This window comes from Cornus florida, unplaced genomic scaffold, assembly GCF_030987335.1.
Source record: "Cornus florida cultivar Cherokee Brave unplaced genomic scaffold, ASM3098733v1 CherokeeBrave_3.0.0_Hap2_Chr04, whole genome shotgun sequence".
Lineage (NCBI taxonomy): Eukaryota > Viridiplantae > Streptophyta > Magnoliopsida > Cornales > Cornaceae > Cornus > Cornus florida.
In genome coordinates, this window is record NW_026775574.1 from 93,506,976 (window position 1) to 93,579,064 (window position 72,089).

General features: G+C 36.7%; 4 protein-coding genes and 1 long non-coding RNA gene across 5 annotated transcripts; 4 read left to right on the top strand and 1 right to left on the bottom strand.

Moving 5' to 3' along the window:
• Positions 1–26,064: 26,064 nt before the first annotated feature.
• LOC132305375 (uncharacterized) lies at positions 26,065–29,483 on the top strand. Its single transcript, XM_059803023.1, has 2 exons — positions 26,065–26,298; positions 28,263–29,483. The coding sequence occupies exons 1-2, from the start codon at positions 26,065–26,067 to the stop codon at positions 29,481–29,483; spliced, it is 1,455 nt and encodes a 484-aa protein (XP_059659006.1).
• Positions 29,484–29,486: 3 nt separating this feature from the next.
• Positions 29,487–30,545, top strand: LOC132305376 (uncharacterized). The gene has a single exon (XM_059803024.1). The coding sequence runs from the start codon at positions 29,487–29,489 to the stop codon at positions 30,543–30,545; it is 1,059 nt and encodes a 352-aa protein (XP_059659007.1).
• Positions 30,528–35,764, top strand: LOC132303970 (uncharacterized). Its single transcript, XM_059801431.1, has 2 exons — positions 30,528–30,638; positions 33,303–35,764. The coding sequence occupies exon 2, from the start codon at positions 33,362–33,364 to the stop codon at positions 35,576–35,578; it is 2,217 nt and encodes a 738-aa protein (XP_059657414.1). The 5' UTR covers positions 30,528–30,638; positions 33,303–33,361; the 3' UTR covers positions 35,579–35,764.
• A 29,200-nt stretch (positions 35,765–64,964) lies between these two features.
• On the top strand, positions 64,965–69,525 carry LOC132303971 (uncharacterized). Its single transcript, XM_059801432.1, has 2 exons — positions 64,965–65,296; positions 67,087–69,525. The coding sequence occupies exon 2, from the start codon at positions 67,146–67,148 to the stop codon at positions 69,345–69,347; it is 2,202 nt and encodes a 733-aa protein (XP_059657415.1). The 5' UTR covers positions 64,965–65,296; positions 67,087–67,145; the 3' UTR covers positions 69,348–69,525.
• Positions 69,526–69,560: 35 nt separating this feature from the next.
• On the bottom strand, positions 69,561–70,668 carry LOC132303972 (uncharacterized). Its single transcript, XR_009481461.1, has 2 exons — positions 70,409–70,668; positions 69,561–69,699 (listed from the first exon to the last, which is right to left on the bottom strand). It is a non-coding gene; the product is annotated as an uncharacterized LOC132303972 (long non-coding RNA).
• Between the last annotated feature and the right edge of the window lie 1,421 nt (positions 70,669–72,089).

The window sequence follows — 72,089 nt, forward strand, 5'->3', positions numbered from 1 at the left end:
CTTCCTCACTTTGGGCATATGCCCGAAGACATTGTTCCACTGAGTGAAATGGTCCTTGGTGAAGACGGTCACAGTAGCCTCATTCGGGGGTATCAGAACCCCCGCTATCTCTATCAGGTATGTGACAAGTCTGGGAAAGAGAATATGGTGGGTAGGATAGGGGCAGGCCTCTCCCATCTCGTCATACAGCTAGTACAGCTATACAAAAACTAACTGGGGAATAGACACCCAGTAGCCAGCATGGAATGCGTAATGCGCATCCACCATCTCAATACATCACCAGCTCTTATATCCGATAGGGTGAGCATTGGCCACTAGGACCGTATCTAGAAACCAAAAACGTCTCGGAAGCTGTGACTTCCAGATCGTCTCCTAGGTGGTGGCATGTCTCCCCTGGCCGAGTACTTGGACCATTGTCTCCCTCGAAAGGCCAGGGGAAAAGGATGGAAATCTATCTTGTAAGGCAGCAGGGCACTTATGATGGCAACCCATCACCTATGCAATCGTATCATAGCTCACTATCAGTTGTACACCCTCAACAGTGGCCGTGAAGTAATCCTCCTCATCCTGATCCTCGTCTCCTGTAAGAAGCTGCAAGGAGCGGTAGAATGCTCGAACCAGCCTGGGATAAGCAATTTGGGCTGGATGCCACAAGAATCCTAATAACTACCAAGCCTGAATGGCCTCCATCACCCAAAAGGTATCTCGATGGCGCTGAAAATCCTCCACTACAAAATCTATCTCATGACAGATAGTACTGTACCACCACGAGTCATCTAGTACCATCGCCAGAGTATGGACTGGTCTATGCCTCGGTCGTCTTGGCATCGCTATAACTCTCTACAGCCCTGGTACTATAATCCAATAGAAAATATCAATTATGTGCCCTTAGGCTCAAGCTTGATACTAGCTGATGCTCGAGCTTAGGATCCTGATGCTCGAGTTTGCTGCAAGCAAAGGCTCGAGCCTCAATCTAAAGGCTCAAGCTTCCTGGTTTCCAACCGAAGCAAACTCGTCCCCAACCTTCCAAAATCGATTAAACTTCCCTCCAAATGATTCCCAAACTCCTCTTTAATCACACAACACCCCCAAACTTCCTATATTAACACTTCAACCCTCCAAAAAGTCAACAACTCGTGTTCTTCAAATCCAATTTGATAATTAGAATTTCTGCAAAGTTGTAAATGATTTCATGATTAGATAAGATGGTAAAAGATTAAATTGAATAAATTCAGGAAATTTGGGCATTATTTTGGGATGAAATCAATGTGTATATAGAAATTGCATACATATATATATATATATATATATATATGTATATATGTATATATATATATATATGTATGTATGAAACCGAGAGGGACGAGGGATTCTTACTGTTTTGATTTGGAATCGAAGCTTGAGATGACGAAGATGATGAGAGTGAAAAGATTTGAGAGAATTGGGGAAGATTGGAGACAAAAACGGGCAAAGGCACGAGGGTTTCAACTGTGACTCGAGGGTTTCTTTTTATTTTAAAGTACAGATGCTCGAGCCCTAGGTATAAGGCTCGAGCATGGCTGCTGAAAACCCTAAACTTAACGATGATGGAAGGCTCGAGCTTAAGGTACTGATGCTCGAGCCTTTAGTAGTTGATCCTCGAACCCCAAAGGTCAGGCACGAGCATTGAGACAAATTTTTGAATTTTTCTCAATTTTTTAATTTTTATTTTCTTTTTTAATTTTATCAAAACCTAAACTACCCTAAACCTAAAATAAACCTAAAACCTAGAAAAGAAAATAATGAAATTAAAAACGAAAATAACTAAATGAAAATCAAAATAAACTACAGTACAACATACAAATACTAAGTTTAACGTCGATAGCTCGATATCATGCTAAGTTTAACATCGATGGCTTGACGAAAACCTGACCTTTCTAGTCCAAGTAAATAGGATCGTGAAGTTCTACTGCCTCCACTATGCCTCTCTGCACACTACCCTCTATGTAGGGCTTCACTTTCTGTCCAGTGACCTTGAACAGTTGTGCAGTTTTGCAATCTTGTATCTCAATTGCACTGTAAGGTGTAACCGAAATAACCATATATGGACCTTCCCAATGTGACTTCAGTTTACCAGAAAAATGTTTCAGTCGTGTATTAAACAACCAAACTTTCTTCCCAAGCTCAAAAGTCTTACGTAAAATATGTTTGTCATGAAATGCCTTAGTCTTCGATTTATAAACCTTAGCACTCTCATAAGCATCATTACTTAATTCTTCAAGCTCTGTTAGTTGAAGCTCCTTGTTAGATTTAGCAGAGTTTATATCAAAATTGAGCTTTTTTTTGGCCAGAAATCTCAGTATTCTAATTCTACAGGAAGATGACACCCTTTACCATAAACGAGACGGTAAGGTGACATACCCATTGGAGTCTTATAAGCTGTTTGGTAAACCCACAAAGCATCATTCAGTCTTAAAGACCAATCTTTACGATCTGGCTTAACCGTTTTCTTAAGAATTCTCTTAATTTCATGATTAGATAATTCAACTTGGCCACTAGTTTGGGAATTATAGGGAGAAACAACTTTATGAGTGACGAAGTATCTTTATACCAAAGTACGGAAATACCTATTATAGAAGTGAGCACTCCCATCACTAATAATAGCTCGTGGCATACCAAACCGACTAAAAATATTCATTTGAATGAACTCAATCACGACTGTGTGATCAGTGGTTTTAATAGCTATTGCTTCAACCTATTTAGACACAAAATCAACTGCCACAAGAATATACTCATTATGATTTGACTGAACAAAAGGACCCATGAAATCAATACCCCAAACATCAAAAACCTCAATAACTAAGTTTGGAGTTGAAGGCATCATATTTCTTCTAGAAATTGATCCTAATTGCTGACATCTAAGGCATGACCTACAGAACAAATATGCATCCTGAAAGAGTGATGGCTAAAAAAAATTGAACTGAAGAATATTAGCTGCAATTTTCTTTGCAATGAAATGACCTCCACAAGCTAAACTGTGACAGAAGGTCAGGATACTATGAAACTCACTCTCAGGAACACATTTACGAATGATTTGATCAGCACAATATTTAAAGAGCTGGGGATCTTCCCAATAGTACATCTTAATCTGAGAGAAGAATCGATCTTTTTCCTGCTTTGACCAAAACAAAGGAATTCTGCCTATTGCGAGGTAACTCACAATATCAACAAACCAAGGTAAATCCTGATGAGAAACCTCAAATAACTGTTCATCCGGAAAGGAATCACAAACTGGAAGTGAAGTTGAGGTATTCGCAATCTGAATTCTAGAAAGATGGTTAGCTACTACATTCTCTGAGCCTTTCTTATCCCGGATTTCGTAATCAAACTCTTAAAGTAAGAGGATCCATCGAATCAAACGGGGTTTAGTTTTCTTTTTGGAAAGAAGATGTTTCAAAGCAAAATGATCAGAATAGACTATGACTTTAGAACCCAACAGATATGATGTGAATTTGTCCAAAGCAAAGACAATTGCAAGTAACTCTTTTTCAGTAGTTGTATAATTCAATTGTGCCTCTGAAAGAGTTTTACTAGCATAGTAGATAACATGAGGAAGCTTATCTACTCATTGTCCTAAGACAGCACCCATAGTATAATCAGATGCGTTACACATAATCTCAAATGGAAGAGCCCAATTTGGAGGATTCATGATAGGAGCTGAAAAAAGAAGAGAGCGAAGCTTGTGAAAAGCTTCTAGGCATGACTCATTAAAGACAAAAGGAACGTCCTTTATAAGTAGATTGCACAAAGGCCGATAAATTTTGCTAAAATCTTTAATGAAGCGCCGATAAAACCCTGCGTGCCCAAGAAATTATCGCACTCCCCTTACAGAGGTAGGAAGAGGCAATTTAGAGATCAAAACTGCTTTAGCTCTATCAACTTCAATACCTCTCTCTGAAATGATATGTCCTAAAACAATCCCTTCTTGAACCATAAAATTGTTCTTCTCCCAACTAAGAATAAGATTGGTTTCCCTACAATGCTTAAGCACTAGGTATAGATGTTGGAGACAGTTTTCAAATGTGGACCCGAAAACAGAGAAGTTATCCATAAAGACCTTAAGAAACTTTTCAACTATGTCCAAAAAGATAGACATCATATACCTCTGGAATGTTGTTGGCGCATTACACAATCCGAAAGGCATCTGTTTATATGCAAATGTACCGAATGGACAAGTGAAAGTAGTTTTCTCTTGATCTTTATGATCAATGGCCACCTGATTATAGCCAGAATATCCGTCTAAAAAGCAATAATAGCTCTGGCTAGCCAATCGCTCTAGAATCTGATCAATGAATGGAAGTGAAAAATGATCTTTTCTAGTAGCGGAGTTGAGTTTTCGATAATCAATACACACACACCATCTAGTGGTGGTGCGCTGTGGAACTAATTCTCCCTCGAAATTCTCAACCACTATAATACCTGTCTTTTTAGGTACTACCTGAGTAGGACTCACCCACTTGCTATCTGAGATGGGGTAGATTATTCTTGCATCTAGTAACTTCACGACTTCTTTCAAAACCACCTCCTTCATATTAGGATTCAATCTTCATTGGAGCTCCTAAAATGTTCGGGAATCCTCCTCCAAATGAATCTGATACATTTAAATTATGGGACTAATTCCTTTTAAATCAGCCACACTCCACCCAATAGCCTCTTTATTTTGCTCAAGAACTTTTAAGAAACTACTTTCTTGGGAACTTGTAAGATTGGAAGCAATCATCACCGGGAGGGTGTCATTTAAACCCAAGAAAGCATACTTGAGCTTATCTGGAAGTGGCTTAAGCTCAAGCTTAGGTGGAGACTCTGAGGAAGGAATAAGTACTAGAAAGTGGTAGAAGAGGCTCTAATCTAAATTTTCATGGAGGAAAATCTGTGATAGAAGTGGAGTTGAGCAAAGAATTCACTTTAGCTATCGAAGCTTCGATTTCGAAATCTTCACAATTGAAGTGATTTAGACAAGCTTCTAAAGGATCCTTGGATAAAATAGTTGGGAGTGATTCCTCAACCAACTCATTAATGACATCAAGGAAGAAGCATTCACTATCATCGTGGGGATGATGAATAGCATTGAAGATGTTCAACTTGACTTTCATATTTCCAAAAGATAAATCCATGGCTCCAGTCCTACAGTTAATACAAGCATTCGCTGTGGCTAGAAAAGGACGCCTAAGAATAACTAGAATATACTTTTTAGAATCGTGGACCGATTCTGTATCAAGCACTAAGAAATCGACCGGAAAAAAAAACTTGTCCACTTTTATGAGTACATCTTCAACAATACCTCGTGGTTGTCTGACAGAACGGTCAGCAAGCTGTAGAACAACCAACGTAGGTTTTAACTCTCCCAAACCTAGCTTCTCATACACCGAGTAAGGAATAAGATTAACACTTGCTCTGAGATCAAGAAGTGCTCGCTCAATCACATTGTTTCCAATGATGCAAGAAATTGTAGGAACACCAGGATCTTTAACCTTAAGAGGAGTGTTATACTTAAGAATAGCACTGACTTGCTCAGTGAGACAAATTTTCTTAAGAACTTGGCTTTTAGATTTCCTCTTAAGAGTGCACAAGTCTTTTAAAATTTGGAGTAGGCGGGAATTTTCTTTATAGCATCAAGCAGAGGAAGATTGATTTTGACCTGTTTAAAGACCTCCATCATATCTTGAATTTTCACCTCTTGTTTACCAAAGTGGGAGGGTTCCTTGAGACGTTCAGGATAAGGCACTCTTGGCTCATAAGCTGTCTCAGGATTAGGAGCAGATGAAGAAGTGACTCGACCTTCAACTCCTGTAGTGGATTGTGGAATAGACTTTGAGGAAACATCCTTGGGATGTGGATTATGGATGATAGGAACAATCGGAATCCTAAGTCTCTCTTTTTCTTCCTATCCCTTTTCAACTTGATTGTCAACCAATTTACCACTCCTCAATGTAGTGATAGCCTGAACTTGCTCATGATGAATACCTGAGGAATTGGTTTCATCAATCATGTGAGTCTGCCCTTTCGGGTTGGCTATTGACTGACTAGGTAAATTTTCATCCTCTCTTCGAGATAGAGTACTCGCTATTTGCCCAACTTATGCCTCTAGCTTTGCTATGGCTTGAAAATGAGAATTAAGAAGTTGGGTATTGGCTTTAAAATCAATAAGAACATTGAGTACTTGATCCTCAAAAACAGATTTTTTAAGAGGAAATGGAAGATTAGGAGCTTGAGTGGGTTGATTCCTAAACTGAGGTAGACGATAAACACCAGATTGGTTGAAAGAATTATTTTATCGCATAGGATTGGATGAATTTTGATACTGTCCCTGAGATTAGGGAGTAGTGGTTCCTTGACTTTGGTTACGCCATGATAGATTAAGATGATCTCTCCAGCCAGGATTATATCTAGAAGAATATGGATTGTATACTAGTCTAAAGAATATAGCATTCACTTACTCCTGTGGGATCTTAGATGATTGTCCCATCATAGGGCAAGTGTCAGCAAAATAGGAAGGATTAGCACAGATTGAATAAACTTCCTTTAGTAAGGTAGTGTGTGGACTAGCAACAGGAGCAAAGCAAAATTGTAGAATTTGATCGAACCTATGGTTCAAGGCTTCTATTTGAGCAGCTAATTCACTAGATTTGTCTACTTCAAAGACTTTTTCAACTTTATGCATTCCAGGTGAAGACCTAGACCTAGAGGAAGATGCATGTTTCGTTGAATTTTCACTTAGGGCCTTGAACAGTTCCCAAGCGTCAGCTGGACTCTTATGGAAAAGCTCCATTACTAGAAGCATCAACCATGTTTCTACAAGAATCGGAGAAATTATCATAGAAAATCTGTATTAAGTACCACTGTACAATATCATGGTGCGGACACTTTCTTAAAAGATCATTATATCTCTCCAAACATCATGGAATTGTTCTCCCGGGATTTGGGAAAACGCCATGATAACTCTTCTCATTTGACAAGTTTTACTTACTGTGTAATACTTTTTCAAAAACTCCTGTTGCAACATCTCCCATGTAGATATGGAATTTGGAGGAAGGGAATGCAACCAAGTTCTTGCTTTGTCCTTAAGAGAAAATTGGAAAAGTCACATCCTGAATGAATCATTGGTAAGAGTGGTTAACTTGGTAGTCGAACACAATTCCAAAAATGCATCCAAGTGCGTATAAGGATCCTCTGTTGCATACCCATGGAAGGTAGGAAGCATTTGGATCATAGCAGGCTTGATCTCAAAATAGGTTGCATCAGCGTCCGGAAATACAAAACACGAAGGGGAAATATATGTGGTAGAAATGAAATGGTCCCTCAATTATGGTTGTGGAGGGACAGGTGGAACCCGTCCTCCATTACCATTGCCATTACCCAGTGCATCAAGTTGTTCAGCCATGTTATCAGAGGAACTTCCTATATTATTCAAATGTTTTTTAAGTTTCCTTAACTGACTAAAAGTTCTCTCTATTTCAAGATCATGCACTAAGGGTTTTGACCGATTATGGTGAGGTAACATGCATTAATTCCACTAATCCTAAAAATAACAAAAAAAAAAATTTTTAAAAAAAAAAAAATAGTAAAAACTCACAAAAGATTAAATAAACCGAAGCTTTTTCTCCCTTAAGTGTCTTTGTCTTCACTGTTACTTTCTTGTACCTAAAAAGAAAAAGAATTAAGGTGAGATAACAGAAAGTCCGAAGACTGGTAAACCAAAATAACCTAATTAAAAACTAAACTAAAACTAATCTCCCCGGCAACGGCGCCAAAATTGATGTGTCTAATTTTACCACTCACAATAAAACAATTCCGTGTAGGATAGCTCTACGTAAAGAGGATGTCGAACCCACAGAGAGATGAGATTAGAATTCAATCTTTAATTTAGTTTCATTGGTTTACAAGTAACTTGGTTGAAAAGTTTGTTGGTTGTCACGATTAAATAAACTAAAATTAAAACAAAATATTGAACTAAAGTAAATTAAGCTAAATTAAATGATCAGAGAGAGATATCTTAGGGCTTTGACTTCACCACAATCGTCATACTATGGTTAATTGTATCAACTCTGGGGATTTAACCAATTATGTTTTTCAAATGAATAGAACTCAATAACATTCGTTCAATTCGGGGTTTTAAAGAAAGATGTTTTACAAAATTCAGTTAACTATAACCTATATGTGGTTAGCATGGACTATCCACCTACTTACTCTAACTACTTTAACTACTTTGCAAACAATCCACCTTTCCTAAGCATAGATTATCAACATATTCTTTTATAAAAAATATTGGAACACCATTATATGACCTCTATTCTCATGTCCGGCAAGGCTCCGCCAGATACCGTCCAATAAGATAAGTTGAGAACAGAAAACAAACAACTATATCTAAGACAAGGTAATAATCATTTTTAATCTATTAAAGCATGAAAACCAATTGAGTTGTCTCAATTGTTCATAGTCATATAATGAAGAAAATATAATCTATTAAAATAATCCCAGAGTTAAGAACAATCAAACCATAATACTGGATTGGGTTACATCAATGCCCTAAGAGAGGAATTAGTTACTCATGATGATATCGGATATCATCTGTGTTGGAGTTGTCTCCATCGTCACGGATGGCACTTCTCTTCTCAGGATCTTCACTTTCAAGGTTATAGAAACCATAAAAGCCACCACAGTCAACCTTCTGAATCACACGGCAAAAAAGAACTTGGAATTTCGAACCTCTTCTATCAAGGCTTACGCCTTCTTTTATAGAAGAAAATAAGTATTTGGTAGGCTTTTAGGTCTTGAGGCCCATCTAAAATGAGATACGGCTTGAAAAGAGAACATTCCCGTAACTTAAATCTGACATGTCATGGAAGGCTCGAGCTTTAGGAACAAAGGCTCGAGCTTTTAGGTTCAGGCTTGAGCTTAAGGAATAAGGCTCGAGCTTTTCTGGATTGATGCTCAAGCTTCAAGAATTGGTGCTCGATCTTCACTTTGACACTTAGTTGTGATAACCCCATTTTTTAAAAATTTTAATTTATAATTTATAATTTTATTTTTTTTGAGTTTGGTGTAGTAGCTGTGATTATATTTATATAATTTATATTTTCTTTGGTGAACGTGTTGTTTGGTGAAAGGAGGAGAATGAAATGGAAATGGGTTTGAACTTTGAATTAATTTTCTTTGTTACATATTTATATATATATATATATATAACCTGATGGAAGTGGGGAGCACCTGGTCGAAGAGAAAAAGGAGATTGGAAATGTGATTGTGATGATGGTAGTGTGGGATCCATGAGATATTTTTTTGGGGCTTTGCTTTTGTTACTATATATATATATATATATATATATATATATATATATATATATATATATATTGTATCTGTTGAAGCATGAAAGGAGCCAGCCGTGGGAAAAGAGAAAAATAGAAAAGTTGAAAGGAAAGTTGGTGATGATGTTAGGTCAATTGATTTTGTTACTTATATATATATATATATATAATGTGATGATGGAGAAGGAAAGAGGGCAGGTGGCGGCAGGTTGGTACTGAAATGGGAAGATAAGGAAGGAAAGTAGTCGGTTGGTCACGTGGGTTTTGGTTTGGTGATAAAGGAAGATAAGATTGAAATGTAAAAGATTTTGTGCAGGCCCACTAACAGATGAAAAAATGGGTTTTGAGCTGACATTGTTGTACAAATATATATGATATATATATATATATATATATATATATATATATATATTTGTTTTGTCTGATGAAGGAAGAAAGATTTGCCGATTAAAGAGAAAAAATGACAGTTGTGATAGGTATTGGCAGGACCCACGAAAATATTTTTGTTGGGCAAAAAGCTTTTCACCCTGAATTGTTCACGTGGGTTGACTTGTTGTATAATGATTTTTTTTATATTTGTTGGGTGAGCTGTATGGTTTGGGTCGGTGGAGTGGCCTATTTATTGAGCGTGTTGTCTGCACTGCTAAGTAAGAAAGACAGAGGAGGGAAGTAAGAGAAATATAGAGTGAGCATAGAGAGAGACAGAGAGTTTGAGGAGTATAGAGAGAGACGAGAGAAATAGAGGAGGAGCCGAGAGGTTGCAGAGGAGGCCAGAGCTTGAGGACTTGATGATTCAGTGGAGAAAATCCTTTTCAGTGCTCTATACATTGAATGGCATGGGGAGGTTTTGCTTCAGTGTTTTTATTAAATGTTTTAATTAAATGCATATGTATTTTGTTTATACTCACATGTATATGTTTATTTTGTGAAGCTGTTTTATTAAATCTCCATGAAATTCTTGTTATGGTTTTTCCTGGGACTTTTTGTCTCACCACTTTCCAGTTTCAGGTACCGAAGATGAACGGAGATTATTAGAGATGGGCATAGGGTGAAGAGTTGGCGTTGCGAGTTTTATTTTTATTATTTGGAGAATTTTTTGTATAATTGAGGAAATTAACTTTGTATAACAAGAGGGTATTTTTTTTTATGATCCTGGGTGTATTTTGATATATTTGGATTTGAATAAATGGAGGATTTTATTAGAAAATTTGGGGTCGTGACATTAGTCAAATTTCTTTAATTACTTTCCGAAGCGTCTTTTTCTTTAACACTTAGAATATTCTTGGGATTGAAATCTTTTAACATTGCTTGGTCCAGGCTTCATAGGCTCGAGCATTAGGTACCAGGCTCGAGTATTTGGTTCTTAAGGCTCGAGCTTCAATGGATGGTGCTCGATCCTTGGGGTTAGGCACGAGGTCTGGGAACTTGAAAATCAACTCTTCAAATTTCGACACCTTGTGCTCGAGCTTAAGGGTCAAGGCTCAAGCACCCTATGGTCAGACTCGAGCACCCTTTGTTCAGGCTCGAGCCTGAAGGTATAAGGCTCAAGCTTTAATGCCTTATTGATTTTTGTCTTCTTTGACTTGTAAAGCTCGAGTCTCAAGACTTGGGCTCGAGCTTTGGATTCTGATTCACCATTTAAGCTCTCGGCTTACTCTAGATGACCGGAAACGACTCTGTAAGCTTTGATATCATCATAAAGTCCCGGTTTTAACCATTTCTTTGGGAAAGTACCTATAAACACACATTAAACATAAATTAGTCTAAATATGGATAGAAGTATTACTTTAGGCCTTAACATACATATAGTTAGGGGCTCGAATATGCAATATTCAGCGCTTATCACATGTCATAATCATAAATGTGACCTAAGTAATATGTTACCTGTTTAAACCCAATCACTATGAATAGTTAAGTCATTTCAATATAATTCTTTACTTCGCCTTATGATTTTTCTTCTTATTTTGAATATTTGGGTTAATTGTGACAATTTTTTTCTAGTATTTATTACTTGCTTGAATATTAAATGTCTTATTTTGATAAACGGGTCATTAAACGGGTTAACACACTAACTCGTTTAATAAACAGGTCAGGTTAGTGTTGAGGGTTTCTGACACGATTATTAAATGGATCGGATTTAGATTTACTTGTTTAGTAAAATATCTCTACATTAATACAATATGATTATGACTCATAGACATGAATTGTCAGCCCTAAGACCATGGCCCAGCTCCTAGGATATGTCATACACTTAACTTATTTATTTATTTTGTTTATACCTAAGGGTAGGAATTCTTGGGATAAACAAGGATTTCTTAAGAGCATAAATATTATTTGCTTAAAGTACTATAGAGCATAAGAGACCACTTTAATTATCTAAATTGCTAGTGTGGGAATCTATTATATAAGAATAAAGGAGGAGGAGGAAAAGCACCGGTGTGGATTCGTTTTCCTCTTGGTTGGTTGAATATGTTCCTTACTTATGAAGTTGGACATGTTTCTGTGTTTGGATGCATTCTCTTGCCTAATAAATTAAGATAATTCAAAGTTTATTATTAAACATAAGGATTAGCTTATAATTTAATGACGAGAACATGAAGTTGAAAGAGGTTTAAGATTGCACTGGTTCATTAGGAATGATTTTATAATTAATTATTGTGTGATATTATATACGTAAACTTGGTTTTGTGAGGTAAGGACCGCGAGACATGTTTTGATTCCAAAATCCAATAAATTTGGATTTATTTGGTGTAACCCATGGTTGTAAAGTGAAGTGATTTTCACTTTTGAAGTGAAGCCACATGTGAAGAAGAGTAAGTGAATTTGAAAATTCTCATAAGAACATCTTCAAGAACACTTTTTCACTTTCTTGCCTGGAATCGTTGTTTACTAATAATACCTTGCTTGATTCCTCGTGTTTTCTAAAGTTCAAAGTCTCGCCACTAAAATAACAAAACCAAAATATCAAGCAATTTTAAGAACAAATAATGTTTGCTCTAAGCTTGTTGAGGGATCATCTATAAAAACCCATTAAACACACCACTGCCATTGTCAAAAGCAACACTTCATCAATCTCAAATCTGTCTCCAACTTGCCATGAATTTTCCCCTCTGGATTCCCACAGTTCATCAAACTCAAATCTGTCTCCAACTTGCCAGAAATTCTTCTTTGGTTTAATTCTTGTTTGGGTTAAATGCTCTAACACCCCCTCAGGTTTGGATTTATTGCCCTCATATTAAACCTCAGCTATTTTTACTCTCACACCCTTTATGAAAAGTAAGAAATAAGTGATTTTACTATAATACCCTTAACTGAATTTAACTTTAAAATTATGTAAAATGATAAAACGTGAAATGACAATATTACCCTACACTCAATTCTCTCTCTCCCTCTCCCTGAATCGCTATCATTGTTCATTGTATTTCCTTCCATCCAAAAGAAAAGAAAAAAAAAAAGAAAAAGAAAATAATAATAAAAAAAAGAACAGGAAGAGGACCAAGGGTGAAAAGCTCGCCAATATCTATAGCGAGGCACACAACTGATGAGGCAAAGGAAGAGGGAGGGCAGATCTTGACGGTGAGGCCAAGGAAGAGGGAGGGCTATTTCTTAACTCCCATATATATATATATATATATATTTGTCAAGAGGTAGAGTGGTTAGCAAAATATTTCTTTTTTTTTTTTCTTTTTTTTGGGTAAACCAACTCTCTGTTTGGTTGCAGAGAAATGAAAAGAAAATAAAATGGAATTTTTTTTTTTTTTTTTTTTAACTTGGAAACTAAAATGGATTTAAAAAAAAAAAAAATTCTATATCATGTTTTTTTTTTTGGTAAACTAACCTCTGTTTCTTTTCTTTTTTTTGTGGTAAATTCTATAGGCATGACTTTGCAGAAATAGTGATGGCCATGGCTTCTTCTTTTTTTTTTTTATTTCCTCCCAGGTGATTCTAAAATGGATTTTTTAAAAATAAATTCCATATCATGTTTTTTTTTTTGGTAAACTAACCTCTGTTTCTAATTTTTTTTTTTTTTTTTTTTGGGGGTAAATTCTATAAGAATGACTTTGCAGAAATAGTGATGGCCATGGCTTCCTTTTTTTTTTTTTTCCTCCCAGGCGGTTTTGGTGTGGTGGCGGTGGCTGAGGTGACCATGGTTTGTTTTTTGCTCTTCCAGTGGTATTGTGGTTGTGGTGGTGTTTGGGTTCGCCATGGAAGAATTGTTAGAGTTATTTTGGTCCATTAAATTAGCATTATATTTACATAAAACTATGGAGGGTAATTTAGGCAATATATTTTATCAATTTGAAAGAAAGGGATGTCACAGCAAGATAAACCAAACCTCGTGGGGGTGTATTAGCAAAATTAGCCGAGGTTTAATATGAGAACAATAAACTGAAACTAAGAGCATTTAACCCTTGTTGCTTTATATGTCTTCTTGATGTGTGTCAGTTGGCGAATCTCACACCAGCTATTGTTTAATTAATTAGTTAGAATAAGGATGAGAACGTTGACTTGATTTATATTTATTTGTACCTAAAATTAGAATTAGCAGGCATAGAACATGCCCTCCAGTCTTCAAATTTTTGATTGTTCAATAAGATAAACAATCCATAGCATTCCCTTTTTTATCATGTGCATTGGATTGTCACACTCGTCATTGATTTGAGTGGTTTTGAAATATCTAAAACCAAAAATAATAAATAAAAAATTGATGAAATTAAATTTGTGATTAGATCCTTATGGATTATTTATTTTGAATACGTCACTAATTCGACGGATTAAAAAATCAATGTGAACGGCACATATTAAATTAGATCAAATTAATGTCCATCAAACTGTTTAGTAGTATTAGCTAGTTGTTGCTCAATAGCGGCCAGTATCACCAAAAAAATATATCATAAATTTTAGTTGGCTTTGAGTGTTGGAAGCTAGCTTGGTGGAGATATAATATTTATAGTGGGTGTGTATTTGTTTGTAAGCTGCATTCGGTACGTATATGTTTATCAATATTCACACTGACAGTGAGTGTATGCTCTTTGAAGGCTATCTGCAAATTCATTAAATTGTGTTTTGTAATCATCTCTGTATCATCTCAAGAACAACCTGAAGGAGGATATGGAAGTCCCTTGGAAGCATCTTTGGGATGTAATGGATCTCCGAGCCTTCATTATATATCTTAAGCCTTTCACTGCAAACGTCCTTAAATTTTTTCGCCCCCTTGAGAAAGCTAATGTCAACCAATTGGATAATCGTGCCCTTCTGGTCAGCATACTTTCTTGCAGACTGGGCTGCAAATGTTGTTGTTGGGCACATCTCCAACAGCCAAGGCAACACTTTATCTGGTGTAGTCAATAATGGAGACCTTAATGCATTTTGGGCTACCTTTCTTCTGGTACACCTCGGTGGCCCGGATACCATAACTGCTTTTGCTCTTGAGGATAATGAGCTGTAGCTAAGGCACTTGTTTGCACTCATAATCCAGTGTGTAGCTGTTCTTTGCGTCTTCTTTGAAACATTACCCGGTAACAAGCTATGGATCCCAACAATGCTCGTGTTTATAGCAGGAATTATCAAGTACTCTGACCGGGTACATTCTCTGTATCTTGCAAGCTTGGGTAATTTACGAGACTCCACGCAAAGTGGTCCTTACTATTAGTATCATTGTGATGACCCTGTGGGCGGGTGTGCCATGGGCGGGTGTGAGACGCTAACAGGCTACTGCATTGGCAAGCTACGAGTGTACAATCTCACATCGCCTGGGTAAGAGAATGGTGAAGTGCTTATATGTAGGTGTGTCACTATAATTGGTATGAGGCCTTTTGGTGTAAAGCTCAAGAGCAAAACCGTGCAGACTCAGGTCCAAAGAGGACAATATCATACCATGTGGTGGAGTGGGTTGTTACAAATGGTATCAGAGCCTGACCCAGCCGGAAGTGTGCTGACAGGGACGTCGGGCCTCCAAGGGGGGTGGATTGTGATAACCCTGTGAGCGGGTGCCTGGTAAGGAAAATGTGAAATGTTTATATGTAGGTGTGAGGCCTTTTAGGGTAAAGCCCAAGAGCAAAACTGTACGAGCTCAAGCCCAAAGCGGATATTATCATACCATGTGGTGGAGTTCTGAGACTTCTTTGTAAGAAGAAATAGAGTGATAGAGCTCGAATTGAATCTCATGTATGAATTTCTCTACAGTAAGGCCAGCCTTCAGTTCAGTTGTTGTAGCCCTTGCACTCTTCTATTCAAAGAATAAGCATGGATTCGATGGGTTTGATGTTGGGGTTACCTATATATGTCTTACTCATTGGTGCCGTTGTCCTCGATATAATTGTTAGCTATCGTCATGCTCTTTTTCTTAAATTAGATCATTATTACCCTCATGAGCATAATGTCACGGGCTTGGAGTTTTAGCACCACTTTAGCTACTCCCATGCGGCACCAAGACATTGCTTCTACACTCGCAAGTACTTGGTCAGCCTAACTCCTATGCCCACCTTAGCCAACACACTCCCCTCGTGCATTTACTAGTGTTGTACTAGCCCTCGCCCTCACCTCACTTGACTTGCACACTCACACACACTAAGACACTTAAGTTGGAAAGGAAAGAACACTTCTATTACTTCAAAGAATTCTTTGTACAAGGATAGCTCTCAAACTCTCTACAAGGCTCTCAAGATTCACTCTAGGACTTGATAGCTACAAAATGAAGTCCTTCTCCTATTTATAGGTATCCCCATCCCTAATGGACAGCTAAGATGCATTCTAACCGATGGTGAAGATTGATTCTCTAGAATCTTCTCCCACCTTCTTCATACTTCCATTCAAATCTACAAATATCTACAACATTCTAAAACTCTTCATACTACACCACACAATTCTGGAGAACTCTGGAACCTTCCACACACTTCTACACATTTCTACACATATTTAGAATCTTCCACATAGCTCTAGACTACTCTGGAAGACTCTAGAAACTCTAATGCCATGCAGTCGCCATGCAGTGTCCTACTCAGTGCTTACGTGTCGCCTACGTGGCATAACCTCCATAGGCAGGGCGTGATATTCTCCCTTACCCATTTCGATGACGCCCTTGTTACGGTTTCTTCAGCTGACCCAGCCTCTCGCAGGGTCATCAGCACTTACGCATATGTCTTTGGCCTAAATGTACGCGCGCCCTTCGGGAGATGTGAAGTCCTCACAAGCTCTATCATGTTGACTGTCACCTCTAGACTCTCCTTCCTGCCTACGAGCGACAGCATGCATACGGCTTTGCCTTCCTTGCCTCCAAGTATCATCAACTCACCAAGGCATAGTAGTGGCACGGCATTGGTCCTATCCATGAACTCTAACCCCAGCACCATGTCATAGTCGTCCATCTCTGTAACCTAGAAGTCGGCCTTGCCCTTCCACCCTTGCACGCATAGCTTCACCTCCTTACACACTCTGCTCACGCATGCCTCCTTGGAGTTAACGGCCTTGATCCAGCCCTTCGTCTTGCGCATCTCCAAGCCAAGTCATTGCTCCTCCTTTGGGGTAATGAAGTTGTATGTAGCGCTCATGTCCACCAACACTTACACGGCTTTGCCACCAACCTGCGCATCCACATAACGCACCCCGACTACCTTCTTCACCTTGCCCTTCTTCTTGGTGTCATGTGCCATGCTACTTAGCATCTACATAGCCCCCATGCACATGTCTTCATTGTTGCCCGCATCTTCTATCTTACCCTTGCCCTTATCCTTCACAAGGGCACTAATAGTCTTCTTGTTGGGGCAATGTCGCAATACGTGCGGCCCATAGCACAAGTAGCACTTCGGCTCCCACTTGCCCTTATCGCAACGCTCCCCTTTTGCCACTGGCCTTGGACCTTTCTCCATGGTCTTTGCTCTTGTCATGGCGGGGGTGTCTCTTCTCATCACTATGTTCATCATCACTGGACTTGGGTGATCCCCTTTTCTTGAAGCGTCGGTCTCCCCCACCTTTGCTGTGGTCTCTCCTGGGAGACGTGGCCCTCTTGTCATCACGCCTAAAGTCTTCAAGGCGCTCCGTTATAGCCATTGCGGATGCCAAATCTCTTGGCTCCTTCCTCCTAAGCTCCGTGGACACCCAAGACTACAGCTCATCTATGAACAAGCACACGCATTATCGCTTCGGCATCTCTGGGATCTCCAACATCAAATTAAAGTACTCCTTCACATACTCCCTTATGCTGCTCTTCTACTTCAAGCGCCTTAGGTTGATCATGGGGAGATCCTCGACGCACTCAAGGTAGAACTGCCTCTTGAGTTGCCTCTTAAACTCCTCCCATGTGTTAACCGCTCTTGTGCCCCTACTGGTTAAGCGCTACCTGCACCATAGAATGGCAATGTCCGTGAGATACATGGTACCTATCTGCACCTTCTCCTCATCATCCTCGATCTCCATACACTCGAAGTACCACTCCATATGCCAGAAGAAATTATCAATCTGGCACGCGTTCCTTGCCCTATCATACTCCTTGGGCTTCGGCGCCTTCTTTTTCCTTAGCTTCACCACGACCTCGCGCACCTGAGAGAACTCCTTCTTGCACTCGGCAATCTCCATGCGCAAGTCATCTACCCGATAATGCAAGTCTATTTCCTTCTCTCACGCCTTGATGGCCATGTTGTCGATCCGCTCATAGAGCTCTTCAATCTTTCTCTTAAGCCTATTGAACTTGGTCTCTGTGTAAACCACGTGTGGCAAGCTTCTCCTCCAAGCTCTACTCCAAGACATGAACTTGGTGGTCTCCTCCGCTAGCCATGTCTACTCCAACAAAGCTCCCTTCACGAACCTGGCTCTGATACCAACTGTCATGAGCTTAGAGTTTCAGCACCACTCTAGCTACTCCCGTGCGGCACCAAGACGTTGTTTTTCCACTGGCAAGTACTTGGACAACCTAACTCTCATGCCCACCTTAGTCAACACACTCCCCTCATGCACTTACTAGTGTTGTACTGGCCCTCGCCCTCACCTTACTTGGTTTGCACACTCACACACACTAAGGGACTTAAGTTGGAAAGGAAAGAACACTTTTATTACTTCAAAGAATGCTTTGTACAAGGTTAGCTCTTAAACTCTCTACAAGGCTCTCAAGACTCACTCTAGGACTTGATGGCTACAAAATGAAGTCCTTCTCCTATTTATAGGCATCCCCTCCCTAATAGACGGCTAAGATGCATTATAACCGACGGTGGAGATCAATTTTCTAGAATCTTCTCCCACCTTCTTCACTCTTCCATACATATCTACAAGTATCTATAACATTCTAGAACTCTCCATACTACACCACGCAATTCTGGAAAACTCTAGAACCTTCCACACACTTCTACACATTTCTACATATATCTAGAATCTTCCACACAGCTCTATAGACTACTCCGGAAGACTCTAGAAACTCCCATGCCATGCAGCGTCCTACTCAGTGCCTGCGTGTCGCCTACGGGACGTAACCTCCATAGGTGGGGCATGACAATAAGGTCCCCTAGTAATTGGGTTAAAAAAATGCTAAACTTCTTATTAGCTGTCAAGAGGAAGAGGAGGATTTCCAATGCAGCAAAGCCTCCTCGTCCTTGATGTATGTTGATGCAGCTTATTGGGCAATTCTTGCATCGTGGGTGGTCTGCAATACAACTTGATAAATTATTGCATAAATAAGCGTTTAAGATGGATGCAAAAACTCAATGATATTTTCCATCTTACTTACCAATGTTTTCGATAGGCTCGAGTATGTGAAAAGTGTATCATTCACCAGAGAGTTAAGAGACTTCATCTTCAAGGAACTGCAAATTATAGCTAGGACATGGAGAGATGTAGCAAGTGCCAAGGAGATGTATTCAGGCAGAGGGGAAGGGGTTCTTCGTGCGAAAAGTCGCCACAATTTAGTTCCTTCTGTTGAAGAAGTCGAATATGATAGAAGCCTTCTATTGTGGCACATTGCAACTGAACTCTGCTACAGTACTGACGGTAAAAGCAATGCTGCTGGTGGTGGTAGAGGCGACGACAGAGCAAACAATGATGTCTGCAGTGACTGTGCGACGTATTTAAGATTCATAAATACCTATGCCCAGACCAAGATAATCACACAAGAAATTAGACGAGGGAAATTAGAAGAGGACGAACAGATAAGAGCTTGCAAAACTATCATGTCTGCTAGTCATATTTTCAAAATAGCTGAAAGCAAATCCGTGTTGTTTGCTGCATGCAGGTTGGCCGAAGGGCTGCATAAGTTGGATGAGAAAGATAAATGGGAAACAGTAAGCAGAGTTCGGGTAGAATTACTGTGTTATGCTGGGAGTCGTTGCGGAGCATATACTCATTCCCAACAACTGAATAAAGGTGGAGAACTGCTTACTTTGAAGAATTTGAAGAATCGACATAGTGGTATGATGCAGCTGAATCAGTATGAGTTTGAACTATCATCCACACAATTATGTACTATCCAAAGGCATTCACCATTGATACCATATAATAAGTGGTTACGGTCAGATTAGGAATAACATAAGAGAGAGAGAGAGAGAGAGGGAGTGAGGGAGAGAACACGCCCTCAAATCGTTGCAGTATTGATGGATGTGTTTGATTTTGTTGTTGCCATTCCAATTAAAATCTAATGTGCTTCTTAATTTAGGGAGTGGTTGCTTTCAATTGGAATGGACCGCGCTAAGGTTAAATTTATAATTTTAAAATAAAAATGTCACCCATGAATGAGAGTCACAGTGAATTAGAGAATCATCACCTCAACTCTCGAAGCCTGGGCATAGACAAGACACGAGCGTCTAAACATGTTATATCTTGCTTTTTATCTCATATCTCTTTTATCTCTTTACTTTTTATTTGTGCATATTAGATAATACATCAATATCTCATTATTTTCTGCACAAATATTAATATCAAATTAATTTTCATTGCTTGACCACCCCAATTCATATTCAGCCGTCATATCATGGATGGCATATCGAAATTTCATTAATGTCATTTTTTATGTATGAAAAAACAAAGGAAAATGTATACACAATGTTTGTACAACTTATATATACACACATGTATCATAGATTTAAATTTATTATATAAACTTACCTTGATATCTTGAAATTGGTTATTTTTTAAACGGTATAAAATAGGAAAAAAAAAATTGAAAAGAATTTAGTGCTTCATTAATTGTACACTTTATATATTTATATTTATACTAGTAAAAGGCACGTGCGATGCACGTGATGAATGTTTTTTAACTTATATAATTTATATTTTTATATATTTTTTAATTGTTTATAGTTTTATAAAAAAAAAAGACAAAACAGTTTCAGGTCCAGAATGCCTTAGAGAGTAATAATTGTCACCTCAAAAGAAACAAAATAAGGTTTTCCATTAACGTATGAATGAAAACTATAAATATTTAAAAATATATGAAAATAAAATTATATAATTTACAAAATATTCATAAATAAATATTATATAAAAATTATATAAATTATAAAATCCGAAAGGGTACCAACAATTTTTAGATTGTAATAATTGTCACTTCAAAAGAAACAAAATATATTAGAAAATTCACTGTTTGAAAATAAAAGTATTCCTAAATTATTTATTTTTCAGTCTTTATCTTTTTTGTATATCTCATTTCTTCATAAAATGAATCATTGTCGAGTGTCAATTCTTTTAATTCTTCCACCGCAAAATAAGTTTTCATGACTTGTTGAGTATTATCTATCTTCACCCAAAAAAGAAAATATTTTCCTTTGTAGCTTGTCACTTTGTTACTGAATTCATCCATGTCTTGCAAAAAGAACAAATATAATTTAAAGCTACTGAGAAGTTAGAGCTATTGAGAAATTCAAGTAAATATTTTTTTAATTTAATTAAAATTTTATGAATAAGGGTGAAAAATTATCTCAATTTGTAATTGTAGTAAATCATTTAGAGAACAACTTATTAATGTTTGACAATCATTGAACCCTGTAAGGGTTACAAGTATTCCAATATATTCCATACTTCGCACTTTAATTATCATCATGAATCTGCACATGAGTAAAGACAAAGAATTATGTATTTGTAATATTATTAAACCATTGAAATAAATACAATAATAAGATTTTAAGATATAATAATACTTTTGAAAGCATTTTTGGTCTGTTGTGTTGTATCGAGGACAATATACTCTATCTTTTTCAACTTTAATTTTCTTGTTGCATTTCTCATACGCGTTGTACCACGGTTTGCAATCATTGACGACATTTTCAATTGTTGCTTTGAAAGAGTAATTTATTTTCTGCAGGTTGTGCAACAAAATATAACTTCTCAATATATAAATTGAATATTAAAATGTGATACACAATTAAGGAAGATTAAAAAATATACTGAAATTTAATACCTTAAAGGACATTGTAGATTTTTTTATTATGTCTTGAAATTTGACTTTTCAGCACCATTGAATTTTTGATCTTTTGTACTGGAAATCAAACTTGTTATATCTTTGTTATTTATGTTCTCTTTAGACCTGTGCACATATAAATTATCTTGTAAAATAATTAAATAAATAAAACAAAAAAACATGTTCTCTTTCTACAAATAGTGTATATATAATGTAAAAGAAGTTACAATAACTAACGAATCAATATCTTAATGCTTTGACACTTTTAATATCCATATTAATTTACAATGTAGATCCTTTTTGTGTTTAAAGTGACCGACATGGAATATACATTGTTATTTGTAAAAGTTTGTTATTATAGATTTACTTCTTCTATTTTCCCTAAATGATTATAGATTTAGTTAATAATATATAATGTAAATAATATCAATTTGTATGATAATTTACCTTTGTAGGTGTTGATTGGCACATGTGTAACTGTGATAATAGGTCTTTTCTATATTAGCTTCATGATAAAGTTTCCTTCATTCTCAGCAAGATCCTCCCATAACGTCAAAATAGTTGTCCTTCAACTATAATAAAGATTAACTACTTTAGTCATTATATTATATTTGCATAATTATGATTGTATATGTAATATAGTAATGACATAACTCATATCCATTATAATGACTTTCCGCTTTTTGGTTGTGCCTTTGTTATTCTTCTTACATGTTCAATTCTAGCAAGATTAAAAATAAAATATTAATGTTAGTTTTAAATTTAAATTTTTTTTATATATATGTACAAGAGAGAACATATATATAGAGAGTTGAGAATTAATCGAAAACTAACCCATATTTTTTTTTTTTTGCATCAATGTACTTGTTCAGCTCTTTGAAGTCGACAAAATTAAATTTTATTATTTCTAAACTTACTACTTCAAGCTTCTCAACTTCAATTGAGGTGTTATTAAGAAACTTCAATTCAACAACTTCAGTTCCACCGTTATGAATTCGGCCCGTTAAATAGTCAGTTTCTTCGGAGGTTAAAATGCTGAGGGTTATTCTACAGAGAACATCATATTCGGAAGGCATAAGCCATGAACATATAAAAGAATTCATTACTCAAAAAAATAATAAAACAATGCATGATCTGGGTATGAGACAAATAAAAATTAATAAAACAATTCATGATCTGGGTATGAAACAAATAAAAAATAATAAAACAATGCATGATATGGGGGTGAGACCAATAAAAAATAATAAAACAATGCATAATCTGGGGGATAAAACAATGCATAATTTGGGGGTTATACGTACCTAGCTTGAAAAAAAAACATATAAAACTGATGTGATTACAGGAAGGCAAAAAAAGACTTATACATAGAGAGAGTATAGATTTTTTTAGAAACAACAAATATATAAAATAGGTAACTTAAATTTTATTAGGCAATAATTTTCAGAGTTTTATAGAAACTCTTTTTTAGAGTTTCCATAATTTGAAATATATTTTGTATTAGAGTTTTAATAAATATTTTATTTGAATTTTATAAGGTAATAATTTTTAGAGTTTCTATAATTTGAAATATATATATTGAAATTTATTTCGTGTTAGAGTCTTAATAAATACTTTATTTGAATTTTCTTTGGTAATAATTTTTATATTTTATTTGAATTTTATTGGGTAATAATTTTTAGAGTTTCTATAATTTAAAATATATAATTTGAAATGTTTTCGTGTTAGAGTTTTAATAAATATTTTATTTGAATTTTATTAGGTAATAATTTTTAGAGTTTCAATAATTTGAAATGCATTTCGTGTAGTTTTAATAAATATTTTATTTGAATTTTATTAGGTAATAATTTTTAAAGTTTCAATAATTTGAAAATATATTTCGTGTTAGAGTTTTAATAAATATTTTATTTGAATTTTATTACGTAATAATTTTTAGAATTTGTATAATTTGAAATATATTTTGTGTAGCAAGGCAAAAAAAGACTTATATATAGAGAGAGTACATATTTTTTTAGAAACAACAAATAGATAAAATAGGTAATTTGAATTTTATTAGGTAATAATTTTTAGAGTTTTATAGAAATTCTTTTTTTATATTTCTTTAGGTCGAGAAAGGTGTGATTATTATTTCTTTAGGTCTATAGTTTTATAAGAGACTTCTATGAGACTTCCATGTAATCTTTTTTACTTAAAACCGATGTGGGAGAAAAAAAATGAATTTTATTAGGTAATTTGTAATTTAAATTAAACTCTTTAAATAATTTTTAGGTAATTTTTTGTTTATAAAAACTTTTTTTTTATATTAATAAATAAATACTGAAAGCTAAAAGGCCGAGAAAGTAGTACTATACTTAATCTTAGCCAAAAGGCCGAAAAATGCGTGATTATTATTTCTTTAACTCTATAATTTTATAAGAGGATTTCATGTAATCTTTTTTACTTAAAACCAATGTGGGACAAGAAAAATGAATTTTATGAGGTTATTTGTAATTTGAATTAAACCTTTTAAAATAATTTTTAGGTATTTTTTTGTTCATAAAGATTCTTTTTTTTATATTAATAAATAAATACTAAAAGCCAAAAGGCCAAGAAAGTAGTATTACACTTGATCTTAGCTAAAAAAAACTAAGAAAGGTTAGCCAAAAGGCCGACCCAAAAAAATTTAGTACTACACTTAATCTTAGCCAAAAGGCTGAGAAATGTGTGATTATTATTTCTTTAGGTCTCTAGTTTTATTTCTTTAGGTCTATAGTTTTATAAGCGGCTTTCATGTAATTTTTTTTACTTAAAACCAATGTGGGACAAGAAAAATGAAATTTTATTAGTTAATTTGTAATTTGAATTAAATTTTTTAAATAATTTTTAGGTAATTTTTTGTTTATAAAAATTCTTTTTTTATATTAATAAAAAAACACTGAAAGCCAAAAGACCAAGAAAGTAGTACTACATTTGATCTTAGCCAAAAGGCCAAGAAAAGTGTGATTATTATTTCTTTAAGTCTATAGTTTTATAAGAGGCTTCTATGTAATCCTTTTTACTTAAAACCAATGTGGGACAAGAAAAATGAATTTTATTAGGTAATTTGCAATTTGAATTAAACTCTTTAAATTAATTTTTATAAATTTTATTAGGTAATTTGTAATTTGAATTAAACTCTTTAAATAATTTTTAGATAATTTTTTGTTTATAAAAACTCTTTTTTTTTAATAAATAAATACTAAAAGCCAAAAGGCCGTGAAAGCCAAAAGGCCAAGAAAGTAGCACTACACTTGATTTTAGCCAAAAAGGCCAAAAAATGTGTGATTATTATTTCTTTTAACTCTATAGTTTTATAAGAGGTTTTCATCTAATCTTTTTTACTACTACTTAAAACCAATATGGGACAAAGAAAAATAAATTTTATTAGGTAATTTGTAATTTGAATTAAACTCCTTAAATTAATTTTTATAAATTTTATTAGGTAATTTGTAATTTGAATTAAACTCTTTAAATAATTTTTTGGTAATTTTTTGTTTATAAAAACTCTTTTTTTATATTAATAAATAAATACTGAAAGCCAAAAGGCCGAGAAAGTAGTACTACAGTTGATCTTAACCAAAAGGTTGAAAAAGTAGCACTACACTTGATCTTAGCCAAAACAGCAAGAAAGGTTAGCCAGAAGGCCGACCCAAAAAATTTTGTACTACACTTGATCTTAACCAAAAGGCCAAGAAAGATGTGATTATTATTTCTGTAGGTCTATAATTTTATAAAAGGTTTCCATGTAATTCTTTTTACTTAAAACCAATGTGGGACAATAAAAATAAATTTTATTAGGTAATTTGTAATTTGAATTAAAATCTTTAAATTAATTGTTATAAATTTTATTAGGGAACTTGTAATTTGAATTAAACTTTTAAAATAATTTTTAGCTAATTTTTTATTTATAAAAACTATTTTTTTATATTAATAAATAAATACCAAACAGTTTGCCCATTTAATAATAGTATATATATATATATATATATATATATATATATATATATATATAATTGTGGAACTTTTTATATATTACCTTTATAAAAAACAATGAAAAATGTTTTATTATTTTAACTTAGGAAAAATGCCGTGTAACTGTGTAAGTGGCCTTAAAACCATTTAAGTTCCACATCAGGGTTTTAATCGTTCGGGTTTTGATCGTGTTTACGTATCTACACACAGTTGATGCCGGGAAATTCATCCCGGAGAGATTCGCACAGTACATTCACTTTCTCCGTTTACACCCTCTGGTCTTCGTCTTCATCGCGCCAGTTCTCCTCTCCGCCTCCGTTCTCGTCAACGCCGCGTCGTAATTATACCGGCCATTGAATGGCGTTGCTGTCCCTCTCTGTCTCAGTCTCCTTCAATTTACATGGCTACGCTAGTGGTACCCTTATCATCAACATCGAACCGAATTCGCCGCCGTCGACCTCCCATTTCCATCAAATCAGGGGTGGGTCACCGTCGTTGGATCTCCATCGAACCGGTCGGAGGACACAGGTCGTGTGCATGACTCCCGAATTAGAGGAGATGACTCGCCATTCCACTCTGCATTTTCCAGTAGTAAGTCTATACTCTCTCTACTTTAGTCAAACAGTTGGTGTGTTCTCCTTTTGTTTAATTGTTGTTTTTTAAGCCTTCGAAGCTTGGGAGGGATAGTGCAAAAAGGGTAGTGTCAAATGGTATTAGACTAATTTCATAATTAAAATTAATTATAATTAGAAATTTATATGTATGCATAAAAATTAGAAAATAATTAGAATTAGAAATGCTTATGATATGTAATAGAATTTATAAATATAATACATAGAATTTTCTAATGTTGCCTTGTGAGGTTAAATAATAATTAGCCTAATTTAAATTCAATTCAAAAAATCTTGTGTGGAGTACACTGCAACTTCATAATAAACAAATTCAACTGCCGTGTATAGACTCATAAACACATGATTCCTATAGATTTTTAGACGCAACTTATAATATTTGTGCGCACACAACTTGAACTCGGACATGCTAAGCTTATGAACACGTCTTATGGGTTCATGTTATAATCAATCTTTACATTTATTTATCAACAAATAAAGTACTTAATAAACTATAATAAACACACACACACACATATATTTATATATCATCAACAATATGTTTGATGAGTTCACGATCTCAATTTGAGCTCAAACGCTAACTTTCTATATTTGTCACAAATCCGAGTTGAGTTCACAAATGAATGAGTCAAGCCTTAATAGTCTCGAGCTTGTCTCAATTTATTTATTTATTTCTCGAAAATTCTATCCAAACGGCATCACAACCCATTGAAAGATGCCAATTGATCAAGCCTGGAGGATTAGGCTCGCTAATAAAAAACAGGGAGGAGAGGGCCAACCCAAAGAGACCAAACAAAACTAATTGTCTACAAGGCAAAGGCATACCCTGCCCAACAATTCTTAACAAAAGCCGTTATAGAACCGCCCTTAACTGAAAATAGTGAGCTCTCTGCTGCTGTAACCAGTTACCATGGCTGCTCAAAAGTTGAGCAGCTACCGATTAGTGTCTGCCTGACGGGGAGGGGAACTAATGAAGGAGCTTCATAGGTCCCATTCACGCCTGGCTTTTCTCTCCATTGAATAGTCCTTCATAGAAGATGAAATGAGTTTACCTCAAACAGATTCGATGATTTTACTGAGTATTGAGCTTTATGGCAAATGGGATCGTCTAGAATCGGTTGTTTCTTTCTATCCAAATGTGGCATATAGATGCAAAGCGTGCAAACTTCTTTCACTTCATTTCCATTCTTCTTGTCTTTTTAGTGATGGGCCGATGGCACATCCATTTAATTTGGCTATTCCAGCTTGATGGAGCAATTTGAAAACCACATTTCGTCTTAATGTCGCTCCAAATTGGTGAGGTAAAAACGCATTTGAAGAAAAGAGGGTTGATTGATTCAAAAGAGGATAACTATAGGCTACAAAAAGTTTGGGATTTGAAGGTAGGAGAGAGCTTTCCTGTCTAAAGTGGGAAGCTTGTTTAGAATGGCTATCCAAAGAATGATTTTATGCTTTGGGATTGATAGGAATTCCAGATTTGGGTATATTATAAGTCTTTAACAATCGAAAATGATACCAGTGTCTTTTAAATTTAGTAATTTAGTGATTGAAGACTAAAAAGGTATTTACAAAAAAAAAAAAATAACAATCATATTCAACTTTTATTATACTTGGTGTGGATAAATTTCATACTCACCGGTGAGTAAGAGATCATTACTATTTAGTATTTACTTGTTGCTCACTAGCTGCCACCATCAATGTAAAAATATTTCACGAACTCCAGGTGGCTTGAATTATAAAGAAAGTTTAGAAATGAAAATTCCATCATCATGAACTCAATAATTTAATTAGTCAATGTTGAATGAATATTGTATTCATCAATAGTGATTAAAATACTAAGCCATGAATTGACTTTTTATGTAAAATGCATTATGTGTATATGCTCTCCAATATTCACACTGACAATGCATGTATCCTCTTTGATAGCTATCTGCAAATTCATTTAATTGTGCTTGTATTCATCTCAAGAACCTAAAGGAGGATATGGAACTCCCTTGGAAGCAGCTTTGGGATGTATGGGATCTCCGAGTCTTCATTATCTTAGGCCTTTTACTGCAAACCTTCTTAACTTTTTTCGCCCCCTTGAGAAAGCGAACGTCAAGCAATTGGATAATTATGCCCCCCTGGTCAGCATACTGGCTTGCAGACTGGGCTGCAAACTTTGCTGTTGGGCTCATCTCCAAGAGCAATAACAACAGTACTTCTGGTGCAGTCAAAAATGGAGATCTTCAGGCATTTTGGGCTACCTTTTTTCTGGTACACCTTGGTGGTCCCGATACCATAACTGCTTTTGCTCTGGAGGATAATGAGCTGTGGCTCAGGCACTTGCTTGCGCTCATAGTCCAGTGTTTGGCTGCTCTTTATGTCTTTTTCCAGACATTACCCAGTAACAAGCTATGGATCCCAACAATACTCGTGTTTGTAGCAGGAATTATCAAGTACTCTGAGCGGACACGTTCTCTGTATCTTGCAAGCTTGGGTATTTTACGGGACTCCAGGCGACGTGGTTCTTCTTACCCCAAATTCGAGGAAGAAGAGTACAATTCAAAAATAGTTGTTCCAACATGGATGAAGTTAATGTTTGATGATGCTGCTGGAGAGGCAGAAGGTGTTTTGACGGAGTTAGTGGTGATGAAGCATACTTATTACTTTTTTAATATTTCAAAGGGGTTGATTGTTAATTCCATTTTAAGCTTCAGTCAGCGCTACGAAAGCCGAAACATCTTCACAAGAAGTGCAGAAGATGCTTTTAGAATGATAGAGCTCGAACTGAATCTCATCTATGAATTTCTCTACACCAAGGTCAGTGTGGTGCATAGTAAATTAGGGTATATTTGTAGGTTTGTTTCCTTCATTTCAGTTCTTGTAGCCCTTGTACTCTTCTATTTTGAGAACAAGCAGGGATTCCATAGTTTTGATGTTGGGATTTCCTATGTCTTGCTTCTTGGTGCCATTGTGCTGGACATAATTGCTATTGTCATGCTCATTTTCTCTAATTGGACCATTATTGCCCTCATCATGAGTACTAATTTACTATGTGTCAGTTCTGATGATAAATCCTTTAGTGCTAAATTCCTCAACTTCTTGCTCGCCGTCAAGAGGGGAAGGAGGATTGCGGACTCAGCAAAGCCTCCTTGTCCCTGCTGATGTATGCTGCGGCTTAGGCAATTCTTGAAGCGTGGATGGTCCGAGTCTGTCTCTCAATACAACTTGATATATTATTGCATTCCTAAACGTTCAAGATGGATGCAAAAACTCATTGATATTTTCCATCTTACCAATGTTTTAGATTGGCTCAAGTATGTGAAAACAGTGGCATTCACCACAAAGTTAAGAGACTTCATCTTCAAGGAGCTGCTAAGTAAAGCTAGCACAGGGGAGGATGTAGCAATAGCAATTGGCAAGGAGATCTATTCAGGCAGAGGGGAAGGGCTTCTTCGTGATAAAGGTCACCACAATTTACTTCCTTCTGTTGAAGTCGAATATGATAGAAGCCTTCTATTGTGGCACATTGCAACTGAACTCTGTTACAATGACCGTAAAAGCGAAGCTGCTGCTGTTACAGGCGACGTTGGCAAGTATCGTGATTTTTCGAAGCTCCTGTCAGATTACATGTTATATCTTCTAGTTATGGAGCTACCAATGATGTCTGCAGTGGCTGGTGATGCGTATTTAAGATTCACGGACACCTGTGCCCAGGCCAAGGGAATGCTATTCTTTCACGGACGAAAAAAGACTGGAGCCTGTTTAAATATCTTTGCTGTTAATAATTTTTTCGGCAGAGGGAAATCTGAAGAATACCAACAGAGAAGAGCCTGCAAAACCATCCTGTCTCTTGATACCACAAGTTATTTCCCCACAGCTAACAGGAAATCCATTAACAGGAAATCTATGTTGTTTGATGCATGCGAATTGGCGAAAGAGCTGCGAAATTTGACTGAGGAAGATAAATGGGAAACAATAAGCAGAGTTTGGGTAGAATTACTGTGTTATGCTGCAAGTCGTTGCGGAGCATATACTCATACCCAACAACTGAATAAAGGTGGAGAGCTCATTACTTTGGTTTGGTTATTGTTGTTGTATCTTGGCTTGTGTGGTGAATTTCAAGAACCGGTATCCTCAGAGCTTCTCACTTTCAACCCTGGAGAGGAACAAGTGAACGCCACAATCCAAGAACATGTCTCACCATGGCCGAAGCTGAATCAGTAGTGTTCAGTAATCGTCTGCTCTCTTGTAAGCTTCGGGACAACAAAGCTTGAGGACCATCACTGCAGCCTGGAAGGCCGTTGCACATCCTAATAGGTGATCAGATATAATAACACTTGCCTTTCTTTCTAAATATGGCACTAATTAGTTGTTATCCTTAAAGGTAAGAAGTCTTGGGATGAATAAGGATTTCTTAAGAGCATAAAATCATTTGCTTGAACTATTATAGAGCATAAGAGACCATCTTTAACAATCTAAATTGGTAATGGAAATCCATGATTAAGAGTATGATAAGAATAAAGGAGGGGAAAAGGATCCAGTAATAATAATTAATAAATAATCACATCTTTTAAACTTTTGAAGGTTGGATATGTTCCTTAAGATTATTAGATTCGTTCTCCTCTTGGTTGGTTGAATATGTACCTTACCTATGAAGTTGGATGCATGTTTTCCTTACTTGAGTTTGCATGCGTTCTCTTGCATACCAAATTACGATAAATATCTTAAACAATGGTTAAGATACAAAGTTTTTTGTTAAACGTGATGATTAACTTGTAATTTAATGACAAGAACATGAAGTTGAAAGAGGTTTAAGATTGCACAAGTTCATTAGGTATGATTTTATAATTATTATGTGACATTATATAATTTTACATTTGTATATTGAGGTGAGGACCTGAGGTAAGGTTCCCACTTGTTGAACGGTGATCTTGCTGCTCATTAACTTATGCTGTTTCTAACATTTCAAGTAATTGATGACCGTAGAGAGTTGGTGGTGAAGACTGAGAACAATCTAGAGTTTGTCCCTGCACAAATCCTCCAAAATGTACTGATGCATATGTTTTGATTCCAAAATCCCGTAAATTTAGATTTTTGTAGCTTTTTAATGAAATTATTGAATTTCTGAACACAATTTTATATTGGCAGTAAATTTGATAATGAATTTAAGTTGCTGACAAGTAAATTTATATGGACATATTTAAGAGAAGGGTTTGTGTAACCCTTGGTTCTAAAGTGAAGGGATTTTCACTTTGGAAGAGAGTGGGCTGTGAAGCCACTTGTGAAAGGTTTTCATGCAACAAATTTATTGTTATCAAACATGCTTCCAATCATTATTGAATACACTAAACAAAAATGTAGTTTCTCTTTCAGATTAAAACAGAAACACAAAGTTTTCGGTTGCCAACCAGGCCTAAAGGTCTGACTTTCCCCACTCAAATACTAAAACCAGCATATCAAGCAATCCCAAGAACAAATACTCTTTGCTCTGAGTTTTTGAGAGTAATCTATAAAAACCCCATGCTTACTAAAGCTCAAAGTCTGTCCACTCAAATACCAAAACCAACATATCAAGCAATCCCAAGAACAAGTACTGTTTACTCGATGCTTTTTGAGAGTGATCTATAAAAACCCATTAAACACACCAATGCTAGAATCAAAAACTACAGTTCATCAAACCCTACCTTTGTCTCCAACCTGCCATGAATTTTCCATCATGGACTTAATAATTTAATTATAAGAGAAGACACTCGCCATTCCCCTCTGGATTTTCCCATAGTAAGTCTACACTTCTCTGTACTTTAGTCAAACAGTTCGTGTGTTCTCCTTTGGTTTAGTTATTGTGTTGTAAGCCTTCTTGATGTGTGTGTGTGAGTTGGGCGATTGTTTAATTAATTAATTTTGATAATATTAATTGTGAATGAGTATTTGGTACATGAAACAAATAATAAAAATTTGAATGCAAAAAGATGGAGGAGAAGCATGGGAGGGAGAGAGCAAAAATGAGATTTTGACCGTGGAGGACAATGCTTGGGTCATTCTTTAGGAAGTTAAATTTTATTCGGTGATTTAAACCTGTTTTTAATGGGTTAATATGTCTCAATCTCTCCACTTATTTGAACAATGGTGCCTCCGCTTTCAAAATCCCTGTGACCCCAATTCAACCACCATTGTTCTCCACCTCTCCACCACCCGACGCCACCAGCCTTTCACACCTCTTCCTCCCACTCACCCACCAAGTGGCAAGAACCAAGACAGGGTAGCCAATATAAACTAAACAAAGTGCAAAAACATTTTGATTCGATTCTATTGGTTCTCACGGTTCAGTTTATTATTATATATATATATATTTTTTGGAAGCATTAGGACTGATTTAGTTTAAAATAACCAATCCGAACCTAAGATTGAGATTAAAATAAAGAACCATATTAAAGCATAACCTTGGTGGTTGACTGAATCAAACCAATGTTTCTAAATTTTTATTAGACGCTCACTTGGGTGACTGGCTGAATCAAACAAATGTTTGATTTTGGGTATTACATATGGTTAAAGTATCAACAGCTTCTGCTTCTAGACTTTTGTACAATTGTCTGCTGTGAATATTCACTTCCTGTAAGTGTTGCTCCTACATCAACAGCTTCAACTTCTGTTCCTAATTTCTCATTGAAAAATGTTTGATTTCTGCAATCACGTAAGTAAACCATGCAAACAACCAATTCGTCACATTTCACACACAAACAAGTACTGTAGTACATTAGTGCAACAACTCCACCGAGTTCAGCCAAGATAGAGACATGGCAACCTACGGACTAAAAAATCAATCTGAACTGCACAGATCGGTCTGATTCACAGATGAACACCCCAAGTGTCCATCTTACTGTTTAATTAGCAGACATTGAATGATTGACTTTTTATGTAAAATGCATTTGGTGTGTATACTCTCCCATGTCCACACTGACAGTGGTTGTATCCTCTTTGAAGGCTATCTGCAAATTCATTAAATTGTGCTTCTAATCATCTGTATCATCTCAAGAACAACCATGGAACTCCCTTGGAAGAAGCTTTGGGATAAATGGGATCTCCGATCCTTCATTATCTCAAGCCTTTCACTGCAAACCTTCTTAACACTTTTTGGCCCCTTGAGAAAGCGAATGTCAAGCAATTGGATAATCATATCCCTCTGGTCGGCATACTTGCTTGCAGATTGGGCTGCCAACGTTGCTGTTGGGCTCATCTCCAACAGCAATAACAACACTACTTCTGGTGCAGTCAACAATGGAGACCTTGAGGCATTTTGGGCTACCTTTTTTCTGGTGCACCTCGGTGGCCTTGATACCATAACTGCTTTTGCTCTCGAGGATAATGAGCTGTGGCTCAGGCACTTGCTTGCGCTCGTAGTCCAGTGTTTAGCTGCTCTTTATGTCTTCTTTCAGACATTACCCGGTAACAAGCTATGGATCCCAACAATGCTCGTGTTTGTAGCAGGAATTATCAAATACTCTGAGCGGACACGTTCTTTGTATCTTGCAAGCTTTGGTAATTTACGGGAGTCCATGCGACGTGTTCCTCCTGTCTACCACCAGGTCGTAAAAGTGTTCCATTCTGGCACGGCTATTATGGGCTGGAATAATCAAGAAGGCGCTGAAGATGCACGTGTTTTGACGGAGTTAGAGGTGATACATTCTGCTAAATCCTTTTTTGGTAGTTTGAAGGAGTTGACTGTTAATTCCATTGTGAGCTTCAAGCTGGATAATGACAAATACTTTTTCAGTACAATTTTGGCAGGAGATGCTTTTGGAATTATAGAGCTTGAACTGAATCTCATGTATGAAATTCTCTACACCAAGGTGCATGTGGTGCATTGCAAATTAGGCTACATTTGCAGGTTTGTTTGCTTCAGTTCAGTTGTTGTAGCCCTTGCACTATTCCATTCCGAGGAGAAGCAGCGATTCGATGGGTTTGATGTTGGGATTAGCTATGTCTTGCTCCTTGGTGCCATTGTCCTCGATATAATTGCTATCGTAATGCCCTTTTTCTCTAATTCGACCATTGTTACCCTCCTGAGCATATGGTCCACTAGTACTTGGGTTAAAAATTGGGTTGAAAAAATGCTCAACTTCTTATTAGCTGTCAAGAGGAGGAGGACGATTGCCGATGCAGCAAAGCCTCCTCATCCTTGCTGTATGGTGATGCGGCTTATTGGGAAATTCTTGCACCATGGTTGGTCCGAGTCTGTCTCGCAATTCAACTTGATAAATTATTGCATACATAAACCTTCAAGATGGATGCAAAAATTAATCGATAATTTTCATCTTACCAACGTTTTTGATATGCTCAAGTACGTGAAAAGGGTATCATTCACCAGAGAGTTAAGAAACTTCATCTTCAAGGAGCTGCAAACTAAAGCTATTACATGGCTAAATGTAGCTAGTGCCAAGGAGATCTATACAGGCAGAGGGGAAGGGGTTCTTCGTGAGAGAGGTCACCACAATCTACTTCCTTCTGTTGAACAAGTCCAATATGATAGAAGCTTTCTATTGTGGCACATTGCAACTGAACTCTGCTACAGTGACAGTAAAAGTAATGCTGCTGCTGGTACAGGTGACGACGACCATGACGACATTGGCAAGTATCGTAATTTTTCGAAGCTCCTATCAGATTACATGTTATATCTTCTAATTATGCAGCAACAAATGATGGCTGCAGTGGCAGGTGATGGGTATATAAGATTCATACATACCTGTTCCGAGACCAAGCATATCTTTCAGAGAAGGAAATCACAAGTGCAACAGGAACAGGCTCGAGCTCGTCCAAGTATCTTTGCTGTTAATTTTTTCTGCAAAGAGAAATCAGAAGAGGACGAACAGATAAGAGCCTGCAACACTATCCTGTCAGTTGATACCAAATTTAATTTCGAGGAAGATATTTACGTGAAATCCGTGCTGTTTGATGCATGGCAGTTGGCTAAATCGCTAAGAAAGTTGGTCGAGAAAGATAAATGGGAAACAATAAGCAGTGTTTGGGTAGAATTACTGTGTTATGCTGCAAGTCGCTGCGGAGCATATACTCGTGTCCAACAACTGAATAAAGGTGGAGAGCTCATAACTTTGGTTTGGTTATTGATGGTCCATCTTGGCTTCTGCGGTGGATATCAAGAATTGGAATCATTCCAGCCTCTCAATTTCAACCCCGGTGAGGAACAAGTGGAAGCCACGCCCTTTAAGAATGATCCTAAAAGTTTTTTGAGATTGAATTGATAAATGGGATCCACTAGTAATGATATAATCTTAATCAGGATTCTGTGCAGGACCTCTCCATCGCCAGGGAGGATCCTTGTCTAAGTAATAACCCAGGATTCTTGTCTAAGTAATAACCCGTTGAAGATGTATTTACTGGACTCCCTTTTCAGCAATTTCATCGAATAATAATACTTTTCATTAAAATTATAAACACAACACAGTAATCTCTTCTTACAATCTAAATCCAACTAATATCATATTTTTAGTTTAAACTAGATGACGGTTGATTTTTTGGTAACTTCTATGTAGCTTTCTTTTACTATTTTTTAGGCAAATGATCGACCCTCCCTCTCACTCAACCCTTGCGATCAGGCAACACTTTGGAGAAAGTGTAAAAATGGCCAATAGTAAAATATAGTATACTTTTAAAAGCAAGTTGGTAAAATTGGGGTACTCAATTTGAGTGTCTAACTATCATTATATATAAGAGGAAAATTATAAATATGAAAAGAGAATAAAATCAAATCAAAATAAAGAGAATAAAATCAAATCAGAATAAAAATAAAATTCCTAAATATTAGCCTATAATGAATACTCAATAAATCTGCCATAATCATTGAGTCAACTTATAGAGATGATTTCCAACACTCCCCCTCAATTTGGAACAAATATGTTGACCAAGTCCAGCTTGACTATGGAAGACCGGAGAAGAGAAGGGCCAACGGATTTTGTGAACACATTTGCAGTCTGTTCTGAAGAGAGAACAAAAATATGATTAATGATACCTGATCGAACCTTCTTTCGAATGAAGTGAATGTCTACTTCAGTATGTTTCGACCTTTCATGTAAGACAGAATCGGAAGCAAGCATAATGGCTGATTTATTGTCACAAAACAGCCTTGAAGAACCTTTCTATTCAAAACACAACTCTCCCAAAATTGATTGAAGCCTAAGGAACTCACAAGTACTGTAATGCCCAAAAAGGATACCAAAATTATAATAATAAATATATAAAATTTCGGCATGACCTTCGCAGAAAAAGTCCCTTTACAACCTGTTGTAATACAAAAAAATAATGCAATGGCCTCACTGAGCCTTAAAACTAACCTATCATGTCCCAACGCACAATACAACAATTATTATATCACATTCCCAAAATGATTATATACATATCAAAAATATCATTCCTTCATCTCATCCAAACAAGGAACACACATTAGTTACATCAAGCTATAGTCTATAAAATGTAGCTAAAATTTAAAATTCCATATCTTACAACATTGTACCAATTAAACTAAAGTTTCACAAAATAGTTAATATTACATTTACAAATATTAAAGTTATAATACAAAAGATAGCAAAATAAAATAGATCTCCAAGCTCGTCTAAAATTGTGATGGATCGTCATCCGCCACCTCTTTTCCGTATCTTGAAAAATGTTAAAAATAATGGGGTGAACATAAGCTCAATAGGAAGTGTCTAAGACACACTTCTTATATCCCCGTGAATCCATACAATGAATAGATAAAAAGTGAACGGGATTATGCTGTAGAGGAACGCACATTCTCAATCACGACAACAAGTATGTAGCAAATATCAACTAATCACAAGTTTACCACAATATCATGAAGTGCAATATTATGCAAATGTCACTTCTCATTTTCCGAAACATTTCCGTTTCAACAACCAAACCGTTAGTGCAATCTGACTCAAGGCACCTCCAAGGCGTCATGAAAGGAAGGTTGGTTAATTATCCACGACCACAAGACACCTTCAAGACGTCGCATCCGGCCTAGTTAACTCAACTACATTCCCTTCTAGACTACACCAACATCATGGACCACTAGGCGCCTCCTAGGTGTCCGGTTTTCGCAACACTTTTAGAAAATATTTTCCACAAAACAATTTCGTTTGTTCTAAAAATATATATATTTTTTCCTTTTCTCTTTCCCAATGAATGTATGAATGCTTGTGCTTCAACTTATCAACCCAATCATATAACTTTCACACATACTATACAAGACAAATTTATAAACTACATGATAGAGTTCTCATTTAATATTAAATTTGCATAACTAGCATGTAAAATATAGTTTCAATTTCATATAAACATGTAAGCATGCTAAATCACCTTAAAACAATTAACGAGTAGTCACATACATTCTATGCTTATTATTTAAAACAAATCTTTGCAAGAATTAGCACTAATTAAACATGTTAGGCATCATTTTAAGCTAGAAACTCACAAAAATACAAGAATTCATGCATTAGAACACCCCTACCTCAAATGAGAGAAAAAGCCCCAATTTGAGCTCAAGAACCCTAGAATTTCGAAATCCCTAGAGTGCACCAAATGATGAATTGCTTGGACTTACACGTAGATCTCGTCGTACTCTCCGTTTTGCCGCAAACGGCTCCCAAAAGCTCCAAGAGATGAGAGATTAATTGAAACTTGAATTTTGTAGAAGAAAAAAAGAAAAAGAGAAATGAAGCTACTGGAAGAGGAGAGATGCGCAGAGAGAGAAAACTAATGAGTTCTGTAAAAACTCATCTGTCATTTGTAATGACTTATGTTTGTGGTGGGTCCCAGGGCAAATAAATTTTTTTATTAACTTAACTTTACATATATATATATAAACAAATTACAAACATTACATTCTCCCCAACTTTAAAAGATTTCGTTCCCGAAATCTACCTTTCTTAAAGAAGGAGGCCCACAGCCACACACCTTTCCAAGAAACACTTCATCAAACCGCAGGACTAATTCAACAACCTTATTGCCTTTGACACCAGATGCCAATAGGCAATCACACACCACCGCCACTAAAACCCAATGCTCACCACCCTATTAGGGTACTCATCACTCACAACATCATAACACAAAATCGTTGGATTCTATACCCGACTCAAAACGGACATCGGTCCACTCTGCACTGCCACACAAGGCATTCGAAGCCTGAAAGAAGAACGATCACAAGACCTCTGAACATGACAACATCCGATCTCAACTAATCCTTTAAAGGACACACAAAACCCTAGACAAGGAACCCTGTCCATCTTATAACCAAACTCAACTCAAATCTACACATTCCTGTCAAACCAAACACTCGCTATCTAACACATAGCTATACCATCGCATTACAGTACAAGCGACCACCAACCGTACCAAATGGTAATCACTAAACTTATCATCCTCAAGTTGACTAAATAATGAATCTCCCAATGACTACATAATCATGAATCACCAGAACAATAAAACAAATTATCTTGTACCCAGGTCATAAATCCTCAAAACAAAATCTTCCATAATCAGATTATACCACAAACCCGTTATCGAACACTTAGTCCTATCTAGCACACCTCGTCACCCGAGAGTAACCATCTAAATCCACCCTGTCACACCGACATATCGCGCAATACTATACTCTCACTGTTCCTGTTAAATCGAACAATTAGTAACCTTTGACCCGACATTGTGCTAAAGAGGGACTGGTTCAGGAGAAATGGTTGGCCAGGCCATTCTCATCCTCAATCCAATCTCAGCATAGACGTTGTTCCTATCCTCAGGTCTAAACCTCAAACACAATTTCACACAGTCCACAAAACAACAATGAGATCCATTCACTATCAATCCATCATGCTACGTAATCCTTAATAGCTATACAGTTACATACCTACTCTAAAAGTCCCAATCATGCCTCAATCATACAACCCATAACAAGCTAAAAACAACACAGCACCAAATGTCACAATCATTAACCAGTATATAAGATCTCTCATTTTCTCTAAACACCCATACCAGGTAAACAATCCCATGTCATCATTCGATTCAATTCCTACCTCTTCAAAACACACAATACAACCATCTTATACCTGAAACCTCAAAACCAAAGCCAATCATTCCTATTATTCCTCAATATAATCACACATTTACCTTCTCTAATCATGTAATTCTAAGACAACATCGACCATTGTCCTTAGGACACTGCTCGAATCAAACGCCTATAAAAACATCCGAGTACATGACTCACATCACATCACCTCCTCGAACTTACAATTCACAACACACCCCTAGCCATCACCGATAGAACTTGACACCGGAAACGCCACCCCTATTCGGCAACTTGTGCCGTTAAACCACTCTCAAAACAAGCACCACAAAGAACCAATGACTTTATCTCCCTTTGTGGGAGTGAGTCGACCAAACTAACCAAACCTTTACCGATGAAATCAAATAACATAACAAACCATACACAGGTCCGTCCACCCACGAACGCGCACCACTCTTAAATGGAGAACAAGGCTCACGACAAACGACGCCCTTGCTAGGACTAGAACAAACGGAACAAACGGAAAGGGTAACAAACCCCACTCTCACAAGAGACTGACAACTTGCACCTGAATGCACCCGACACCTTGTCACACTCTACACACCAATTGTCCAACCATGGACACTCAATCTCACTTGAGATAAACTAAACTCCTTACATACAAAGAGAAGAACCAAACGGATACCCGTACGGAACTACGAACTCAATTCTAGGCGACCTTGCCACTAACGGTTCATCATACACTATAAACATAGAAACTTCGCATACGACACACCGCGATACCTCTGCTAACCAAAACCAACCAGACAAAAGTACCAACGCTTACGACACACAAACACTAGAAACAAACATAGCCCTTCGGACATCGTGTCCCGTTCCATCTGGAAACCGTCACTCCAAATGACAACCTCTAAGCCGTAAAATGACACTTTACCACCCATTCCACTTTCACCTTTCAAGGCGACACTACCTCGAACACCGTGCACACAAGACCCGTGACCTTAGTCACAACAATCCACTACTCGCCACAAGAAAGAAAAAAAAAAAAGTGTCTATATGGCAACATCGTCCTAACTGACTCTAAAGACTAAGCCGACCACAATCGCCTCAACTGGCGCACAACCCCATCACCTACCTTACAACATACAACAAACAATTCATAATCCCCAAATCACATTCGGGTCAAACCTTAAACCGTCCTGCTCATCAACACTAAACATCTCACTATAACAACTCTATTACCATTCTTCCTGAAGGACAACTCGTACCTCTCATGTCACCAGACCATCAAGCCACTACCAAGTGGTTCTTCCTCAAACATTCTTAGGACAACACCATCGTAACAAGAAAATAAACATTACTTTCGATACTTCCCATAACGACCACTATTTACCATTAGAAAAGAACCTCCATACGGCAATGTCATGCTGAAAAACCCTCAAAACAAAATGAACACAAATCTCAAAATGCTCAACACCCAATTGTCACCTCAATACCATCAACGATGCCATCAATCATTAACGCTTAACTGACAACATCAAACCACTCTTTCTGAGCGATCTACGCATCCAAACAAGAAAACTTCATACCCTAAATTAAACATCATTACTTTTCCTCATTCCCGTTCCTTAAAATATACTTGGCCCCGACAAAAATCAAATGGGGCTACCAACTAACCTACAAGGTCAACCTTGCTCCAATCACTCCAATCATTAGTCTATCTCTTCGAATCCTCAAATAACAAGCACTATCTCTTGATACTCCAGACGCAATCTAAAATACAACCCTAATCCACAGCTTTCAAATTCTAAAACACAATTTATTTGATAACACAATACTCACCAGCTATCACTTCATCCGCAAATAACCAAACACTCTAATGACCCCATACTACCTGCTTCATCGTGCAACCCTGCACTACACAGCTAAAACTGATCACTATACGCCATCTCAAGACTCTCTCAATAACCATGCCAACCTATAACCCTGCTCATCCACCGAGCCATACAATCAACTCACTGAGAGTCAATTACCCGCAACACACTCCTATAACTCTTCGAAATGTGAATCACTCCTCGACAAACCAGTCTCTAAAACAGACTCCTATAAGACTATGAAATGATCTACATCCGGTAACCTGTCCTAAATCACCATAGACCTACAGAATCCAACAAGTTCCCACGACAGTCAAAACCAACACACTTCTTTAAGTCGTTCCAAAATGCTCGAAATACACATTTACAATCCATAGACTACACTGATGACTCAAGCAACCTCTATCACAATCATCACAAACCGACTCGAAGAGAACCTTAGTACCAAACCGTGACCCAAGTCACAAATACTAACCCCCTAAAGTCATACCTCTCCCCCACAGTGCACACTTGACCTCCACAGTCACAAAAACCCATACACTAACACCTGAAACTTGTACGTCTCATCCCGTGTTGGAAACGGGAGCATTAAAAACATAAACTTTGGATGAGATTTGAAATAGATTCCGCTAATAATTTTTTACGGATCTCTAGACAAGCGCGTTTCTCTCCGCAAGGAGATGAACGTAGTATATTTACTTTCTGAAATCCATTTCCGGATGAATGAGAAATTAGCTCCAAAGTGTGGTGTTTTGATAAGCCTAAATGGGTATGCAAAATGTGGGAAGTGTTTGTCCCACATGGAAAAAATGTTGAAACAAATTGAAATTTAAATAAGCTGAGTTTAGGATTTGGGCTTGGGCTTGGGCCTAATTGTAAAGTCCAGATTATTCTTTTTTTTTGGAATTTTGGATTAGGCCTAATTTTGGGCTGGGCTTATTTAAATGGGTTTCACAAATGAGTAGGGTTTTTGGGTGGTTGGTTTTTTGAATTAAAAAAAACTACTTTTTAGTTTTTCTAAAAGGTTACACCTTTTAAATTAAAAAACCATATTTTAGTTTTTTCTAAAGGGTTACACCTTTTAAATTAAAAAACCACTTTTAGTTTTTTCCAAAGGGTTACACCTTTTTCCGAACCATCATAACCCATAGTTGCACCCACTCAAAAAGGCACATTGTAACCTATTGGAATGGATGTGTCTATTGGTGAACAGACACCATGTGAACCATTGCAACCTATTGGAATGGATGTGTCTATTGGTGAACAGACACCATGTGAACCATTGCAACCTATTGGAATGGATGTGTCTAATGGTGAATAGACACCATGTGAACCATTGCAACCTATTGCAATGGTTGTGTCCAATGATGAAAAGACGCACCCCATCCGAAAAGGCATTTCTATTTCTATAAATACCCCCCTTTGGATCATTTGCAAGTCATTCATTTTCATTTTCTTCTATCTCCCTCTCTAGACTGGAACCCAACCCAAGAGGGTTCAAACCATAGGTTAAGTGGTTCAAGCCACTTCGACCCTAATCCAATTTCATCGAGCCATATTAAGATTGGTCCGAACCATTTGGTTCGGATTACACCCAATTCAGCATTTATATAGTATATAGATGCATTTTTGAGTCAGAGAGAGTATTACACGGAGGAGGTTCGCCGTATCCACGAGTTTGTAGTGCTGCTACTGGTGGATGTAGACCGTTGTATCCTGGGAGATAGACGCCACTGAGTCCGTTAGCACCATAGCGGGGCGAATCTGTCTTAAGGACATAGTATTCAATACTAGCCTCGGTCCAGGTTCTTTATTGATTATTATGATTTTATTAATTTATTTTGCATATTTAATTAAATATAGAGTTGCATATTTAATTAATGATTTCTTAACATATTGTTAATTATCTAATGACATATTAGTATAAGATTTGTTATATCTTAAATATCACATGAAGCATATATTTTTCCAACATCCCGGACATTGCACTGTGTTATGCCCCAAGCACTACACCCTAAAAACAAGAAGAAAAATGAAGCAACCATGCACTGAATAGCTCGATCAACAAGCTAAAGACCTATGCCATTAGTTCGATAAGAATTGACACCCAACAACCCTTGAGCAACCGAGTTCCTCGGCTACTCAGGTCAAAACTCACACAACCATCAATACCGCAACAAGTACTCTACCGTACTATTAACCATCCCATACCCAACCGAATGTACACACGTGAACACATATACATAATAACCGTACCTCATACCAAGATATAATTGTGTCCCATCATAAAAAATAAAAAAAAAAAATTTAAACACTCCGTCTTTCATTCATTATTATTATTATTATTATTATTATTATTATTATTATTATATACTTGCTTAACCATGCCTATATAACCGTCACAATACATACAAGACATGTTTGCACCTACCGTGTACTACTTGTCACATTAACATTTAAAATAAAACTGCACACACCGTGTCTACCATTTGTCGTTACCACCTAAATCACACTTGTCATCATATCATAATTAATATATTTTCAACTATTTATACATTTCATCGTCATGGCCATATAACACATATTTTAGCAATTAAACACATAAGCATATGAACACTTAGCAAATAAGCATGCCTTTTTAAAACCGTAAACACATAAACACTTAATCAAATAAGAAGGCTTTTCAAATAATAAACACTTTAACACATAAGCACATAAACAATTCAATCCACCTTTCCCATAATCCTAGGTAGGCCTCTACCCGTTGTCCTAATGGTTTTCGAACTATCGCTCTGATACCAAATTTGTAACGCCCCAAAAGGATACCAAAATAATAATAATAAATATATAAAATTACGGCTTGACCTGCGCAGAAAAATTCCCTCTACAACATATTGAAATACAAAAAAATAATGCAATGGCCTCACTGAGCCTTAAAACTAACATATCATGTCCAACGCACAATATAACAATTATTATATCACATTCCCCAAAATGATCACCTACATATCAAAAATCCCCTTCCTTCATGTCATCCAAACAAGGAACACACATTAGTTACATCAAGCTATAGTCCATAAAATATAACTAAACTTTAAAAGTCCATAGCTTACAACATTGTACCAATTAAACTAAAGTTTCACAAAATAGTTAAGATTACATTTACAAATATTAGAGTTATAATACAAAAGATAGCAAAATAAAATAGATTTCCAAGCTCGTCTAAAATTGTGGTGGATCGTCGTCCGCCACCTCTTTTCCGTATCCTAAAAAATGTTAAAAATAATGGGGTAAGCATAAGCTCAATAGGAAGTGTCTAAGACACACTTTTTATATCCCCGTGAATCTATACAATGAATAGATAAAAAGTGAACGGGATCATGCCGTAGGGGAACGCACATTCTCAACCACAAAAAACAAATATGTAGCAAATATCAACCAATCACAAATTTACCACAATGTCATGAAGTGCAATTGTAACGACCCTAAACTGATACCATTTTAAAAAAAAAAAAAAAAAATTTGTCATGACCTCCCCTAAAAAGGGGACTACAACCACCTGCTCAAATTAAAAAAACGCAATGGCCCTTCCTGGCCTTTCAAAACACCTCCAACCTGTCCCAACACATAATACAATTAATATACTCCAACATCCCATCCATCCGTTCATTATGCCTCAACATGGCTCATCTCATGGTAGGACATCTACATACCGTTTAATCCAAATTATCATAATTACAGTCCCAAAATATAGTTACAATAACAAGAGTTCACAAATCTTTATACCAAATATAACAAATTAAGATTTTACAAAAATATGGGACTTAATACAAAAATAGCAAAAAGAAGTCTTCTAATCCAAATTAGGTCTGTGGTGGAAAGTCATCCGCCACTTCTTTCTCGTTTCCTGAAAAAAAAATTATTAAATAATAGGGTGAGCATAAAGCTCAGTAGGTAGCACTTAAGACACGTTTCTTGTGTCCCCGTGAATCCAAACATAGAATAGAGCAATGAGAATGGGGATCAGGCCATATAGGGAAACCACAATATAATAATCAATCTCCACATAAGTAACATAATGCAATGGGAATGCAATACATGCCGATGTCGCTCCCCGTTTTCAAAATCAAAACCATCACTTGTAAACTATTAATACAACCCGCCCTTTGGTGTAGGGCAATCTCCCTAGTTCCTTTTAGGCTGTATTAACCTTCTGGCCCTTTGGTACCCCCGCGGCGATCGGGTTTTCACAAAACCGATTCATTAAAATACTTTTCCAAAATTCTCTTTTTCTTTTCAAAACGATTTCTTCCCTTTCATGCCTAATGCTAGTGCATGAATGCATCAATGCTATGTCCATGTTCATAATCCCACGACTAGTTCAAACTTAACTAACAAGGCATGGGTCACAAAAATTCCCAAAGGATTTACCACATAACGGCATATAACAAGATTCTAACATTTTCGGCATATGAAAATCAACACATAAACATGTTCTTTACATAAAGCATTTAATCCACATAGTTCTATGGTTATCATATAAGCATGTTTTTCATACAACATATTTAACACACATTCTCACATGTTCATATATCTCAATCAAGTCAATTTGAACTATAATTAACATAATTAAGCATTCTAAGACATAAATCAAGTAAATCAACTCACTAAAGCACAAGATTTCATGGATTAAGGGCCCTTACCTCCAAAATGCGAAAAACCCTCAAAATGGGTTTCAAAATTCGAAGGCCAAAGGAAGCACCAAATCTGGAATTGCTTGTACTGATGCGTAAAGTTCGTCGTGGGCTTCGTTTTGCCTCAAACGGCACTTAAATCCGGCAAGTATTAAAGATGGAATCAAAGCTTGAAATTTGCTTCCAAAAGAAAAAGAAAATTGAAGAAAAAATGAGAGAGAGCAAGAGACTAGCTGGGAAAGAGAATAAGGGTGATCAACATGTGGTCTCAAGACCATTTAGAAAATAGGTGGTGGGTCCCACCAATTTTCTTTTCTTTTTCCTTTTTCCTTTTTCTTTTACTCTCATTTCCATACCACATATACATATACAATATGCCACCTTAGGAATGCTACATAATTCACATAAAATAAAATATATAAAATGCAAATGGACCCAACCAAAATTCCCGTACGCGACAATATCGGTAGCGGCCGTCCGGCTTGAAAAACGGTAAATTGTGAAAATGATCAACCTTGCATTTCAAAGAGTGCCGAACTCAATGAAATGTCCCAAATGAATAACCGACATACCCGGCACACCCCATGGTGTCTGGTACGCGAAACGTGAAATGACGAAAATGCCCTTACGGCGATAAAATTTTTCAAAAAAATAAAAAATGGTAAAAATTCTGAAACGTTACAACAATATTATGCAAATGTCACTCCCCATTTTCTGAAACATTTTTGTTTCAACAACCAAGGCACTTCCAAGGCGTCACGAAAAGAAGGTTGATTAACTATCCACGACCACAAGGCACCTCCAAGGCGTCGCATCCGGCCTAGTTAACTCAACTACATTCCCTTTTAGACTACACCAACATCACGGACCACTAGGCGCCTTCTAGACGTCCGGTTTTCGCAACACTTTTAGAAAATATTTTCCCCAAAACAATATCGTTTGTTCTAAAAAACAAAATTTCCTTTTCTCTTTCCCAATGGATGTATGAATGCTTGTGCTTCAATTTATCAACCTAACCATATAACTTTCACACATACTATACAAGGCAAATTTATAAACTACATGATGGAGCTCTCATTTAATATTAAATTTGCATAACTAGCATGTAAAATATAAATTCAATTTCATATAAACATGTAAGCATGTTAAATCACCTTAAAACAATTAACAAGTAGTCACATACATTCCATGCTTATTATTTAAAACAAATATTTGCAAGAATTAGCGCTAATTAAACATGCTAGGCATCACTTTAAGCTAGAAACTCACAAAAATACAAGAATTCATGCATTAGAACACCCCTACCTCAAATGAAAGAAAAAGCCCCAATTTGAGCTCAATAACCCAAGAATTTCGAAATCCCTAGAGTGCACCAAATGATGTATTGCTTGTACTCACACGTAGATCTTGCCGTGCTCTCCGTTTTGCCGTAAACGACTTCCAAAAACTCCAAGAGATGAGAGATTAATTGAAACTTGAATTTTGTAGAAGAAAAAAAGAAAAAGAGAAATGAAGCTACTGGAAGAGAGAGAGATGCAAAGAGAGAGAAAACTAATGAGTTCTATAAAAACTCATAAGTCATTTGTAATGACTTATGTTTGTGGTGGGTCCCAGGGCAAATAATTTTTTTTAGGGCAAATTTCTCAAAACCCCCAAAACTATTAAAAAGTGATCATAAAACCCCACCCAGTTTTTAAAACCCCCCAACATTATAGAAATATTATCATATTACCCCAACTCTGGCAATTGGAAGATAAGGGTAGGTGAAATGACTAAATTACCCTTATTATATTCCCTTTTATTCAAAAAACCAAAAAATCATATTTTAAAAATTACAATATTATCCTTTAGCACAAAACAACCGCGTTTAGTGCCAATATAGTTGGACATCAAAACCCCATCGTTTTATCTAAGGCAGCAGTTGTATTTTACTTAAAACGCTGTCGTTTGATTCATTGCAGCAGTCGTATATATATATTATTACACTTGTATATTTTTGCTTAGAACCCTAATTAGAACCCTAATACACTCAGACGGCTAAGGTCTCTTGGGTGCGTTAAAGAAGAATCGTTTTGCTTAGAACCCTAAAACATTGAATACACTCAGACGGCTAGGATCTGTGTTGAGGCGTTTCATTATTCAAACTCTTGGGTGCATTGCAGTAGAATCTGTGTTGTGCTTTTCATCTGTGGGACTCATCTGTGGGTCTCATTCGTGGGTCAGTGAAGAAGCTAAAGAGTGGTCTATTCAAGGCTGTTGTCTTCAACTTTGGTGGACAATATGTCGACAGGTATGTCTTTATTTGATAGTTTATGACTTTTAGTTGAATAACTTTATTTATATGGGTCTTTGTCGTGTTGGGTATGATTCCAACAGGTTGGGACCATTGATTAAATTAGGGTTATTGTTTATTAGGGTTATTGTAATTTTATATTAAGGTTAATGTTAATGTATTGTAATTTTATATTAGGATTAATGTAATTTTAAATTTTATATTAGGGTTAATGTAATTTTATATTAGGGTTGTGGTTCCCATTGATTAAATTAATGTTTTGAATTTTATATGTTGTATTTTGTATTAGGGTTACTTGTACGTACGGTTTTGTGTTTGGTTTTTAGCATTATAATTAATTAGTTGTAAGCATGAATTTATGTTTATTACAATTTGTGTTTTGATAGGTTATACACCTATTTTCAACAAATTATATTGTCTTCGAATCCATCATGGTGGTGAATTTGTTAAGACGGAGCAAATGGAATATATTGGTGGATCTGTTACTGAGATTGATGGTGTAGATATTGACCGTATGTCAATGATTGATTTCAAAGCAATTTCACAAATAGTTGGTTGTCCTACAAATAGTGTTTTGTACTACAAAGATCTGATTGATGGGAGTTTATCAAAATTGGTTACTGACAATGATTATATTGAGATGGTTGGAAAGCATCAAAAGTTCTCATTCATGAGAATTTTTGTGGTGCCACCAACTGGAGATGATAGGAATGAAAATTATGATGGGACAGTTGATGTAACTCCAGTACATGGGACTATAGTTAAGGGGAGTATAAACACTAGTGAAAAGAATGCTAATAGAGTAGAACCTAATGCTGGAGATGATAGGAATGCTAATGGAGGACAACCTAATGCTGGAGATGATAGGAATGCTAATAGAGGACAACCTAATGTTGCAGCTGAAGTTTTTATAGACTTGAGTGATGACAGTTTTCAAATTGAGGATGAACCAAATGATGAAAATGATGATGAAGATGCAACATATGCAGTTGATAATGATGAAGACTTCAATTTTGATGATGCAGATGTAGGTGATGATGTTGAAGATGCAGGTCTTGAATATGAAAATGATGAAATTGATAGTGATACTGAGTATGAGCCAAGTGAGGAGTTGAATGTAGATGCATGTGATGATCATACTGACTATGCAGCTGAATTGAATGAAGATTGTAATATTGAGAATGAACATGTGTGTGCTGATGATGCACCTGAATATGCAGGTCTTGAAGATGAAAATGATGAAGTTGACAGACAAACTGAGTATGATCCAAGTGAGGAGTTGATAAGTTTAGCCAATGAAAGTGATGATAATGATGGGAATTGTGTAATTTCTACAAACTTGAACTTTAATGTGAGGAGGGACTTGGGAATCAAGAAACTACAAGTTGGATAGAAGTTTGGTTCAGCAACTGAATTTAGAGAAGCAGTGAGGGATACAGCAATCAAAGGGAAGTTTGACCTCACTTTTGTAAGGAATGATGGAGATAGAGTGACTATCATATGTAAACAAGAATGTGGATGGAAGATTCGTGGATCTTCCAACACTAATGATGACTCATTTCAAGTAAGAGAATTCAATGATAAACATAATTGTATAGGTGTAAGGGTGAATGAACAGGTGACATACAGCTATATTGCTAAGCATTATATTGGGACAGTTAGGGCTGATCCTAGTTGCACAGTGGCTGGAATAGCAGATACAGTTGAGAAAGATCTTCATGTTGTTGTGACTAAGCAGAAGGGCAAAGAGTTTGGCTGTATAACTTATTGAGGGTAATCATGAACAACAATTTGGAAGAGCAAGAGATTATTGTCAGTTGGTTCTTCAAAGTAATCCTGGAAGTGTTGCTCATGTAAGTACAATGGCATATAGTGATGAAGGTCGTGCATTCTACAGGATGTTTTTTTCGTTAGAAGCAATGTGGAGAGGATTCAAAGAAGGATGTAGACCATTTATTGGTCTAGATGGAACATTCCTAAAGGGACCCTATGGGGGCCACATGTTGGCTGCAGTTGGTAAGGATGCCAACAATGGCTTATTCCCTATTGCAATTGCTTGTGTTGAGTCAGAATGTAGGGACTCTTGGGAATGGTTCTTGAATGAATTGATGGGATTGGTTGGTAACTACCTTGACTTCACATTTATCTCAGATAGACAGAAGGTAAGAAACTTTTAAAAGTTTATATTTATCACATTTTATAAAGCTTTATCCAATTATTTACATTAATTTGCACTTATATATAATTTGTAGGGCCAAGTTGAGACATTTGAAAACATGTACCCTGGAGCAGACATAAGATTCTGCCTGAAGCACTTATATGACAATTTCAAGCTAAAATACAAAGGTACAAGACTAAAGAACTTATATTGGGATGCAACCACTGCATATACTACATCTAAGTTTGAGCTTTACATGCAAGAAATGAGGAATGTAGACAAAAATGCATATGAGTGGTTAATGAAGATTCCTAGGAAGGTGTGGGCAAGGTCATCATATAGTGGCAAGAGTAAGAGTAGCCTATGTGTTAACAACATGTGTGAGTCTTTCAACAATTTTATTGGGAAAGCAAGGGAAAAACATTTAGTGTATATGTTTGAGAGCATCAGAAAATAGCTAATGATTAGGTTTGAAAAGAATAGGGTTGACATGGTAAGGGTAAATGGATTGTTGTGCCCAAGAATTATGGACAAGTTACAAAAGATTTCAGAAAAGGTAAGAAGGTTACATATGGAGCCTGCTGGGAATGATAAGTATGAAGTGGATAACATCTCATACCAAGATGCAGGAGTTAGTGATTATGTCAATGTGGCAAAGAGAACCTGTTCATGTAAGTATTGGGACATAAGTGGAATACCATGCAAGCATGCATATGCTGTGGCAGTGTTCAGAAGGGAGGATCCAGAAACATATGTGAGTCCTTGGTACTACAGGGACACTTTTTTCAGGTGTTACGCCCATGTGATAACTCCAGTTTCATTGAGAAATTTGACAAGAAAAGTAGGCCTCAACCAGGAAGGCCTAAAAAAATTAGGAAAAGAGGTCCAGATGAGGGCCCTTCAACTACGGTTGTGCCCAAGAAGAAGATGAAATGGAGGTGCAAAAAATGTCTTTAAAAGGGCCACAATGTCAGAACTTGCAAGGCAGCTGAACCTGTTACAAGACCACCTAAAGGTAGAGTTGGACGACCACCACTTCAGAGGGGTACAGGTGGATTAGGTGGTGGCAGGGATGAGAATGTTATTGGTAGGGGTGGTGGAAGACCTGCAGGTGGTGGTGGTGTTGCTGCTAGGGGTGGAAGAGGTGTTGGAAGACCTTTTGTTGCTGCTAGGGATGGAAGATGTGGTGGAAGAGGTGGTGGAAGACCTGTTGTTGCTGCTAAGGATGGAAGAGGTGTTGGAAGACCTGTTGTTGCTACTGCTAGGGTTGCAGGTGTTGTAAGAGGTGGACTTGGGGATGCAGGTCATTCACAGGTATCAATGCTAGTTTTTTAATATAAATGTACTGACATTTCTTGATATAAATGAACTGACATTTCTTAATATAAATGCTTGTTTGTTGTTATAAATTCATTTTCTTCATATCAATGCACTGACATTAATATTTTATATGTTTGTTTAGGCTGGAGATAGGGATACTAATAGAGGTCATGGTGTTGGTGTAGGAGATGTCTTAGGTCATTCACAGGTATAAATGCATTTTGTTGGAATAAATTCATTTCCTTGTTATAAATGCACTAACATTAATATTTTATATGTTTCTGTAGGCATCATCATCCAACCAACATCAAGTGTTTTATATGGATTATCCATCCACACAAGGCACACAAGATTGAAGAACATCTTACTAATTTTTGTGATTCAAGTAAGTTCCATGCCATAAGACTAATTCATGATTTCAATAACAAGGAATATAAATTCATGAAATGCTTTTATTATTTTTGCAGGTTGGTTGATGGATGATTGGTAACAGTAAATTTCATTGATTATTGGACATTTGATGGATGATGCATTGATAACACTATGCATTGATTTTTGTAAAGCTTGTGTAAGACAAGTGCTATGACAATGCTTTTACTTTATTGTAACCCTTAATGGTGGATGACAGTGCTATGACAGTGTATGAGACTTAACTATTTATTTTGTAACCCTTAATGGTGGATGACAGTTCTATGAGTTTTGTAATCACAACCAAACTTGATCACTTAATGCATAACTATTATTTTATGGTCTATATGTTGTATTAGGGTATCATTTTGTTATATGGATAGGTTATGGTATGGTTTTGTGAATATGTTACATGTGGATGGATTTCATTTCTCAAGTACAGGTTGTATTACTTTATTACATGAACAAGTTATATGGACAGGTTATGGTATGAACATGTTGTATTACTTTTCGGATAGGTTATGGTATGAATGTTGCATTTGCCAATTTGGTATCAATATTGTGAACTTTAATTTAAGATAAACAGATTACTTTAACATCATAAATGCTGCAACAAGTTTAATATTATCAATGTTGTACATCATCCCTAAACCAAAGACAAAAACATCCAACTCCTAAACAAGTTAAATACCAAAAAAACTAAGTTGCACCTACTTCAATTCCCTCCCAAAGTTGACATAAACACAAAACCAGAAGTAGTCACCAACAAGCACTTTACTTCTCTCCCACAGTTCTCACAAAAGCAGCAATATAAATGATGATACATGCTACAATAAGTTTCTTCATCAACTGAAGCCTTCCTTCGATGGTATACAACCTAGTCTTCAACTCTGCAATATCTTTTCTATCAACACCTTGACCAACCTCAATCTTCTTCCCATTTTCATTTGAAGTGTAATGACCCAGCTCTTCATGGATCCGGATCAGTAAATGGGTCTTTTCCCAACCCAAAAATCATCCGAGGGTAATACAGTAATTTCACGTTAAATTTAAATATCACGGTCCAAAAAGGACAAAATGGTAAATTGCCACAATTCAATAATTTGAGACTCAAAGGGTATAATGGTCATTAACTTGGGTCACAATATAAATAAAATAAAGTTCGGGGCAATATAGTCCTTTCGGTGGTTAAAATATAATTATTGCACTTTATTGGGCCATAAAATAAATACGTGTAACATTTATTGGGTGCCAAAGTGTAATTTGGGAAATTAAAATTTAGTTTAATTAAAAGGCAGAAACCGGTCGACGTATATACACTATACGTCGACTGGTTTGGGTTTTTAACAGTGGAAATACCCACTGCCGAGATACGGGTCGACGTATGGGAAGTCATACGTCGACTGGTTTGGAACGTGTGTTACAATGGATACCGGGGGAAACAATGACTCACACTGTAAAGATACCGGTCGACATATGGGAAGCCACACGTTGACCGATTCTAGAAACTCTCACTTCTTTTCCCATAGTGATAACCCAAATACACCAACATTGGTACGCCACTACACTTACGTGTAATTTTAAATACATTTCAATACTAAATTGCAATAATAACAACCACGTTGTTAACGTAATTTACCACACGTTACTTAAAATATGCAAACTAATTTTGAGTGAGTAAAACTTAATTACATTCTCTCAAATAACCATATACACAATGAACCTCAATACATCACACATTACAAAATAATACACCTTAAGTTAATATTTTACAAAATTAGGTTCATTTACAAAAGATATGAAAAAGGGCATTTCTCTACTCCAAGCTAAGGCTAAGTTGGATTACCGTCGACTACTTCTTTTCCATGACCTGAAAAATGTAGAATATGATGGGGTGAGCAATATGCTCAGTAGGTGACACTTAAGACACATCTCTTGTGTCCCCGTGAATCCAAGCAAAGAATAGAGCGATAGGAATCAGGGTCATACAAAGTCGGGAAAATATAACATCATATCCGAGCTCAACATTAACAATATAATGCAATGGAATGTAATGCATGTCAATGTCACTCCCCATTTTCAAAACCGTTCATCCATCACTTTCCAAATTGTTAATGTAACCCCCTTTGGTGACTCCGCAGTGCCGAGAGAAGGATTGGCTACTGTCCCTGACCTTTGGTGACTCCGCAGCGTCATTATGGGGCCCAGATAGCTCAACCATGCTAGGGCAATCTCCCTAATTCCCTCTAGGTTACATTAACCTACCGGCCCGTTGGTGACTCCGCAACGACCGGGTTTTATCAAAACACTTTCATCAATATACTTTCCCAAAACTCCCCTTTTTCATTTCAAAATCAATTCTTCCCATTTCTTGCCCAATGTACTCATCATTACACAACCAACTCAATTCAAGTAAGCAAGGCATAATTTCACAAGAATTTCTCAAGAAATTTCAACATACTCTTATACAACAATACATCTAGCATAACGAACCTATATAAATCATCACATAGGCAAATTTTCCACATAAAACATTAATTACAAGCTCTCACATACCCACATACACATGTTCTAACTACCTTTAAACTACAACTAGCGCAAATAAGCATGTCTTGCAACAATTTAGAAGATGTAATTGACATAGGAGCAAGAAAATTGTGGATTAAGAGCCCCTACCTTGATTTAGAGCAAAACCCTTAAAATGGGTTCAAATTTTCGAATGCTAAGGGGAGGCTCAAAGATGAAATTGTTGATATCAATGCGTAGAGCTCGCCGTGCTCTTCGTTTCGCCTCAAACGGCACTCAAAATCACTAAGTGTGGAGTGAGAAATCAAAGATCAAAATTTGAAGCCAAAAGAGAAGAAAATGAAGAAGAAATGAGAAAGAGAGAGAAATGGACGGGAGGAGAGAAATGAGAGACTAAAAAAAAAAATGGTCTCTAGCCACATGTGCGATTAGTGGTGGGCCCACAAAATTTTCTTTTATTATCTTTTTTTCTTTATGTCTCCATTTTACACTTCATACACATTAATGCACCACATACAAATACCACTTGATCCACATAAATAAAAATGTACAATATGCAATTGGACCCAACTACAATCCCGTACGCAAAACGTGATAAGACGGAAATGCCCTTGCGGCGACAATTTTTTTCGAAAAAAAAAAAAAAAAAAAATGACGAAAATCAAAAACGTCACAATCTACCCTCCTTAAAGAGATTTCGTCCTCGAAATCTACCTTCCTTAAAAAAGAAGGCACGACCACACACCTTCCTCAGAAACCCTTCACAAAACCCTAAGACAAGGGACTCGACATCCTTATTGCCTTCGACACCGGCGTCAACAGGCAACCACACTCCGCCACTAAAAAAAAACCCAATAATCACCACCCTATGAGGGTACGCATTACTTGCAACACTGTTCACCAAACCTGTTAAATTCTATACTTGACTTAAAACTAACACTGGTCCTCTCTACACCGTTATACAAAGCTTGAAAGAAAAATTGTCACAAGACCCCTGAACATGACAACATTCTTTCTCGACCCGTCCCTTGATAAGACATACCAGACCCCACCGAGAATCTGACTTAAACTCAAATCAATACATCTCTGTCAAATTAACACCTGTCATCTAACATACGGCTATGCAACTACATAATCACACAACGACCACCAATCACGCCTACCGGCAATTATCATACTAATTAACCTTAAGATAACTAAATGATGAATCTCTCAACAATCATATAATCATAAGTCACCAAAACAATAAAATGTATCACCTTGTATTCTGAACACAAATCCTCAAAACGAGATTCTCAATAATCAACGATTGTACCACTAATCCGTTATCAAACACCCAATACCACTTAACACCTTTCGTCACCCAAAATAATTTATGCAAATTCACATTATCAAACCAACACAGCGTACGGTACCATACTCTTATTATCACCAACAAGTCAGAATGATCATTGACCTTTGACCCGACATCGTGTCAAAGAAAGATTAATTCAGGAGAAATGGTTGGCCAGGCCATTCTCATCCTCAATCCGATCTCAACATAGACATCGTTCTTATCCTCAGGTCTAAGCCTCAAACACAACCCTTTACAGTCCATAAAATAACCACAAGATTCACTCCCTAATCAATCTATCACTCTACATAATCTCAATAACCATACAGTCACAAAACAATATGCTAAAAGCAACACGATAATCATTCCTCGATCTCACATCATAACAAGCCAAAGTAACCCATCACCAATACCACAATCATCAATCAACCTTAAAGCCTTTCAGTCATCTCATATCACCCACAACACGTAATCAACATAATAACCTTATTCAATTCGATTCTGACCTCGTCAAAACACTCAATACGATCATTTCATTCTGAAAACCTCAAGACCAAAGTCAACCATTCCTATTATTCCTCGATAAGATCACACATTCTCCCTCTAGCTACTTAGCATTCAAACGATACCCACATTGGTCCTCAAGTCACTGCTCAATTCAGACATCAATAAAAGTATCAAGATGCACAACTTAAATCACATCGCCTAATCATCCTCAAACCACCATTCACGACACATTCTCTAGCCATCACCGATAATACTAAACATTGGAAACACAACTCTTACTTGACAACCCGTGCCTGTCATTCCACTAGTCGGAACCACTCTTAGAACAAGCACTACAAAACTTAAAGACTCCACCTCCCTCTGTAGGAGTGAGTCGACCCATTCAACAAGTACCTCTACTGATGAACCCCAACAGCACAACAATTCACTCACAAGCCTGACCACCCACGGACGTGCACAACTTTTAAATGGAGAACAAGACTTCTAGCAAATGATGTCCTTACCAGGACTAAGACAAACAGAAAGGATAACAAACTAAGACAAACGAAAAGGATAACAAATCCTGCTCTCACAAGAGACCAACGATTCACACCTAAATGTACCCAAGCACCTGTCATACGTTATTCATCTATTGTCTAACCATGGACACCCAATCTCACTTAAGATGAATTGAACTCCTTATATACAAGGAGAAAGACCAACTAGGAAGCATATACAGAACTACGTCTGCAACTCTAGGCGACCTCGCCACAAACGAACCGTTATACGCAGTCAATATCGGAACCTTGCACACGCTACCCCGCAACACCTATGGTTGCCAAAACCAATCAAATAAGAGCACCAACGCTAACGTCACAGGGACACAAGGAACAAGACTCATGACGCCAATTACATCAACCCACGACTCGCCAAAGAAAAAGTGCCTACCTGGTAACACCGCCCTCACTAGCTCGAGAGACTAAACTGTTCCCAATTACTTTCAACTAATACACAACCCATCCCCTATCTGACAACACACAACAAATAACTCACAATCCCTAGTCCGTCCTCAGATCATACCTAAAACCATCATGCTTATCAGCACTAAACATCACACCATGACATCATAACACCTCCATTGTCACTCATTCTAACAACCGTTCAAACCTATTATTCCATCAGACCATCAAGTCACTACTAAAAGATTTTTCCCAGACATCCTCAAGATAATATCATCGTAACCAAAGTACAATCACAACGCTTATTGCTCCCCGTAATAACCACCATTTACCACTAGAAAAGAACATTCACGCGTCAATACCATGCCAACAAATCCTTAAACAAAATGAGCATAAGAATCCAAAATGCTCAACACCCAACTGTCTCCTTAAAACCATCAATAATGGGATCAATCGCTACTGTTTTCTTGGACACTGGGTTCACTCCAAAACTGACTTACTCTTCAATTACAGAAACTTCAAGTACTAATACCTCATGATCATTCTTCCCAAAATAACTTCACAATTCCACTCCCTTATAAACAACAAGCGTCCACTACCAACCGTTCCTTTAAAAGTGACATTAACCTGACATGAAAACACACCTCACTTATGATACTCGACACCATAATCAGCAACCCGCAATAAGAAAATTAAAAATTCTACACGGCAACGCTACATGAACAATCCCTAATAGGGACAACAACGCTAAGCCAAACGGTTAACCACACAAGCTACAGTCTACAACAACTACAACCAGTGGTCTCTCTCTAATTGGTATCTAATTGGACACTCAAGTCACACCTACAACTAACCTATCCAATTAAACAAAAGGGTACACAACTCTTACACCCCCAACACTATCATTTCCCAACCAATTGCTATAATTACTATCCAATACAACGGAATGTCCAAATCGATTTCATCTGAGTTGTGTGCCCGTAGCTCACCCAGTGTGGTAGCCTTCTGGTGCCACCTACACACGCTCAAGCACACCCACCCACAGGGCCACAAAACACAGAAATCAACTAGAACAAGCCATCAAGCCCAAGAGGTTACTCCTCATCCTAGCTCAACACAATCTATGACCAACATTCTATGGTCACCAAACCACATCACACCAAACTTTTGTCTTCCTTACTGGAAATCAAAATAAAAGATGCCACCTACTCATCTCATCACCAACTCAAAATCAATCTCAACTCATACTCTATAAACGACAATCTAAGAGGCCAACTCTCAACCTTAAATATCAGTAAACTTTTAAATAAGAACCAAACACCAACCTTGCTCAACCCGTACAACACTTGGACCTTACAAATCGTACACTACATACCACCTCACATCCTATGACGTCTAATCAACTTTGCTTACATGTAAGAATCCCATGACTCACGCACCATGCTTTATTGATTCATCACCCTAAGAGTCCCCTTACCACACTGAGATAACACAACCCAAACTCTTGCCCATGTAAGAAAATGGGAACTTCCATCCCAGAAGACACCTAAGATCAAACTCTTCTACCATTACTAGTTTCTAGGGAAAGGATTCCTAATGGAACAACGCGTCTAAATCAAACCAAACTCAATAGATCATGCTATTCACATCTCACTTACTCACAATGTTGATACATTTCCCGTCATAAAGGATAACTCACAGAGCTAATAAAAAAATAAAAATGTGTCTGCTAAACAATTACATACTGAAAACAAAACACCAATTCATGGATCATTTAAGCTAGTGCTACACATATATAACATATAAGCATGTGTTCACGTAAGCAAATTAACACGTAGGCAATTAAATAGGTAAGTAAGTAAACAAGTAAGCATGCTGCTCAAACATTTAAATATTTTAACATGTAACACATAGGCAAATAAACACTTTAGCATGCTTCTTCAAATATCAAAATACGTAACAAATAATCTCATACGTAATGCAAACAACTTCCCATGCAATCCTACATAGGCCTCTACCCGTCGTCCTAAGGTTTTCGAACCATCATTCTGATACCATTCTGTAACGACCCAGCTCCTCATGGATCTGGATCATTAAAAGGGTCTTTTCCAAACCCAAAAATCATCCGAGGGTAATACGATAATTTCACGTTAAATTTAAATATCATGATCCAAAGAGGACAAAATGGTAAATTGCCACAATTCAATAATTTGAGACTCAAAGGGTATAATGGTCATTAACTTGGGTCACAATATAAATAAAATAAAGTTCGGGGCAATATAGTCTTTTCGGTGGTTAAAATATAATTATTGCACTTTATTGGGCCATAAAATAAATACGTGTAACATTTATTGGGTGCCAAAGTGTAATTTGGGAAACTAAAATTTAGTTTAATTAAAAGGCAGAAACCAGTCGACGTATGTACACTATACGTCGACTGGTTTGGGTTATTAATAGTGGCTTCCCATACATCGACCGGTTTAGAACATGTGTTACAATGGATACCGGTCAACGTATGGGAAGCCCTACGTCAACTGGTTTGGGACATGATACCGGTCGACGTATGGGAAGCCATACGTCGACTGGTTTGCAATGTGAGCCACAATGACTCACACTGTGAAGATACTGGTCGACGTATGGGAAGCCACATGTTGACCGATTCCGGAAACTCTCACTTCTTTTCCCACTGTCCAGTGATAACCCAAATACACCAACATTGGTACGCCACTACACTTACATGTAATTTTAAATACATTTCAACACTAAATTGCAATAATAACAACCACGTTGTTAACGTAATTTACCACACGTTACTTAAAATATGCAAACTGATTTTGAGTGAGTAAAACTTAATTACATTCTCTCAAATAACCATATACACAATGAACCTCAATACATCACACATTACAAAATAATACACCTTGAGTTAATATTTTACAAAATTAGGTTCATTTACAAAAGATATGAAAAATGGCATTTCTCTACTCCAAGCTAAGGCTAAGTTGGATTACCGTCGGCTATTTCTTTTCCATGACCTGAAAAATGTAGAATATAATGGGGTGAGCAATATGCTCAGTAGGTGACACTTAAGACACGTCTCTTGTGTCCCCGTGAATCCAAGCAAAGAATAGAGCGATAGGAATCGGGGTCATACAAAGTCGGGAAAATACAACATCATATCCGAGCTCAACATTAACAATATAATGCAATGGAATGTAATGCATGTCAATGTCACTCCCCATTTTCAAAACCGTTCATCCATCACTTTCCAAATTGTTAATGTAACCCCCTTTGGTGACTCCGCAGCGCCGAGAGAAGGATTGGCTACTGTCCCTGACCTTTGGTGACTCTGCAGCGTCATTATGGGGCCCAGATAGCTCAACCATGCTAGGGCAATCTCCCTAATTCCCTCTAGGTTACATTAACCTATCGGCCCGTTGGTGACTCCGCAATGACCGAGTTTTATCAAAACACTTTCATCAATATACTTTCCCAAAACTCCCCTTTTTCATTTCAAAATCAATTCTTCCCATTTCTTGCCTAATGTAAATGCATAGATGCATTTATGTCATACCAATATACTCATCATTACACAACCAACTCAATTCAAGTAAGCAAGGCATAATTTCACAAGAATTTCTCAAGAAATTTCAACATGCTCTTATACAACAATACATCTAGCATAGCGAACCTATATAAATCATCACATAGGCAAATTTTTCACATAAAACATTAATTACAAGCTCTCACATACCCACATACACATGTTCTAACTACCTTTAAACTACAACTAACGCAAATAAGCATGTCTTGCAACAATTTAGAAGATGTAATTGACATAGGAGCAAGAAAATTGTGGATTAAGAGCCCCTACCTTGATTAAGAGCAAAACCCTTAAAATGGGTTCAAATTTTCGAATGCTAAGGGGAGGCTCAAAGATGAAATTGTTAATATCAATGCGTAGAGCTCGCCGTGCTCTTCGTTTCGCCTCAAACGGCACTCAAAATCACTAAGTGTGGAGTGAGAAATCAAAGATCAAAATTTGAAGCCAAAAGAAAAGAAAATGAAGAGGAAATGAGAAAGAGAGAGAAATGGACGGGAGGAGAGAAATGAGAGACTAAAAAAAAAAATGGTCTCTAGCCACATGTGGGATTAGTGGTGGGCCCACAAAATTTTCTTTTATTATCTTTTTTTCTTTATGTCTCCATTTTACACTTCATACACATTAATGCACCACATATAAATACCACTTGATCCACATAAATAAAAATGTACAATATGCAATTGGACCCAACCACAATCCCGTGCGCAAAACGTGATAAGACGAAAATGCCCTTGCGGCGACAATTTTTTTCAAAAAAAACAAAAAAAAAAAAACGACGAAAATCAGAAACGTCACATGAAGTTCTTGTCGAAATTGGTTCACACCATTCCCAAAATCCACATCTTCGTTTTAGACATCTGTAGTATAGCTTTCCTAAATTGTCATACTCATCAGACCCTGTTACCAAAATTAGAACTGTTTTGCCACAATCACATTGAACATTAATATACCTCAAATACTCCCATACTGTGTGCTTGAAGAAGACATTCTGGGATTCGAATCTACAAATCAAAAATCAACTCAAATCAACATCTAATTTTAATAAAAACACTAAAAATCAACTGAAAACAACATCTAATTTCGACGGTGGTTATAGTTGGACACTAAGGTAGGGATTGTATTGTATGTATGAGTTTGAAAACAAAATTTAGAAAATGGGTTTAAACAACAGCTAATGTGTGATTTTAAACCTCAAAGCAATTACATTTTCAGAAATCCTCAAATAAATTAGTATTGTGTGAGTCCTTGAGTAGGGCTACTTATTAGATTAAATTAGGGTACGAAATTACCTTAAATTAAAGTAACAATTAACCTTCACGCTTCAAGATCACTTCCACTGGTTCCTATAATGGAGGAAACACAACGGCTCGGGCAACTTTTAGGGCTTCCTGCAACGCGCATGGAGGAGGAAGGGAAGATGAGTAAAACGTGATTTACTTTTATGGGTTTTTACCATTACACGCTTGGGGGTATTTTTGGTATATCACATTTAATTACACATTACTTCTTTGGCACATGTGACAGCAAGGGTATTTTCGTCACAAAAGTCAATTTGTCAAAGCATTTGTTAGCCACGCGCTGGGTTAACAGAGCCAATTGTCAAAGTTGGGGTAATATGATAACGTTTCTATATTGTTGGGGGTTTTAAAAACTGGGTGGGGTTTTATGATCACTTTTTAATAGTTTTGGGGGTTTTGAGAAATTTGCCCCTTTTTTTTATTAACTTAACTTTACATATATATATATATATAAACAAATTACAAACATTACAAGTACCTTGAGTCATAGCTCGGTATTCAGCTTCAGCAGAGGATCTGGAGACAACGGCTTGCTTCTTACTCTTCCATGATATGAGATGATTACCATAGAAAGTACAGAAGTCAGATGTAGAACGTCTATCTATCTTACATCCAGCATAGTCTGCATCAGTAAAGCATCAGGAAATCTCTCTTGTTTGATGCACGCGAATTGGCGAAAGAGCTGCGAAAGTTGACCAAGGAAGATAAATGGGAAACAATAAGCAGAGTTTAGGTAGAATTACTGTTTTATGCTGCAAGTCGTTGCGGAGCATATTCTCATGCCCAACAACTGAATAAAGGTGGAGAGCTCGTTACTTTGGTTTGGTTATTATTGTTGCATCTTGGCTTGTGTGGTGAATTTCAAGAACCGGTATCCTCAGAGCCTCTCACTTTCAACCCCAGAGAGGAACAATTAGAGGAACAAGTGAACACCACTACCCAAGAACATATCTCACCATGGCCGTAGCTGAATCAGTACTATTCAGTAATCGTCTTCTCTCTTGTAAGCTTCGGGACAACAAAACTAGAGGACCATCGCTGCAGCCTGGAAGGCCGTTGCACATCCTAATAGGTGATCAGATATAATAACACTTGCCTTTCTTTCTAAATATACCTTCTTTAACAATCTAAATTGGTAATGGAATCCATGATTAAGACTATGATAAGAATAAAGGAGGGGAAAAAGAACCAGTAATAATAATTAATAAATAATTACATCTGTTAAACTCTTGAAGGTTGGATATGTTCCTTAAGATTATTAGATCCGTTCTCCTCTTGGTTGGTTGAATATGTACCTTACCTATGAAGTTGGATGCATGTTTTCCGTACTTGAGTTTGCATGGCTTCTCTTGCATAACAAATTAAGAGAAATATCTTAAACAATGGTTAAGACTCAAAGTTTTTTGTTAAACGTGATGATTAACTTGTAATTTAATGACGAGACATGAAGTTGAAAGAGGTTTAAGATTGCATAGGGTCATTAGGTATGATTTTATAATTATTATGTGACATTATATAATTTTACATTTGTATATTGATGTGAGGACCTTGTGGTAAGGTTCTCGCTTGTTGAAGTGTGATCTTGCTGCTCGTTAACTTACGCCTTTTCTAACATTTCAAGTAATTGATGACTGTAGAGAGTTGGTGGTGAAGACCGAGAACAATCTAGAGTTTGTCCCTGCACAAATCCTCCAAAATATATTGATGCATATGTTTTGATTCCAAAATCCCGTAAATTTAGATTTTTGTAGCTTTTTAATGAAATTATTGAATTTATAAACACAATTTTATATTGGCAGTAAATTTAATAATGAATTCAAGTTGCTGACAAGTAAATTTAAATGGACATATTTAAGAGAAAGGGTTGGTGTGACCCTTGGTTGTAAAGTGAAGGGATTTTCACTTTGGAAGAGAGTGGGCTGTGAAGCCACTTGTGAAAGGTTTTGTGAAGGAGAGTTAGTGGGTTTGAAAATTCTCAATAGGGCATCTTGGGGAGTATCGAAGATCAAATCACTAGAGCTGATGTTTTCTTGCATAGAATTATTCTTACCAATATTAAGCTTGCTTGATTCCTCATGGAATATTAGCTTTGCTTGATTCCCACGTTTAGTAAAGTTCTGAGTCTCCCCACTAAAGTAACAAAACCAGCTTATCAAGCAATCCCAAGAACAAAGAGTGGTCTATAAAATCCCATGTTTACTAGGCTTTGTTTGGCAATCGCTTTTAATTCATGCTTTTTTATAGCGAAGCAACATACGGAAACATGTTTGGTAACATTCGTTATGATTTGAACAGTACTGTGTGTGTTTCCAAAAAAGAAACAAAACTAGAAACACTAAATTTGTGTTTTTATTTTTCTAAACTTGCAAACATTTTTGACATAAATGTTTTCATTTTTTTTTTGCTTCAAAAAATTTTGCAACAAATAACATGCTTCCAATCATTTTTTTTTTCCTAGTTGGTACTCACACACACTTTATCTTATCTAAGACTTGAACCCCTGAACTCCCTTTGAGAAATAAGAGGCTGATACCACTAGACCACTAGCTCGTTGGTTCTTCCAATCATTATTGAATACACTAAACAAAAGTATAGTTTCTCTTTCAGATTAAAACAGAAACACTAAAAGTTTTCTGTTGCCAACCAGGCCTAAAGTTCTGAGTTTCCCCACTCAAATACCAAAACCAGCATATCAAGCAATCCCAATAACAAATACTCTTTGCTCTGAGCTTTTGAGAGTGATCCATAAGCAATCCCAAGAACAAGTAATGTTTACTCTAAGCTTTTTGAGAGTGATCTATAAAAACCCATTAAACACACCACTGTCAGATTCAAAAGCTACAGTTCATCAAACCCTACCTTTGTCTCTAACCTGCCATGAATTTTCCTTCATGGACTTAATAAATTAATGATAAGAGAAGACACTCGCCATTCCCCTCTGGATTTGCCCATAGTAAGTCTACATTTTTCTGTACTTTAGTCGAACAGTTCGTGTGTTCTCCTCTGGTTTAGTTATTGTTTTGTTACGCTTCTTGATGTGTGTGTGAGTTGGGCGATTGTTTAGTTAATTAATTTTGACAATATTAATTGTGAATGAGTATTTGGTGCATGAAACAAATAATAAAAATTTGACAGCAAAAAGATGGAGGAGAAGCATGGGTGGGAGAGAGCAAAAATGAAATTTTGTCCGTGGAGGACAATGGTTGGGTCATTCTTGAGGAAGATAAAATTTTATTCGGTGATTTAAACCTGTTTTTAATGGGTTAATACGTCTCAATCTCTCCACTTATTTGAACAATGGTGCCTCCCATTTCAAAATCCCTGTGACCCCAATTCAACCACCATTGCTCTCCACCTCTCCACCACCCAACGCCACCAGCCTTTCACATCTCTTCCTCCCACTCACCCACCAGGTGGCAGGAACCAAGAACCAAGACAGGGTAGCCAATATAAACTAAACAAAGAACAAAAACATTTGGATGAGGTGGTCTAATTATCTCAACTTTATTCTATTCACGTATATATATATATATAAGAAGGCTTTAATATAGTGTTTACCACTATGCATATGTTCATGGCTTTAATTATATGATATTATTACTATTTTATTTTATTCTTTCTGTAATTGGTTTCTTTTTTGATCAATTTGATTGCTAGCAAGATATATCGGAACACATAAAAATTAGATTTCTTACCCGTTGGAATTTTTTTTTCATTGTACTGTGCCTGAAACCTTCATCTTGTTCTTTCATATGTTTGTTTCTGTACAGTAACTGTTAATGTCAACGAGAACTGATATTAGTGGCATTCCGCAATGAAATATAAAGCCTTTTGGGCTTCTCATTTTAAGGGCATAACTTGAAATATAAACAGGACTTGGACATAGTTAGCTTCTTATCTTATAAGCTCTCTCTCTTACTTTATGCTTGCTTACATTTATTGGGAGCTATATTTTAAAAACTTACCCAAAAAATATATATATAAAGCTTTTTTTCCGTCCCTGTTAAAAACCATTGAATGATTAGTGCAATTTCATTGTTTCATCTAGAACCGTGGAATCAAACCAAACTAGTTTTGATTCGATTCTATCGGTTCTCATGGTCCAGTTTAATTTTTTTTTTTTTTTTTTGGAACCATTAGGGCTGATTTAGTTCTAAAATACTCCCAAACCGATCCAAACCTGAGATTGAGACTAAAATAAAGAACCTTATTAAATCATAACCTTGGTGACTGACTGAATCAAACCAATGTTTCTAAATTTTTATTAGACGCTCACTTGGGTGAGACTGACTGAATCAAAGAAATGTTTGATTTTGGGTATTACATATGGTTAAAGTATCAACAGCTTCTGCTTCTAGACTTTTGTACATTAGTCTGCTGTGAATATTCACTTCCTGTAAGTGGTGCTCCTACATCAACAGCTTCAACTTCTGTTCCTAATCTCTCATTGAAAAATGTTTTATTTCTGCAAACACCCAATTCATCACATTTCACACACAAACAAGTACTGTAGTACATTAGTGCAACAACTCCACCGAGTTCAGCCAAGATAGAGACATGGCAATCTACGGACTAAAAAATCAATCTGAACAGCACAGATCGGTCTGATTCACAGATGAACACCCGCAATGTCCATCTTACTGTTAATTAGCCAACGTTGAATGATTGACTTTTTATGTAAAATGCATTTGGCGTATATACTCTCCCATATCAACACTGACAGTGGTTGTATCCTCTTTGAAGGCTATCTGCAAATTCATTAAATTGTGCTTCTAATCATCTGTATCATCTCAAGAACAACCATGGAACTCCCTTGGAAGAAGCTTTGGGATAAATGGGATCTCCGATCCTTCATTATCTTAAGCCTTTCACTGCAAACCTTCTTAACTCTTTTTGGCCCCTTGAGAAAGCGAATGTCAAGCAATTGGATAATCATATCCCTCTGGTCGGCATACTTGCTTGCAGACTGGGCTGCTAACGTTGCTGTTGGGCTCATCTCCAACGGTAATAACACCACCACTTCTGGTGCAGTCAGCAATGGAGACCTTGAGGCATTTTGGGCTACCTTTTTTCTGGTACACCTTGGTGGCCCTGATACCATAACTGCTTTTGCTCTCGAGGACAATGAGCTATGGCTCAGGCACTTGCTTGCACTCGCAGTCCAGTGTTTAGCTGCTCTTTATGTCTTCTTTCAGACATTACCCGGTAACAAGATATGGATCCCAACAATGCTCGTGTTTGTGGCAGGAATTATCAAATACTCTGAGCGGACACGTTCTCTGTATCTTGCAAGCTTTGGTAATTTACGGGAGTCCATGCGACGTGTTCCTCCTGTCTACCACTGGGTCGTAAAAGAGTCCCATACTGGCATGGCTCCTGTGGTCTGGAAAAATCAAGAAGGCGCTGAAGATGCACGTGTTTTGACGGAGTTACTGGTGATGCAGTTTGCTAATTTCTTTTTTGGTAGTTTGAAGGAGTTGATTGTTAATTCCATTGTAACCTTCGAGCTGGATGATGGCGAATACTTTTTCAGTACAATTTTGGCAGGAGATGCTTTTGGAATTATAGAGCTTGAACTGAATCTCATGTATGAAATTCTCTACACCAAGATGAGTGTTGTGCATTGTAAATTAGGCTACATTTGCAGGTCTGTTTGCTTCAGTTCGGTTGTGGTAGCCCTTGCACTCTTCCTTTCGGAGGAGAAGCAGGGATTCGATGGGTTTGATGTTGGGATTACCTATGTCTTGCTTCTTGGTGCCATTGTCCTCGATATAATTGCTATCGTCATGCTGTTTTTCTCTAATTCCACCATTATTACCCTCATGAGCATACGGTCCAATAGAACTTGGGTTGAAAATTGGGTTAAAAAAATGCTCAACTTCTTATTAGCTGTCAAGAGGAGGAGGAGGATTGCCGATGCAGCAAAGCCTCCTCGTCCTTGCTGTATGCTGATGCGGCTTATTGGGCAATTCTTGCACCGTGGGTGGTCCGAGTCTGTCTCGCAATTCAACTTGATAAATAATTGCATACATAAACCTTCAACATGGATGCAAACACTTATTGATAATTTCCATCTTACCAACGTTTTCGATAGGCTCAAGTACGTGAAAAGGGTATCATTCACGAGAGAGTTAAGAGACTTCATCTTCAAGGAGCTGCGAACTAAAGCTAGTACATGGAGAAATGTAGCAAGTGCCAAGGAGATCTATTCAGGCAGAGGGGAAGGGGTTCTTCGTGAGAGAGGTCACCACAATCTACTTCCTTCTGTTGAAGAAGTCGAATATGATAGAAGCCTTCTATTGTGGCACATTGCAACTGAACTCTGCTACAGTGACAGTAAAAGCAATGCTGCTGCTGGTACAGGGGACGACGACGACATTGACGACGACGACATTGGCAAGTATCGTAATTTTTCGAAGCTCCTGTCAGATTACATGTTATATCTTCTAGTTATAGAGCAACAAATGATGGCTGCAGTGGCAGGTGATGGGTATATAAGATTCATGCATACATGTTCGGAGACCAAGCATATCTTTCAAAGAAGGAAATCACAAGTGCAACAGGAACGTCCGAGTATCTTTGCTGTTAATAATTTTTTCTGCAGACAGAAATCAGAAGAGGACGAACAGATAAGAGCCTGCAACACTATCCTGTCTATTGATACCAAATTTAATTTCGAGGAATATATTTACGTGAAATCCGTGCTGTTTGATGCCTGCCGGTTGGCCAAAGTGCTGAAAAAGTTGGGCGAGAAAGATAAATGGGAAACAATAAGCAGTGTTTGGGTAGAATTACTGTGTTATGCTGCAAGTCGCTGCGGTGAATATACTCATGCCCATCAACTGAATAAAGGTGGAGAGCTCATTACTTTGGTTTGGTTATTGATGGTCCATATGGGCTTGTGCGGTCGATATCAAGATTTGGGATCATTCCAGCCTCTCAATTTCAACCCCGGTGAGGAACAAGTGGAAGCCACACCCTATGAAATATCGATGATTAAGTAATAATCCATTGAAGATGTCTTTTGCTACTGTAGACCCTTTTTAACAATTTAATCATATAATAATACTTTTTTTTTTTTTAGATAGTAGGGGTCTGATACCACCACTAATCATATAATAATACTTTCCATTAAAAATATCACATACAACATAGCATTCTCTTCTTACAATCTAAATTTAACTTCTAATATCACATACATGTAAGCAACCCATAAATTTAAAAAATGCAGCCCAATCCAGATCAATTTCTCATGCAAAAATTTCACGTACAAGTTACAGCATGTCCCTAGTAAAGTTTGAGCTCTCATCCACAGTTTCGTACCATCCGAAGGCACTCACAATACTGTCATTGACGCTGTATGAGAGTTGGAGAGTGACTAAGTTCATATTAGGAATAAGATTAGAGAAAAAGAGTGGGAGGGAGCAAACGAGACAATGTTGATGGAGTGTGTTTGATTTTGGTGCAGCTAAGGTTTGTTTCTAAGGAGAGAATATGAGTTGAGGTTAGAACATATATCTATATCATGTTTTAGAGTTGTTCTGTAGACATCCTATTTCGCCACAAAAATACAAACTTTCTCATTTATCATACTCATTAGGTTGACACTTTTCACATTGAATTCGGAAGCATGGAATTGATACCTTGGAATTGCAATTGGAGAAAAACTAATTCAAATTTTAATCCAATTTAACTTCAAATTCCATGCTACCAAACAAAGATACATTTCAAAGGCACTAAGGTGCAGGGTTTCTAAAAGTCTACATCAATTCAGCATATATACAAGAAGATTTTACCACATCTCAAAATTTCAAGCCGGAGAGAGAAAATGTAAACAGGTGAAAAACACATACATACATATATATATAAAACTGAGGTCCAGATCTGATGCAGTTTTCTTAACAAAATTAGGTGAAATTCAATCAAATTCTAAAGTGAGGATAATCTAATTGATAGTTGAAATTTATGATTGAAACGATCAAAATTTAATTTTAAAAGGAAACGAATCATCAACGATCTCTGAGAAGCTAATCAAAGTAAGGTCGAGACAGAAAGATGAGATTACCATGGTTTTGGAAGAGATCTGCTGCGGAAGATTCGACAAATTTTCGGACTGCGAAGAAGGTTTCTCAGGGGTTCTCGGCTGTTTCCCATTTTTTTTTTACCTTCATCGATTTAGTTGTAGAACAACGAAACGCGTTCTCAGCATTGATTTCCTTAGTAAATTACATTTTTACCCCGTATCGTTTTTAGGCCCAAGCTAATAAAAAAAGCAGGAGGACAAGGCCGAAACAAAGAGACCAAACAAAAGTAATTGTCAGTCAACAAGGCAAAGCCCAGCCCAGCATAACAATTCTGAACAAATGACCGTTGTATATGAAAGTTTGTGTCTAATTTTATATTTAATATAGCATGGGTGTAAACGGAAGATTCAATAATTTAGAATTTAAATGGAATCTTATTAGTCTTAAAGTATATTTTTAGGTCTTAATTATCTTTTGCCGAGAAAAGTAGGACTTGATGGTAATTTTTTAAAATGTTGTTAATAGAATTTTGAATTCCATTGGAATTATTTATTAAAAGTACAAATTTATGGTCCTTATAAAATATTTTAAAATGACTAAATTTTAAGGGCTATATAAGAGCAACTTTTTTTTTTTTTAAGAGCAATGTTTGCTTTAAGTCGTATAAGAAGGAACCTTGTGATGAGGTGGTCCAATAAAATATTAACATGTGTTAAAGTTTTAAAAGAAAAGAAAATGATGACCATAGGGAATAGAATGATATATATTACTTCTGTGTTTTGAATTTAAAAACAAACAATATTTTTCGCTTTAATGAATCGAACTATGTGAGTTGTGAGTTAAATTGATCAATAGCGACATCTTCATCTCAGGACAAGTAATTCACCATTCCACCGCTGATAGCCTTTGAGTCCGTACTCCCCCGCATTAATGTCGTCCTTTATGGACAGTGGTTGTGGTGGGCTAATGTATCGCTCATGTTGATCTTCGTGTTGGGAAACGTGCTAGTTTTAAAAACTTTTCGAGGGATTTAAATTCATAAATCTTGATTCATTGCATAGAGATAAGTTTTATGCAAAAATAAAACATGATGTATCATTTAATTAAAAGATTGAATACTTACATCAAAGTTTGAGTAAACCTTAGATCTCTCCTCTAAAGTGAATGTTCTCACTTATTGTAAATCCCTTAGTAAGATGCATTCTCCTTGGATCTCCATCTTCTTGGTAATTGTTTTGCCTTTAGGAATCACTCATATGCCTCCATGAATGATCTTGGAAAACTAGGCTTGTGGGAGCCTCCATTAGATGAGAACATAAACCCTAATTTTCTAGAGAGAGAAAATATATTCCTTTTTCCTTCTACTAAAAATCACCCCTAAAATATACATAGACCATGTATATTTATAGGCAACATAAAGGTAAAGAAAAGGAAACAACTAATCATTCTCAATCTCTAATTCACATATCTCAAATCTAATATGATTCCAATATCAAGTTGGGTTATGAGTGAGAATCCATTGGGCCTATTATTTTATTGGCTACAATGAATTAATAATTGGCCCGGTCCATGGACCCAATTCAATTAATTCATAAATTAATTTCTACTCCACTAAAAGAAATTAATTGAACTCCAATTAAATAATAAATAACATCTAAGTCAATATTGCACTTTGACCCCTCTATGCATAATTAGTTATCGGATAAATAAAGCCATCAATCC

Bases quoted from the DNA above. Each gene is read 5' to 3' on its own strand.
- LOC132305375 (XM_059803023.1), top strand. From the start codon at position 26,065: ATGGCGTTGCTGTCCCTCTCTGTCTCAGTCTCCTTCAATTTACATGGC. The intron at 26,299-28,262 runs GTAAGTCTATAC...CCTCTTTGATAG, and splicing joins CCACTCTGCATTTTCCAGTA to CTATCTGCAAATTCATTTAA.
- LOC132305376 (XM_059803024.1), top strand. From the start codon at position 29,487: ATGCTGCGGCTTAGGCAATTCTTGAAGCGTGGATGGTCCGAGTCTGTC.
- LOC132303970 (XM_059801431.1), top strand. From the start codon at position 33,362: ATGGAACTCCCTTGGAAGAAGCTTTGGGATAAATGGGATCTCCGATCC.
- LOC132303971 (XM_059801432.1), top strand. From the start codon at position 67,146: ATGGAACTCCCTTGGAAGAAGCTTTGGGATAAATGGGATCTCCGATCC.